This window comes from Danio aesculapii, chromosome 3 (assembly GCF_903798145.1).
Source record: "Danio aesculapii chromosome 3, fDanAes4.1, whole genome shotgun sequence".
Classification (NCBI taxonomy): Eukaryota; Metazoa; Chordata; class Actinopteri; order Cypriniformes; family Danionidae; genus Danio; species Danio aesculapii.
In genome coordinates, this window is record NC_079437.1 from 53,151,150 (window position 1) to 53,223,238 (window position 72,089).

The 72,089-nt window shown below is 35.4% G+C and overlaps 3 protein-coding genes across 3 annotated transcripts; 2 read left to right on the plus strand and 1 right to left on the minus strand.

Moving 5' to 3' along the window:
• Positions 1 to 7,473: 7,473 nt before the first annotated feature.
• Positions 7,474 to 16,241, minus strand: ube2ia (ubiquitin-conjugating enzyme E2Ia). The gene is made up of 7 exons (XM_056454232.1): positions 16,103 to 16,241; positions 12,197 to 12,291; positions 11,648 to 11,731; positions 11,142 to 11,214; positions 10,914 to 11,023; positions 8,569 to 8,648; positions 7,474 to 8,472 (listed from the first exon to the last, which is right to left on the minus strand). The coding sequence occupies exons 2-7, from the start codon at positions 12,260 to 12,262 to the stop codon at positions 8,412 to 8,414; spliced, it is 474 nt and encodes a 157-aa protein (XP_056310207.1). The 5' UTR covers positions 12,263 to 12,291; positions 16,103 to 16,241; the 3' UTR covers positions 7,474 to 8,411.
• Positions 16,242 to 17,608: 1,367 nt separating this feature from the next.
• On the plus strand, positions 17,609 to 36,193 carry il21r.1 (interleukin 21 receptor, tandem duplicate 1). Its single transcript, XM_056452352.1, has 8 exons — positions 17,609 to 17,775; positions 18,700 to 18,823; positions 19,129 to 19,237; positions 19,361 to 19,557; positions 21,732 to 21,877; positions 21,972 to 22,219; positions 27,551 to 27,641; positions 35,010 to 36,193. Exons 2-8 carry the CDS (start codon positions 18,721 to 18,723, stop codon positions 35,676 to 35,678), a joined length of 1,563 nt encoding a protein of 520 aa, XP_056308327.1. The 5' UTR covers positions 17,609 to 17,775; positions 18,700 to 18,720; the 3' UTR covers positions 35,679 to 36,193.
• Positions 36,194 to 50,253: 14,060 nt separating this feature from the next.
• On the plus strand, positions 50,254 to 65,802 carry il21r.2 (interleukin 21 receptor, tandem duplicate 2). Its single transcript, XM_056452372.1, has 9 exons — positions 50,254 to 50,318; positions 52,435 to 52,561; positions 52,650 to 52,767; positions 55,520 to 55,686; positions 55,776 to 55,927; positions 56,055 to 56,223; positions 61,064 to 61,151; positions 61,256 to 61,340; positions 64,710 to 65,802. Exons 2-9 carry the CDS (start codon positions 52,495 to 52,497, stop codon positions 65,211 to 65,213), a joined length of 1,350 nt encoding a protein of 449 aa, XP_056308347.1. The 5' UTR covers positions 50,254 to 50,318; positions 52,435 to 52,494; the 3' UTR covers positions 65,214 to 65,802.
• Positions 65,803 to 72,089: the final 6,287 nt, after the last annotated feature.

The window sequence follows — 72,089 nt, forward strand, 5'->3', positions numbered from 1 at the left end:
AGCACATTGCTGTGTGGTCGGTATAGGGTGATCTGAGTGGTTGCTATGGAACGCTGATTGGTTGCTTTAAGAGCCTCTATGCTATTATATACCCTATAGATAGTTCTGGATCAATGGGATTTTCACCCAATTATCATCTCACAGGCCAGGTTGATTCATGTAGAAATATAGTAAGACACATATCCTTCAGTTTAATACATCGCACAAATATCCATACACTGATAACTTGTTTTTTTTATACCCTAAACTTAAATTTAGATACATTTACTTGATAGATTAAGTGAATTGAACAATAAAAAAGTCACACTGGTCAAGAAAAACATTTGTTAATTAACAGGTTCAGTACTTTGTGATTCACAGATTATTTATTGTTATAAATTGCAATATAGAACCTTTATATTTGCTTTGTTGAGTTTTGATGTCGTAAATTTAACTGTGCACATTAAAAAGTGAGCTTACTGTCATTTTAGTAGTGTGAAAGAATATATTGTATACTAATAATGAATAAAAAATTTTGTTTGTAAAACAACAGAAAAGGTGGCAGTTTTTCACCAGGTCATTGTACCGTAATTTACAACACCATCCCAGGCAATATATTACTTTAAACTATTAAAGATGTCTATAAAAGTCACAACATAAACAACATCTCTGAATGTAAGACGCTCAAAGTTCAATGCAAAGGGAGACATTGGCTTTTACAGAGTTATAGCTAAGCCTACAGCGAACGAAGTTTGGGGACTACAAAAAAAATACATCAAGGCTAGTGAGATCACAAACACTTTAGGTTACGTGCATTCACCATGTGCAGCGAAGGGGTGTGGCCAGAGGTGCTGTAATGTTATAGCAGAGAAAGCTAAAATGCGTCCAAACGCTGCTTTTCCACAGAGCTCATTCTGTTTCTGTATTTGGCATTCCAAAGGACACAACACAAGGAGAGAAGTGCTTACAATTTAATTTTAATTATTTTCCAGAGACTTATAAAAAAAAAAAAATATATATATATATATATATATATATATATATATATATATATATATATATATAGCTAGCATTTGACAAAGGAGAACTTCCAGAATCTCTCCCAGTTCAGTGCTGGATTCGGCTAAAAACTCCAACCGACGAAGCTGTGGATTGTGAGCCACAACCTGTAAGTCACTTTATTTGGTAAAATTGATCAACTACATGCACAGTATCTAATGTTAACAGTGTTGAAACAAGGACCTAAACAAGGATGTAAACAACAGGAAATGCTGTTTTGCACCGCTAACAATTTAGCTACAAATTCATATTTATCAGTCAAACCGCATGGAGTTTCTCTCTATGCGGCCGCTTTCCCTGCTTATACATCTCAAATAACAAACTCACAAAAGATATGAGAACGTTTTATATTACTTACACATGCTTATTCCAAATATATGTGAAAGACACTTGTCAGATTTTATTTTAGAGAGCTGGCGTGTGGTTTAGCTGTCCTCTTCATTTTCTGTCAGATTCAAGCACAAACTGCTGCGGCTAACAGCTTCTCTGACTGAATATTTACACAGCATAAAAGTGTGTGCTTGAAGGCGCGTGACACTTCCTGGTGACGTGGAATTGACCAATCAGAGCCTCTTGAGAGCGGGTGTTCAGAGGAACTAGGAAATATGACAGTCGTTTTCATCTTAGCCGAGTAGCTGTATATAATCAAAGGTCTATGAAAATATAACGTGATTTTTTACAAATGAAGCATGGGCACACATTGCTTTGCACCTTATAAACACAACCAAGCCTTAAAAATACACATGAATAGAATACAGACTTTTGCCAAAAGATTAAGTCGCCAAAAGTTATTTTAAAAATGTTAAGTACATATTTTCTGAACTTTCTCTTCTCATGCTATAATAAGTTCCCAAGTAAGGTTTATCTCTCTGATCTTACTTGCAGATCCGATAAACATTTTTTCCCCTCAGAAAGCAGTAATTAATATCTAAATAATGCATCTTTAAAGGGATAGTTTAATTCTGTCCTAATTTACTCAACCCTTGTTCCAAACCAGTTTTGTTAAATATTAAAAAATATTGAAGAATGTCGAAAACTAATTACCATGTTTACATTACTTGGTCGAGTTCTCAGCATAAATGAGTAAACCATCCTCACAAATCTCCCTTTTTACACTTAGCTGATGATTGATTGCAAAGCTTGTTTGGCATGCTGTCCCAGGAGAGAGCCATGAGCTCATAAAATCCTCTAGCCCGAGGCTCCCTCCCATTTGCAAGGCGAAAGAGGAGTTTGAGCTTAGTTAGATCTCGAGAACTCTCCTGCTGTAGTAGCTAATAAACAGATTTTAAGAGATAACTACTTACTAGGAGCATGTCTATGGTGCCGATTTGGATTAGTTTTTTTGCATGTTTTTGGACGGTGGGAGGAAACTGGGGAACCCAGGGGAAACCCACATTAGCACAGGGAGAAGTGTAAACTCCACACAGAAACGTTGGCTAGCTTGGGAAAGACTAGAATCAGTGACATTCTTGCTGTGAGGCAACAGTGCTAACCACTTGGCCACCGTGCCACCCATCTAGTAAAGGAGGAGGAGTAGGGGTGGAAGGGGGGATTCTTCAAAACGAAGATGGTTGTTATATGGAACTAAGGGTATTAATAGTAGCTTAGGAATCATCTGATTGGTGAATCATAAATTGGATAATGCGGGGCCGGCTGCAAGCAATTATGAGCACGTGATCCTCTCAAAATTAGTTTATAAATAAACTTCACTTAAATTAATATTTATCTATGGATGCTTTATTTATACTTTATTTATTTGAATTAGACTAGTCATTACCATTTAGTACAGACTCAAATTAATATGTTGGAGAAAAATATAAGAGGGGAAAAAAACAATCAAGAGAAACATAAAATATATACATATACAACTGCAATTTGTATTTTCTCTTGTTGTTATTGTGCAATAACAAATGCTTGAATTTATTCTTATTATTGTTATCCTAAAGATGTTGGCCGATAACATTTTACAGTTTTTCTCAATTGCTTTGGCACATTTTTCAAATCAGTCTTAACATTCTCTAAGCTGAAAGTGCAAATGTCAAAACTGTTTGCTGGAACTTCAGAACTTTATTGCATGTCCCCAAAAACATTTCATTCATGCCTCAAAACCTAGTAATTGTGTCAGTAATTTAATTTCAGTAAAGGCAACATAAAGCGTATTTGTCATCGTGTGAGCCACACTGCTCAAAATTATTGTTTTTTTTTCACTATGACAGCCAAACATGGAAATTAAGGTTTAAAAAAAATCTGATATTTGATGTCGAGAAAAGTTAATAGTACATAGAAAAAAATTAGCATTTGTATTTATACAGTACATTTACATTTACAAATGTATTACATGCAAAGTGCAACCTTGCTTGCCCAATCACTCTATTATATATTTCATATTTCTTATGGTTCCACAAACACACAAAAAACTACAAAATATCATTCATGAAAAAAAAAAATAAATCTTGGTGGACATTCATATATATATATATATATATATATATATATATATATATATATATATATATATATATATAGAGAGAGAGAGAGAGAGAGAGAGAGAGAGAGAGAGAGAGAGATAGAGAGAGAGAATGAGAGAGAGAGAGAGAGAGAGAGAGAGAGAGAAAGAGAGAGATTGGTCATTTACCAATTTAGCAGACATTACAAAATGTCAATATCAGATATTTATGGTTAACATATACAAATATTTGGTAACTGAACAGTTTTGAGTGTGATGGCTTATACGATAAAAAATGATTGAGAAGCTGTGAAGAGTTTAAATGAGAATTCACTCATCAGTTTTGATCAACAAGCCATGTGAAAAATTTTTGTCCAAACTACAGATAATTATACTTACTGTTTGCACACATACGCCAAAGCATTTGCAATTCGCTGAAATCTATAAGTGCCACTATGAAGTGAACAATAAGCTAATTGTTCATAGATCTAAACTTGTTTAAAAAAAAAATAAAAAAATTAATCGAGAATTGAGCAATTGAGAAAAACTGTAATGGCTATTAATCTTAAGCAAAACGGTTTCGTTTAAACGCACACCAAAATTGCCATACAATAATACAAATATTAATTTCCAAAAGGCAGTGCTCTCATTTATGCTGAGCACTGTATGGCAATCATTAATAGTTTTCAACATTCTTTAACATGTCTTCTGTAATATTTGTAAACGTTCCCTTTAAAACTGTTTATACAGTATATTGGGGAAAAAAAGCAACACATTTTCCATTGTTTGACCAACTATAGTGTCAGCTTTATACTAATGCTATGATTTTTGCACTTACAATGAAGTGCATTCAGCAAAAAACGAAAAACTCAACGAAACATCAAAATACGTTTTCACAAGTAATTAAATAAGACCGGTAATTACCAAGAAGTTGCGCTCCAGAAACCTCCTCCTGCAATTAGCAGAACAGCATCTTAAGTGCCTCTTTCTGTCTCTGCACTGACACCAGCCCCTGCTAATATAGTTTCTAGCCAGTTTCCTTCTAACTCCTGCAGTAGAAATCATATTCATAATTGCGCTGACCCCCATGAGAAGCATGGAGTCCACCACTTTTTTTCCTCGTCTTGACAAGCTCACGGGAATGAACAGCTTCGCAAGATCATGTCGGTGCGATTAAATCCCTCTGTGAGGAAGAATACATAATTAGCGTGGAAATTCTATTGCTTTAACATCTCATTTCAATAAAAGGTGGTTTATCAAATTCAGGGCAAGCCACTGTTACACTTACCATTTAATACAGGCTGTTAGATTACTATTAGAGAAATCACTAAATCAATCTGGCCAATTTTGTTGGAATAGCCAAAATTATATTGTGCGAGTACCTCTTTATGGCAAAAATCATTAGAATATTAAGTAAAGATTATATTTCACATATACATTTAGCAAATTTCCTAAACTCTAAATATATTAAAACATATTTTTATTTGTAATAAGCATTGCTAAGTACTTAATTAACTTAAAAGGTGATTAACTTAATATTTAGATTTTTTTAACACTTCGAATCTCTTAGTTGGCCAAATATTGTTGTAAAAAATTATTAATGGAAAGCTTATGATAAACTTCAAAACTGACCCTTATTTTGTGGTCCAGGGACACAAACAGGAGCATCTTTATATACAGTATATATTATATACAGTATATATCGGCTGTAGTATAGAACTGTGATTCTCAAAGCAAACACCACCGATATAACCATCAAATATCTTGTATAAAAATAAATAAATAAATAAATAAAACTAATATTACTGTGAGCTTAAAGCAACATGCATATTTTCATATTTAACATTAATCATCTTGCAGTTATGAAATCATCTTGCAGAAACCTATGATCATGCTTCAGAGATGATCACAGAAACCAATGTAATGTAAAAGACATTAGAATGACACTATTCAACTACATTTTCATATTAAAATCAACAATAATAAACTAGCTTTACCGACTGACATTGTGTTTTCAAATTGGTTTATCATAACTGAACAATCAGTTGTTTTTAATTGTTAACTATTGTTGGTGTAGTGAAATATACAGTGATGTGAAAGTGTTCACACCTTAATGATTTCTTTATTTCATGACTGTAACGTTCCGGTTCATCAAACAAATATTAGTCAAAAATATTAGTCAAAAATAACAAGTAAACATATCTTGCAGTTTTACAGATGTTATTATTGAAAGAAAACAAAATACAAAACTACTTAGCCCTGTGTGAAAGTGTTTGCCCCTTAACCTAATAAATGGTTGGGGCTGCCCTTACAGCAACAATTGCAATAAAGCACTTTTGATGACTTGCAATGAGTTTGTTCAAATGCTGTGGAAGAATTTGTGGGTTTTCAAATTTGAACTGCCTTTTAAGATCATACATCTCAATTAAATTCAGGTCAGGACTTTGACTAGGCCACTTCAAAAACTTCATTTTGTATTTCTTCAGCCATTCAGAAGTAGACTTGCTGGTGTGCTGTTGATCATTGCTCTGCTGCAGAACCCACGTTAGCTTCAGCTTAAGGTCACTAACAGATGGCCAGAGAATTGCCTTGGGAATAATTTGGTATACATAAGAACTGGTTTCATTTATTACAGCAACTCTTCCAGTGCCTGAAGCAGTAAAACAGCCCCAGACCATCACAACTGAACCATTACATTGTACTGTTCTTTTGTTGAAATGCAGTGTTACTTTTACACCACACAAAATATTACACACCTTTCAAAATATCTACTTTTGTCTCAGACCACATGGTATTTTCCCAAAAGTCTTGGGGATCATCAAAGATGTTTTCTATTAAAACTGAGACAATCCTTTATGTTCTTTTTGCTCAGCAGTGGTTATAATTTCAAAACTCTGCCATGCAAACTTTTTTTCCAGTCTCTTTCTTATGGTGAAGTCATGAACACTCACCTTAACTGAGGTTCTTTAGATGTTGTTGTGGGGTTTTGACTTTTTTTGACCTTTTGGATGAGTTGTCGCTGTGCTCTTAGGGTAATTTTGGTGGGCCACTTCTGGGAAGGTCCTCCACTGTTTTTTGCTTTTGCCATTTGTAGATAATGGTTCTCACTGTGGTCTGCTGTATAGTCCCAAAGTTTTAGAAATGGCTTTATAAACTTTTCCAGACTGTTAGAGCTCAATTATTTTCCTTCCCATTTCTTAATGAATTTCTTTGAATCTCGGTTTGATGTCTAGCTTTTGAGGATGTTTTGGTCTGCCTCACTTTTTCCAGACAGGTCTTAAGTGATTTCTTGTTTGTGAACAGGAGTGGCAGTCATCAGGCCTGGGTGTGGCTAGAGAAGTTGAAGCCAGGTGTAACAAATTGTTTCACATTGGGCTAAACAGTTTTGGATTTTGCTTTCCTTAAGCTTTTATTAATCTCAATATCCAAAATAAATTACATTTATGACTAGCTTTTAGATCCAGGGTCACATTTTTAAAATAATAATTTCATATTTGCATTGCTTCTCCTCTACAATCACCACCACGCAATTCAGTAATATTAGCTACCATGATAAACAGCAATACTGAGATTTGTTATACTGGGAAAAGCTGGGATTTGTTTTTGTTTTTCTTTCTTCTGGTCATCATGAGTTCATATATTTAATGTTTCTCTCATTGTCTTTTAATGCATAGCAAAAATATATATCCATAAATCTATTACTATAATAACAACAAAGCTTGGCATTTCTTTATTTTATAACTAGGTCTATATTTTCAGAAGATGCATATTTCTATACAACTGCATTTTTAATGTTAATTCATCAAGAATGCAGGATAAAATCCCCATCTTGACTTCATTCCAGTGTAAAAAGCACTAGAATTAATGTCTTCCTACATGAAGTAGCACAAGAAGACTTACCTGTCGTATAAGCCCCCCCACCCAAAAAAAAAATAAAATAAAACTTAAACTACTTCACTACATAAAAGAAATATGCGAAAACACCTGCATTCGCCGCTGGCTTTGTATAAACATTTTTATTTACTCTATACACTTACATGAACAAAACACCATATAAACACAAAGAGACTGATGCAGCGGTTAACTAACCATTTGATTCAGAGGCCTTTAACTTTAACGTTTATTTTTTTCTCTTTTTCTTTTCTTTTTTTAAAGTGAAACACAGACGGCCGAGGCAGCACAATGCTATCATACTGAACGGTACATGCTTAGTACACTGCCTGCATCAGGAATGGAAAATAAAGAAACTCTACAGACACTAGTTCAAAAGTAAAGAAAGTATAAAAGTATCATTTTACAGCAGTCGAAATACTGACATTAATAGCGAGTTTTAAATCATTAAAACCATGAAGGAGACTAAAGGCCAGTCTGAAAGAAGAAAAAAAAAAAAAAAAAAAAAAAAAAAAAAGCTGTTTTAGGCTCATACCTCTGCATCTGTGGAATATCAATTCTTCTGTACGTGGAGGATGTTTATTGTGCCTTTTTTTTTTTTTTTTTTGGAAAAAGTTGCACTGTTTCCAAATAACCTCACTCACACAAAAAGAAAGTATAATAAAATAAGAAATAAGCCATATCTCACAAATCTAGCATGAGCTTCCTTGGTTGTGGATTTGCGCAAACAAGAGGGGGAGGGGAAATTATACTATTATACAAAAGGCCAAATTTTAAAACCCCCAATAATAATAATAATAATAATAATAATAATAATAATAATTTGTCAGGACGAGCATCAGTGGATCAACAATGGCACGACACATTCATTTCTTTAAGCCCAGCAGTAAATTAGTATGAAGTGGATATGATTTGTAAAAGGTGTGGGGACAGAGAGAGAGTGTGTGAGTGTGTGTGTCTGTGTGTGTGTGTGTGTAACGGGGTGAGGAGACCTGGTCAAAAACCCATTTCCATTACAGTGTGAAAATCTTGAGGTTTACGGAGAGAACTTTTTGGCTTGTGCTCGGACCCTTTTTTCATACTCCACTCTGTTTTGGCTGGAACAGAAATGCAAACACAAGATTCATAAGCAAGGCAATAAGCATCTGGGGTCTCGATAGGCAGGACCGCGAGTTAGAAATGGAGGAGCGTACCAATAAATCGTGTATGCCTCGGCCTGTGCGGGATCCTGAATATTTGGTTCATTAAGGAGCTCTTGGATTCCTAGCAAGATCTGAAAAATATCAAAAAGAACATGCGGTGCTTTGTGAGGCAATACTGCCCTCTTCAGGAATGGAGATTTTGTGGAACAGATTTGGAAGGGACAAAATTTCCAAACTGCTGTAGAATTCATTATATTAAAGAGACGTTTTTTGTGTACAGACCATTTCAATGTGGTCATGTCATTGGCCCATGAACGTTTCCCACTTATCAAACTATTTTATAACTGTAACAAGAGGGAATTCAATCATAACTTAAATCTTAAAACAGCCATCATTACATTAATCAATATGTGGCTCTTTTTGGATTCTCTGAAGCCACAGAAATTAAAAATGTAAAATAGGAAATACGTTAGGATCATTGTTTTTGTTTATTCATTCATTTTCTGTTCTGCTTGTTTTTGATTTTCACTTTTGGATGTTAAAAATAACATTCTATGTGAATTGCAGATTTACTTGGACCTCAGATTTTCATGACACAGAAAACTTGGATGAAAAATGCCATCAGAGCAGTTCTGAGACAGAGTAATTAGAAGATTCATGGGGCCAAAATGTCATGTAAAATGTACACAAACATTAACATGAAAAATGTAAATTTTACTATGAAATTGGGTGAAAATAACCAATCTCATAGTAGAATGCACTTAAATTATATAAAAATAATGTTTTATGGGGCATATGCACAAGGCCTTTAAAGGCCCAGGGCTTCTGGTTAATTGTCATTTCATACACACACACAAAAAAAAAAAAAAAAAAAAAAAAAAAAAAGGGGGTGATCTTCACTGCCTGGCTGAGACACTATATGAAGTGTGTATCTGGCCAAACAAGAAGCACGGTCATAAAATTATATCTTTCCGCGCCAAGTCTTTAAAATATGAAAATTCATTTTACCCCAGTATTTTCAATGGAGTTTTTGCTCTAGCTAGCTGCTAATGACGGCGCCTGTGTTAAACCGGTCTTTTGTCTTTTTTTATGCTTTAACCAAATGGATGCCAAAAGTCTATATTTGAATTACATTACAACATCAATGCTGTAAAAGGAACCTTGTGAAACTTCAATTGCACTTTATATTATAAATTTACTTCAAAAGGCTGCCCGGTTAATTAAAATGATAAAACCTTTTTTTTTAAAATTAACAATAACAGAATAGAAAATGGGATTAATTTTAAAAATTCATCCTAAAACACATTTGAACAGAGTTTAAAGAATTAGGCATGTTATTTGGTGAACTGTTTTCAAATGATGAGGCAACAGCAGTCATATAGTACTAGGGGCTGGTATTTTAATATTGGTTTCTTTAAATGTAAAAGTGTAGTGGGGAAAAATACAATGTAGTGGGGAAAAAAAAAAAAAAAAAGAAGTGCAATCGTGGAATCATTTAAGGAGGTAAAAGACTTAAGGAGATTAAAAAAAAACAAACAAAAAAAAAAAAAAGATGGTTGTTTGAGGAGGATAGTTAGTTTGCATGATGGATAAGGATTTTTTTTTGTATTGTGAATAATTTGTGTTCCAGTTTTAAATTGTGGAGGTACTGTTTGTTTCATGCATCAACTGTATTTTGCAGCCATACTTTTTTTTTTTTTTTATACTGCGAGGACCATAATGAAATTGTTTATCCTCTAGGTTATTTATTTTAAAAAAATTATGGGATACTTGTATTTTTGCACAGTTTGTCTAAAATCTATCAATCAAATAGAAATTCAATTCAATAACACCACCACCACCCTTGAAATTTAAATGTTTTACAATTTTAATAAAATAAATTCACTTGATTATTGGATGCAAAAAACAACTTAAAAAAAAAAAAAAAAAGAAAAATTATGCATAACTATTGTGACCAAACCTGCAGAAGGCCAAAAATATAAACAAACTATGACTCACTTAAAGGAATCACAACTTGTCAATGCTCCCTAAAATGTACATGTACAAGTTCATTGACAGACATGGGTTCTTGTTAAGCATAAACATGCTCTTTCAGTTTCTCTGGATAATAAACTTAATTTCCTCATGTTGCTTTAAGTAAACATCTTTAAAAACATTAAAAAAATTAAATAAAAAGGTTTCTTAGCAGTGCAAGGAGTGCATGCAACCTTTAATGCCATGACATTTAAATTTAAGACCATCTCCTATGTATTCAAGACCTTTTTACAGATATAAATTGTGGAAGGTTGAATTAAAACCAACACCTTCAGAAAGCCTGGTTATTGGATGTTTCAATTAAATGGCTCATTTAACATCGTTTCACAAAAGGTTTCAGGGCAGCAACCGTCACGGCTTACCTGCTTGATCGTAATGGCAGGCCTCCAATCTTTGTCCTCCTCTAAAATAGACAAGCATACGGTACCAGATGGGTATACATTCGGATGGAATAAAGGAGGCTCAAATTTACCTGGAGAAGTCACAGGATACATATTCAGCATTGTATTCATACATAAAAAAAAATTAAATAAACAGCAAACGAAGATGATGAAAATGAAAGATTAATCTCCACTAAACATCAGATTTACACTTTGGTGGAGAGGAAGGATAGTCGTCCTTGAAAAGCATCCGAAGTTTGAACAAGCCTCCCTCCCACGGTGTCTGAATGGGGGAAAAAATAATAATATTAATATCATCATTTAAAAAAATAAATAAATAAATAAAAAATTATATATAAAATATATATAAAAATAAAAATAATAAATGTATAATATTATTAATAATTATTATTAAAATGTTTTTATATAAAAAATATACTACATCCATTTTAAATACTCAATAATAATAATAATAATAATAATTATTATTATTATTATTATTTTTATTATTATTATTATTTAGAGATACACTTCAAAATAGATGCCTTATATAAAGACATTAAAAAAAATTGATAAATAAAATAACTATTATTACTACACAAGTACACAGATCTTACATGGGATTTTTAATATTTAAAATACACATATTTAAAATACACATCCTTTTTGTCAAATACATTTATATTCAATTAAAACCCTAAATAATTGGCACTTACCCCTTTTTTCCCTGGTATGGCACACTCCCAGTTCATCAAGTTCATGGTTCCATCAGGGTTTTTAGTCGGTACGGCTACAAACCCCTAAAAATAAATTAAATTTAATTAGCACATTATAAACATGAACACACATATATTTTTTAAACCCGGTGGGTGGCTGTGAAAGTATGAAAAATGTCAGACTCTAAAGTGTTTTGATCGACGACCTCGTTTGTGTGAGCACATACACCCCCAACACTTTCAATAGTGACATCTCTGTAGAATTAATTAAAATGAGTGACATCTTAAAATATCATTTTCTCCACCGCAAAATGGAAAGTCCACCTCTTCACTGCTTTTCCAATGAGAGTTGAACACAGCACTTCTAAAAATAGCTTTCGAGAAACTGTCTTTTATCAGCTTTACGTCGCAGATCTAAAGGCTTGTTGGATTTATTGATTAAAAAGTAAAATAAATAAGAATAAACTTAAACTAAAGCTCCTTCTCTCTTGCTCTCTGAAATCCTGCAAAGCTGCTGCACATCCGTGATCGGAAACATTGCATACTTACAAAAGGATGGTCTTTCCGCCAAGCCTTTCGTTCTTGTGCGAGACGACTCAATGCTATACCAGACATGACTTGTGGTCCAATAAATGATTGAAAACCTGAAAAAAAAATAATATTTAAATAAAGTGTTATCAAAATATGCTTGTAATTTTATAACTTATCAATATGCATGCAATTTTAACTCACGTATTCACAATCCATATTCAATACACATTTAAAAAAAAAATAAAAAAGTCCCTCTAGGATTTTGCCATGACATTTTATTTATTATTATTATTATTAATATTATTATCATCATCATCATCATCATCATAATAAACCTAAAATTACTGATTTTATAACATCCTGTCTCAAAACAGATGGCCTTATTTGCTTCAATTCTTGTTTTCCTGCAAAAATTCAAACATCTCAAGAACCATTTTACTTCTAAAATCTCACTAAATAACTACTTTACATTTCTAAATTTATTATTTTTTATAAGACTCTGCTCGCACTGACCATTAATACCAATTTTACCAATACCAAATTAATTTATTTATCCCACACTATGTCTGTGAACTTGTGTAATGTAGTACTACAATGATTTCATTAAAGCATCTATTTTTTATTTAATCAAGTCAAGTTGTTTAAATATTTATTTGTATAATGTACTTATTTTTATTTATATCTGTTATAAAATCTATTATTAATAATAATAATAATAATAAAAAAACAACAACTTAAAATAAACCAACTTAAAACCACATTAGGCAAAAGTGTGAAAGTCTGGCGAGATTAAATGTAAGTGTAAGAGAACAGATTTTTGTGGTCATTTGGCATAACAAAGCATTGTGGTTTATGTTTCCAATACAAAATGATTGTACATTTTCATATGTCAGTCAGTACACACATGATCTGACTGAAACACACAAATCCTGGGCCCCCCTCCTCAGGTCGATCATCACGAGTGTTAGTATATGGAGGATAAAGAAAACTTTCAATACTACTTTAGCAGGTAAGATTTCGCTTTTAAATGCCAGATTGATCATCTGACATGTTTTTTTTTTCCATTTCAAATATTTCTCTTCGCTCTGAGGTTTCTAAAATGAGGAATAGTGCAACTCTCGCTTCAGTGCAAAAAAGGTCAAAATGACTTCCCCATTAATATCAACAACATCAACATGAGTTGAAAAATAAATTAAAATACAAGTTTTAATAAAGGTTTGCATCTATAATGGCCACTAAATCATCAATTAACTAAGGAAACAAAGCATGTTAGATGCACAAATATTAAAGCAAAAAATAAAAATGATGCTAAAAGTAGTTTTAGTTGATCAAATCTAGCTTTCCTGGCAACTATTTTTCCGAGGCTGATAATGTTATTAAGAGTTGTGATTATATAAAAAGTGGACAGATCCTGCAGATTTGAGTTTAACAGAAAATAAATGAATAAATAAATGGGTTAGGTTGATGTTTTGGGCAGGTGGGGGGTGGTTAGGTTGGGGTTTGGGGTAGGACTTCCAACTTTTATTTTAATAAATCAGTGGTTAATGAGATCTTGAGGTATGGGCCCTTCATCTTACATTAGATCATGCACTTGAACTCTTAAAATGCAGGACCCTTAAATATGACCACCATGATGCAAGGACTAGGCCTGTCACAATAATCAATATATCGACTTACGCACAACACATGGATAAATTAACGCAATCATTTTTGGTGACGCAATGCATATCACCCATACATAAACATTTTAGCTGACTTCCATCTCTATTAGAGGTGTCAGCATGTTTAAAAAAAAAAATTTAAAAACACTATAGTATTTATTATAAATTACTTTAGTATATGTTCATGTTGGTGTCTGACAACTGAAAATAGATCTGGTAGTCGTTATCGCAGCCTGTTACTTTTTAACTTGCACTTTATTGTTACCATTTATTATTATTTAATTAGGATATGCGTTTTCAAATTCTGATTCCAATGCCTGATTATTAAACTGTTAAAAGACTAATTAGTTGAAATATTCTTAAGAATAAAATATTATGTGTTCTGTGGAAGAGTGGACTTGCATTGTGATGATATTGTAATTCTGGCATTATATAATGAGTGGCATAAAATGGTCTTAAAAGGACAACAATATTGTTTATCGCAATGGTGCAATATATCGTTCAACAAAAATTATTTTTAAAAATAAATATCGTGACAGGCCTAGCCAGGACCACCAGTTCAATGTATAAAGCATCACTGTGAAAAATACTAAATGTGGCTCAAATACTATTTGAGATTTTTTTGTTTTTGTTTTTAGCATTCTACATTTAGATTTTACATACTATTATCAATCATTTATATTCATTTTAATGTAATGCACATTTTTTCTTCATTTATTAAAATTAACCCCCTGAGATGTCTGATTTTAATTGAAAACGAGATGGAACAATTTGAAACTTAATTTTTATATTTATGCATTACTTACTGACGTTCATAATACTACAATAGTGTCATGTTTTCCATTAACCTATTTTAAATTACGTTTTTACGCTTTAAAATTACCTATTTTTCTCCAAAGATTTCAATGGATCACAATTTTAAAGACCCCGTACACTTAACTTGCACACAATAAACCAGAACTTGTGTTTACATTAGGCATGGGATGATAACCGGTTTCAAGGTTTACCGCGGTTTGAAAAAGTCAAGATTTTAAAACCGACAAATCTTTTGTTATTCCATTCCTATAATATATGCATGTGTTGTTGTTGTCGTTGTTTTGGTCTTTTTTAGGGCACCAGTATCTCCAGCCGAAAAAGACCCTCCAGATCAAAAGCTGCTGTTCCAAAATATTTGAAATGTTTCTTAAAATATATTGTGTACCATGTAGGAGAAAAAAAATTATATTTAATAAAAAAACAAAAAAAAAAAAATAAATAATAATAATAATAATAATAATAATAAAGTCATTTCATATCAGACCATGTTTACGTGTATATAAATGGTGTTAAATCGATCAATCAAATCAAAAATTGGAGTCAAACTGCGGTCATGGTTAAGAGATTAAAATGCCATTTTAATTTTACATTTCAAAATTAAAATACATTAACTTTAAAAAGGATGAGCTGTTCAAAATAAGATCTACAATATGCATTCATAAAATAATCCGTGTTAATGACCACTTTAAGATGACCTGATAGTTATTACACATGTATACGCAACCCGCGTAGATCTAAATAACAATAGTAACCGGGGAGAGGAGTATGCATTCCTTTCTCACAATGTTTGCATAATCAACGCATCGTTAAAACGATCGTTTAACGCAACCTCCATTTGTAAGTGATCGTTAAGGTTAATAAGACGAGTTGATGATAGCCACCATAACAAAAAGATAAACAGTACATCGCGGGACTTAATTTGCGCAAAATGAATATATAATGAAAACGAAGAGAACAATGCACGAACGAACAAGGCGAGAAAGCGCAAATTAAAAAACACAACGTTATTTGCGAACTACTTAAATGATTTATATTGCTCTATTGTTAGTTCAAGGGAATCAGTTTCTGTGATGAATGAGACGCTCCATGTTCGATAACAGGATTAAGAAAATAATGCGCACTGAATGGCTGGAGCTGTCAGATGCGCATTTTCAGCGCGATGCCGCAAACCAGCATCCCTCACTGCGCACTTCACACGCGGATTGAGCCAAACCGCGCTTGTTTCGATTAATTGCCCGCTTCAACTAACACAAATACTGTGGTTCACACTTAACGTGTGCAATTACTGTATTATAACACGTGTGCTCGGCGTATTTTGCTTCGTTGTGTGCGGTGTGGAGCGGCTGCTAGCCTAGCATAGCGGCTAGCTAACAAGAGGCGCAAATAAAAAAAGACCGCAAACTACAGCAAACGCCTAATATAAACTCTGTTTTCACGTCAGACGTACCTTTTCTGCCAAGATGAGTGTTGTGCTCTGGATTAATAGCTGTGTGACTGGTAATTCGCGTCTATCTTAATGCAAAAATCTAGCGAAGTTTCCCTCCTGGTAAAAAGAAAACACAGACATTTACCCAAGATAACTAGGACCCGTGTGCGCGCATTCAGATGCCTGAGTGAAAGTTTTAACAAAGCTATACCGAGCTAGACTGAGTGAAACGTTTCTTTAAATCACATGCTAATTAACCGCGTGGTATTTCCAATAAACACGAACTAATGAATTTCACCTGACCCTTCAATTTAAGGTAAACAACATACACTTGTCTGATTAATGACACAGTTTAAAGCATACTCATTTAGATGTTGTGATTAGTGGAATAACACTACGTTTTAACCCCCACCCACAAATTAAGAGTGTGAGAGATACTCTAATTTAGTTTTTTTTGGTCAGGCATTACTTAGACAGCTATATGATGTTGCAAACATTGTTGGTATATAAATGTGAAAAAATTAAGTATATTAGCCAATTCAAAACACAGTCTGATATTTAAATGTACAAGTAAGGTCAGAATTATTATACATTTGAATTTTTTTAGATTTTTTCCATCAATTTCTGTTCAATACATTCATTTTCTTTTCAGCTTTTATTAATCTGGGGTCGCCACAATGGAATGAACCGCCAACTTATCCAGCATATGTTTTACACAGCAGATACCCTTCCTGCTGCAACCCAACACTGGGGTTTAAAACACTTAATAAAGGGACTAAGCCGAAAAGAAAATGAATGAATGAATTCATTTAGTTTTTCAGACGTAAAACGATATGAAAGACTGTTGTAACTATTAGCGCTGTTAGTAGCAACAGGCTAGCTCTGAAATTCTATTGAAAATGCTGGGGTAGAATAAACTGCAAACAAGCGGATTAAAAGCCTGTTGCACTTTTTGTGTTGTCAGTATGCTCGTGTTTATATGTTGTGTGTGCAACATTTGTATATTTATAACCACCACTGAGGAATGTGGGGGTCACGAGTCACTGGTATTGTTATTTTAGGGGTCGCAGGCTGAAAAGTTTGGGAAGCCCTGCTCTAGATAATCAAAAAAATTTAAAATTGCTTAAGGGGGCTTAAAACAGCTTTCGTTCTAGCCAAATAAACCAGACAACTCTTTCTCCAGAACAAAGAATATTATAGGAAATACTGTGAAAATTGTCTTCCTCTGTTAAACATCATTTAGGAAATATTTGAAAAAGAAATCACAGAAGGGTGAATAATGTTTATTAGTTTGTTTATTTCAGCATTATAAAACTCCCCAACATCATCACTGGCCTTATTTATACTTTTAATTTTATGCCAAGTCATCATTTCTGTCTTACAGTAATCTGAAATGTGAACATCTTAATGTGTTGACACTGCACTTTTCTTTTTATCAAGCCCCTGAAAGCCACGCCTACACAACAGGAAAGTCCTTAGTTGGTCTCATGAAGGAGGAGCCTCTCTAAGTAGGCGACTGCTTTACCACAACCACATCCACAGTCTTCCGTCACAAGCTCTCTGACTCTGCATGTAGATCGACAGATTGGCACAGTGTAAATGTCACCATGCTATGCACAACTGCTATTTGATCATAAACTGGAAAATTCTGGATATTCATTCTTGTAAATAGGTTCAATGGGAGTATTATCAAGGTAAGATTTAAGACTTCTCTATTTATTTTAAAAGATACTTTAACCAAAAAGAAATAAAAATGTGTGTGTATGTATGAACGTACAGATGCTGGTACCCTTTTTGTCCAGAGCAGTTTCAGTTTGTCTTTGTTATTGCTTCGAACCACAATTCAAGGGCAATATGTGATTTTCATAATTTTATTTATCAGTCATTTTCGATTAATCATTATTTTTTAAAGTTATTTCAGTGACCACTGTTGCTTTTCTTTCTTCAATGGAAGGGTACCAACGATTTTGTCCACATGTGTATAATTATATTAGTTTATATGTAGCTTGCATATGTATTATTATTTAATAGCGACACGGTGGCTCAGTGGTTAGCACTGTTGCCTAACAGCCAGAAGGTCGCTGGTTCGAGGTCAGTTGGCATTTCTGTGTGGAGTTTGCATGTTCTCCCTGTGTTCATGTGGGTTTTCTCCAGGTGCTCCGGTTTACCCACAGTCCAAAGACATGCACTATTGGTGAATTGAATTAACTAAATTGTCCGTAGTGTATGTGTGTGCATGAGTGTTTATGGGTGTTTCCCAGTACTGGGTTGCAGCTGAAAGGGCATCCGCTGTGTAAAACATGTGCTGGAATAGTTGGCGGTTCATTCCGCTGTGCCGAACCCTGAAGAATAAAGGGACTAAGCCAAAGTAAAATGGATTAATGAATTATTATTATTATTATTTTTGTTTTGGTATTTATCTTGTTGTTTTATTTTTGTAATTTATAAATGAGTTAAATTTATGCATTAAATTAAACATAATATATAATTATATATAGTTGAATTAAATTTTTATTTGAAAATGGTTATTACAGTTATTAATTTATACCTGATAAAATCTGACACACTTATTTGCACCACACAAATGCTTTAAAATTCCGTGTTTACTTTCCTTGCAGTGTGCATGTGGCCTCTGTACAATGCATTTGAGCAGGGTTGACCACAGTTTCTTTCCCTCTTCCTCCATGATGGCTTCATGGCGAGCCACATTCTTGCTTGTTGTTTGTGGACTTCTACAGTGCAGTAAGTCTACATCTATTGCAACACATCTGGTTTCTAAAAATCAAATCATAATCCTAATAACCTCTAATAATAAAATGCATATACACTGTAAAAAAAAAAGTTGACTCAACTTAAAATTTAAAGGCAACCAGCTTCAGGACATTTTTGAGTTGACTCAACTTAAATCGAGTCAAGTGCATTTAAAAACGAGCTCCTCTCAAAATAAAATCAACAACATATGTGATCTTTGACCTATACAGGTGCCGCATTGAGAAGAAACGCTTCTGTTTCTCTGTAGCTCGACTGACCACATTTCCTCTTTGCAGATGATGCTGCATGCAGTGTGACCTGCACCACAGACTTCATCTCCGCGCTCAACTGCTCTGCTTCTGACTTGACAGGAACAGCTTCTTGTGATGTTGTGGCCAGTTGCAGGTACACACATCTAGAACATCCGCTTTTTACATTGAGTGTCACATACTGTGTGAATCATGTTGCTGAAACCTTCATATAGTTTGCACTTATTTATCGATGTATTGCTTCATGTGCATCTTCCAGGGATGAGTTTTTTGCTGTAAATGGAAGCTGCACCATCAGATCGCCACAGTCCTGGTGCACAATGGAGCCAAAGGATCTGTATTTGATGATGTCTTATGATACCAACTGCTTCATCACTGTAACACAAATGGACAAACAAGGCGAAATGGAGATCCCAATACAGAGATACTCTGAAAATATCGTTTTGTACAAATATAGTACGTTCCTTACTCTACTTTAACAGCACACATTTACTTTTGAGAAGAAATGGTGGAATAGTTCACTGCAAAATATGCTTTTCTTGCTTTTTTTGGTAGTCCAAATATCTAGAAATCCATAATCTAGACCAGGGGTGCCCAAACTTTTTTTTATGAAAGGCCAAAAACCAAATTTGAGTTGATTTGAACCATTTTAAATATACCAAACTGTATTACATTTGGTAATTTGAAATTACCTAAGTTACCATGGGTAATTTCCTATATTTGTTAAATATAGCTATAAAAATAATTAGAAAACATTGATTTATATTAACTAATGTAGTATGTTTTTTAATTATATGATGAACTTATTACAGTAAAACAATCTCGTTTATAGCAGAATGGAGTTATACTAGTCAAGCTGCATTGTCCTGTATTTGATGAGTGTCAGTATTTATATTTCTTAAAAATCTGATTCAGTTACAACATTTCATTTCAGTTTGCTTTTTTTTGTAGCTCAACAAAAACAAAAACAAGCAAACAAAAAATGTTACAATAAATTAGAAACGACCATCCCTGTAAAATCCCCCAGCCCTGCACATCATTCTCACTGTTTTCTCAGATTGGATGAGGGGCGAAATCAAAGGTTATCATGGGCCAACTTTAGCCTGTGGGCCTAGATTGGCATCTCCGATCTAGACAAGTAAAAATGCCTTACTTTTATAAATATTAAGTTTATCTTTAAAAAAGCTAAATGATCAATCAGTGGGCCAGTAAAAGCAGATTAATTTAATCAAAACTAAAATTTAACTTTTTGTACACTAAAAAAAAAAAAGCTGGGTTCCACACAACTGATTTGTGTTAGGACAACATGAAGGAATTAAGTTAACTTATTAGTTTTTACAAATTTAAGTGGATCGAACATAAAATAATGATGTTGTCATAATAAAAACTTAACAAGTGTGTTCTTTCTGCTCATTGTAATTTGAGTGTAAGAAAAAGCACACACCTTGAAAAAAAAAATTACTGATCTTCTTCTTAATTTAACATTTTTTAGAAAGTTGGACTAGAAACAACCCAGCAGGCACACAACACCATAAGATGCTAATAATAGGTTAGATTTAGGTTGCGATGTCAGGTGACCAAGATTCAATGCCAAGTCAATCTGATGTCATGTTGACGTCCTGGGAAGAGAAAATTTGTTTAGTGCCTTAAAGTTCTTTACAATTTACTACTCCTGATTTGTGTGTTATATATAAATAATGTTAGTCCCTTTTAAAAGGGATTGTCCCAGAGTATTTTTCTTCTGCGAACCACTATGAGGTCATTTTAAAACCTTAAATGAAAATCTACTCATGCTCAAGTGGTTTCAATCCTTTAAGAGGATCTTTTTTTTTTTTTTTGTTAAACATGAAAGAATATATTTTGAAGAATGTTAGACATCTGTAACCATAGGAAAAGTAAAAGCTATGGAAGTCAATGGTTACAGGTTTTTAACATTCTTAAAAATGACTTTTGGTCTAGCAGGGAAAAAACCAAGCAGGTCTGTGACAAGTGATTGATGTCAGTATTTTCAGTTTAGTGTGAACAATCCCTGTAAGCTACCATGATTAACTTTTATGGCTAAATAAGGTATAGTGTTGTGCTTTTATCAAGCTATTGCAGTCCAAATGATATAAATCTTGCACATTTTTTTTGTTTGTTTTAGAGACATTAGACATTATTTAGAGAAATTTAAACATATGAGATCACTAGTGACAAATCAAAAAGATTTTAATCTTATATCATTTTAAACTATTAATTATTTGGCTTTTGAGGATGTGTGACCTGATGATCATACTGTCATTCATGATATGAAAATGAGCATCTTAGTGTTCAGTTAAAGATATACCCAATATCTTGAGTAACATGATCAAAAAATGTACTTCACAGATTTGATTTTGAAACAGTGCAGGATCTTATACATGTAAACTATGTATGTATGTATGTATGTATGTATGTATGTATGTATGTATGTATGTATGTATGTATGTATGTATGTATGTATGTATGTATGTATGTATGTATGTATGTATGTAATCTAGCATCATAACCTTTCTTATTAAAATCTCATTGCTATCTCAGATTTTTTTCTCAGTTACTTAATGCATGTGTGATGGCATCCATTAACAGTGCTTTTCTTTTCATTTTTATAGCTAAACTAAAGCAACCGTTCAACCTCACACTTACGAAAACTGATGGAGGTTTTAACCTCACTTGGGATGTGGCTTATACAGATAACGATCTGTACGAACAATTGATCTACAGAGTAAGAGTACGATCTAAAAGCTCCCCAGAGAAGGTACATCATATTTTTTTAAATGCAGTTAACACATTTTTTTCCAATGTATCCAAAACATCCAATGCTTATTTGTATTTTATTTATTCCCCAAAAGGAGCTAATTTACATCCTGCAGCAGAACCAGCAATCAATGGTGATCCTCAGTGAAAAACTGCAACCAGGAACGCAATATGTTGCAAATGTTCAGGTTGCTGTGAATCCAAATTGGTTCAACTCCATGTGGAGTGAATGGAGCGACGGTGTTGAATGGATAGCTGAATCTCCAGAACAGTACTATTTCCTGCTGTTGGCGATTCCAATTGTGATTATGATGGCGCTGCTGATTGTGTTCAGTGGGAAACTGTGAGTGTCATTTTGACTTCATTTCAATTGATTGATATGACATGCTTAAAGGGTTAGTTCATCCAAAAATGACATTTCTGACATCATATACTGAACTGAAGCTTGAGATGCTTGTATAACTTTATAATCAGGTCTGACATATCTTTTTTCTGCTGCCTTTACAAAAAAGAAAGAAGAAAAAAGTAATTAAATCTATGGTTTTTCATTAGAGATTTTAATAACACAGAATAATGCCTGGATATCTCACAAATAAAATACAAAATACAACATAAAAGGATGTTATATATTATTTAAAGTATAGGTCACCCCAAAATAAAAATTCTGTCATCATTTATATTTATATATGGAACTGAACCTCAAGATCCTTGTAGGACAATATAATCAGGTCTGACATATCGTCTTTGCTGCTGCCATTACAAAAATAAATAAATAAATAAATAAACTGTAATTTAATATGATGGTTTTTATAATCTGTGGGGTCATTACATTAGATATTTTAATTACTCAGAATAATGCCTGAATATCTTACAAAAAAAAGAAAAAAAAAATACAACAGCTTGATTAAAGGATGTTATATATTACTTATGTACATGACATGTAGAGAATCGAAATTACGTTACTTTCAGACCCTAGGTGCCTAACATAAAACTCGACTTTTTATATTAATATTATATGTTAGGCACCTAGGGTCTGAGAGTAACGTAATTTCGATTCTCTATATGTCCTGTACATGTGGCTGAATTGACAATAAAGCTGACTTTGATTTTGACTTAAAGGGATAGTTCAACCAAAATTGAAAATTCTGTCATCATTTATATTTATATACGGAAGTGAACCTCAAGATGCTTGAATGACAATGTGATTGTCAAACACATCTTCATTTGTTGCTACCATAAAAAAAGAAAGAATAAAAAAAAGAAAAACCCTAATACTCTTGAGATTGTGTAATTTAATATAATGATTTTCACTATATGATTTTTCTTTAGTGACTCTAGATGCTTTAATTACATCGAATAATGCCTGAATATCTGACAAATGATAAAAAAGTGCAAACGTTTAGGATGAAATAGCTTGATAAAAGGATGGGATATATTATTTAAAGGGATAGTTCACCCAAAAATGTAAATTCTGAACTGAAATGAATCTCAAGATGCTTGTTTTTCAATGTAATCATAAAACACATCTTCATTTGCTGCCGTTATAAAAAAAGAAAGAAGAAGAAAGAAAAGAAAAACCCAAATACTCTTGAGATTGTGTCATTTAATATGATGATTTTAACAATCTTTGACTTTTTTTAGTGACTCAGATGCATTAATTATACAGAATAATGCCTAAATATCTCACAAATTAAAAAAAAAGTGCAAACGTTTGGGGTGAAATAGCTTGATAAAAGGATGTTAAGGGATAGTTCACCCAAAAATGAAAATTCTGACCTGAAATGAACCTCAAGATATTTTCATGACAGTGTATTCAGTTCAATTATTTTTTATTTATATAGTGCTTTGACACAAGTGTAGATTGTGTCAAAGCAGCTTAACGTAGTAAATTGCAACTGTGTCAGTCCAGTTACACAATGTAAATTATACAATTCAATGTAATACAATACAATGTAATCATCAAACACATCCTTATTTGTTGCTTACATAAAAAAAAGAAAAACCCAAATCCTCTTGAGATTGTGTAATTTAATATGATGATTTTTACTATCTATGTTTTTTTTAGTGACTCAGATGCTTTAATTACACAGAATAATGTCTGAATACCTTACAACTAAAAAAGTGCAAACGTTTGGGGTGAAATAGCTTAATATAAGAATAGTATATATTATTTAAAGGGATGGTTCAACCAAAAATGAAAATTCTGAACTGAATTAAACCTCAAGATGCTTATATGATAATGAACTGTATTCAATTCAATTCCTCTTCATTTATATAGTGCTTTTACAGTGTAGATTGTGTCAAAGCAGCTTAATGTATTAATTTTAAACTGTGTCAGTCCAGTTATACAATGTGAAATATACATTTCAATGTAATACAATACAATGTAAACATCAAAAACGTCCTCATTTGTTGCTGCCATAAAAAAAGAAAAACCCAAATACTCTTGAGATTTGCTTAGCAATTGTTTAGGGTCGAAATAGCTTGATATAAGGGTGTTCTTTATTAAATAAAGGAATAGTTCACCCAAAAATTGAAAATTCTAAACTGAACTGAACTGTAAAGCCCAAATACTCTTGAGATTTTGTAACTTAATATGATGATTTTTTACTATATGACTTTTCTTTAGTAACTCAGATGTTTTAATTACACCAAATAAAACCTGAATATATTACAAATAATAATAAAAAAAAAACATTTGGGGTACGATAGCTGGATATAAGGATGTTATATAGTATTTTAAGAGATTTAAAACCCAAAATTTTCAATTCGGTCATCATTTATTCAGCATTCACTTGTCACAAACCAGACTTTATTTCTTCCGTAGTACTTAGATTATATTCCGTAGTATCTAGATTAAACACATCAGATTATATTTTGAAGAAAGCTGACTTCGATATTTGTTATTTCTACTATGGAAGTTGATGGTTACAGGTTTTCAGCTTTCTTCAAAATACCATTTTTTGTGTGTGTTCAACAGAATAAAGAAACACATAAAGGTTCAGGGAGAGAAAATAGTGAATGAATTTAAATGTTTGGATGCACTATTGCTTGAACACCTTTGCTTACTAAATGTAAGCACAAGACATGTTGCGTCTCGCTTTTCAAGCCTTTTGTTCAAACTTGCACAGAAGTCACTATTTGTGGGATATGCAGAAGTGAAGCAAAGACCAACCTTTCTCATTATGACCGTTTCTTCATTTCTGACTCACACAAGTTTATCATCGGCAAGTCATATGCCTCTGAGGCCTATATTAGCCTTTGGAAGTGATCAAGATCAACTCACTCATTCTTAAAAAATCTGAAAGGTAATGTGCTCAGAAGTTTGCCTGATATCCCACATGCTGGTGGCGGGCTTAATAAGGCGCCAAACATGATCTTATATGTTGATAGTGCTTTTTTCCAGTAATTTGATATGACGACATTTACCGTATATGAATAGCTCTTTTCTCACCGCCTACGTTCACCCAAACCACAACAGCAGAAACAGCGAGAGATGTTTTTGCAGACGGTCTATTTTCATGTAGGTCAAAAACTGGAGGAAGTCAGACTCTTGCAAGTGCATGAAGCATTCGGTTCTCTGTTTTGAGTAACAGTTACAATAACAACCTACCTGTGCAAAAAAATAAATAAATTAATTAAAAAAAATAAAAATAAATATATATATATATATATATATATATATATATATATATATATATATATATATATATATATATATATATATATATATATATATATATATATACACTGTAAAAAAGATGCAGGGTTCCACAAAATTCATGCATGTTGTTCCAACACAAATCAATTGAACATAAAACAATTAAGTTGTCATCTCAAGAACTGTGTTGTTTCATCTCATTTAAGATAAAAAGTTGAAACAAGCAGCAAAAAAAAAAAAAAAAAAAAAAATATATATATATATATATATATATATATATATATATATATAATTGAGTGTATATTTATAAAAATTCCACAACTATTTGTAACTAAAATGAAGATTACACTGTAAAACATGCAGAGTGAATTGAACATAAAACAATTAAGTTGTCTCCCCAAAAATGTTAAGAATTGTGTTGTTTCAACTCATTTTAAATAAATAGTTTGAACAAGCAGCAAAAGTAATGTTTTGAGTGTACTGCAGTGTGTTTTACAAGATAAAAAAAAAAGAGTTCGGTCTTTTTAATTGATACAAACCACTAAAGTTCTGAAGTTGCACAGCAATATTGTAGGAATAGCCAAAAAAATTTATTGTATTTTTATAAGATTATGTAAAGATATACATGAAGACATTTTGTAAATTTCCTGCATTATCAAAACTTACTTTTTGACTAGTAACACGCCTTGCTAAGAACTTAATTTAACCATTTATTAACGATTTACTCAATATTTACGTTTTATTTAAGCATCAGATTCCAGATTTTCAAATAGATTCCAGCAGGCACATGTTGATATTTAGTTCCATTTTGGTTGCGACATCAGGTGACCAAAATTTAACGTAAATTTGTTGTTGTTGTCTAATACTAACATCATCTGACATCTAATACTGACGTTATCTGGCGTTGATATTTGGTTGATTTTAGGCTGTGGTATTAACTAACTTAAATCCAACATCATTTTAACATCATGATATGACATCCATACAACGTCAAAGTCTAACATGTGCTGACGTTTATCTTTAGTTGGTTTTATGTTGAGTAATTACCTAACTAAAATTTAACATCACTTTAACGTCATGATATGACATCCATCCCACGTCAAATTCTAAAATCAGTAGACATTGATATTTGGTTGGTTTTATGTTGTGTAAATACCTAACTAAAATCCAACATCATTTTAACGTCATGATATGACAACCATACAACGTCAAATTCTAACATCAGTAGACATTGATATTTGGTTGGTTTTATGTTGTGTAAATACCTAACTAAAATCCAACATCATTTTAACGTCATGATTTGACACCCATACAACGTCAAATTCTAACATCAGTAGATGTTGATATTTGGTTGGTTTTATGTTGTGTAATTACCTAACTAAAATGTAACATAATTTTAACGTCATGATACAACATCCATCTAACGTCAGTCTAACATCAGTAGATGTTTATTTTTGGTTGGTTTTCTGTTGTGTAATTACCTAACTAAAATTCAATGTCACTTTAACGTCATGATGTGACGTGCATTCAGTGTAACATAAGGAGACATTGATATTTGGTTAAATTTAGGTTGTGTCATTTACTAAGAAAAATCCCACATCATCTTAATGTCATAACCTGATGTCCATCTTGAAGTTGGAGTCTGACCAAGAAATGACGTTGTGTTCTGACTTCAACCTGATTTTCTTATACAACTCAAATTCAAAGTTAGTCTGACATTGTAGTCCAACGTCAATTTTATATCTGTGTGACGTCTGGTGGCTGTTGGGTTGTATCTCAGCCAAGTATTGTCATATCCTGACCAAAACCTAATTTAATCCACTTTCAGATAATGCATCAATCTCTATTTCAGGCCATAAAAAGTTGACCTTAATGTGTTGTGCTTCAGGGTCACATTCCTATTACTCTCCATTTCTTAGTAGTTTTATTTTTTTGGAAAGTATATTGTACATCAATTTTTTTTTATTTTATTATAGTTTTTATGCATTCTCCAAACTATTTTCTCTTTTGCAGAGGGGGCATCAAAAAGCTGACTTTTCAACACATCCCAAGCCCGCAAGAGTACTTCACACCGCTCTATCACACGTATCAAGGAGACTTTAAGGTATGTTTTATTTTCATTTTCCTTCTCTCAGTCATAAGCAGAAGTCTCTGTGAGCGCGATAAGGGGACTTTCACATCTGCAACTTGCTTCAGCCCGCTCGTAAAAGGGTAATGTGACATTTGTCGAATGAGTCAGTCTGTAGGGGCTTCAAAGGAACAGGAGGGCTCACTTAACATTTGCTTGAGAGCGCATTTTAATGTGAAAACTGAAAGTAGCAGTTTTCCCCTAGAATGGAAAGTACTATGACTTCAAACTCAAACTTCGATAAGGTGGGTAGTTATAAATGGTTGTTTTTAACTAAAGGGGATTTTACTGAATATTCCACTATAGCGTAATGTGAAGCTGAAAATACTACCCTGTGACTAGCTTAGCAAACAACAGATTTAAAAAAAAAAAGATGTTTATTTTTGTCCCTAGTAGCAACTACTGGATATTAATAGTCACAATGTTTATGAGCTAGAGGAATTATCTGAAATCTAGGCACAGAAATGTGGCAGTGTTGTCAACTTTTTCAGAAACCACCATTTACTGATGAAATCCCGGCGTGTTTTTTTTTTTCAGACTGTAAAGGTAGATGTATTCCAGAAGGGGGCAGTAAAGTGCTTTAATACACTGCTTTTTTTTTTTTTTTTTTTTTTTTTTGTAGTGTGACCTCACCTTCCATCTATTTTTTACAAATTCGCTATATACCTACAATAGGGGATTTTTTTGTTTATTTGTTTTTAAATGACTGGTTATTAATGACTTAAACATTTCAGTTTTTACCTTTTAAGGTGAGACACTGCAGGCAAAAACAAGATTTGAAGGTTTTGTTTTGAAGTTGTTGTTGTTTTATTTAATTTAAGTGAAAGAAAATACACACACACACACACACACACACACACACACACACACACACACACACACACACACACACACACACACACACACACACACACACACACACACACACACACACACACGTTATAGATTTAATTATTCATTTATATTTTTGTCTTTGTCATAAACCTACTAGTAGCACTTACATGCACCAAACTTCACCATTTTATCCACATCTACATATTGAAGGTTTTTATAGAAGGATATCTTCATGCATATTTGCCTGATATACAGCATTTTTTCTGGCTGTTCACAGTATTTCTTTAATTGTTCAAAATGTCAAAATAATCAAACTAGAATTTAACATTTATTTTGAACATTGGACTTCATGACTGCTTAATTTGCATATTTAAACATAGCATAACTTTAACATAAGTAGTAAATGTACAATACAAAAGAAAATGTTTGCAATTGCAAGAACTGGGTAAAAATGTTGTTGTCATTTTGTATCCTATTAGCCGGAAGTGTCTGTTCACAATTTTTTGACCAAAAAAAGAATTTTCTGTTATAAATTAGTCACCCTCATGTCATTACAATCTACTAAGACTTTCTAACACAAATTGAAATATTCTGAATGAAGAGCTCTCTGATTCATTTAAGACAACAACAGTCTGAGATGTTCAGAGTCCAGAAAAGAATCCAAAAACATTTGCATGTGACTTCAGTACATGGTTTCCAGTTGAATCACTGAAGTCACTTGGAAAGTTTTTGTGTCAATAAAGGATGAAAGAGCCTTAATTTCATATAAAATATTGTAATCTGTTCTAAAGACGAACGAAGGTCTTAGGGGTTGGAACGACATGATGTTTTTGTTTTTTTTGGGGACCTAACCCATGAAGTGTTCTCAATTTTAGTTTTCAGTGTGTTTACCAAACACCTGCAATTCACAACTGCTTAATTTGCATATTTAAACGTAATATACTTGTGAATGAGTAATAATTAATGGTAAGCAATTCTTAATTTAATCAAAAAACTAGGAAAACATGGTAATAAATATTTTGTTGTTGTTTTGTACCCTGTTTGGCAAAAGTGTCATGTTTCAATGGATTAGTTTGCACACAAATTAAATTACTACTATGAATTACTCACCCTCATGTCATTACAATCTACTAAGACTTTCAATTGTCTTCAGAACATGCATTGAAGTATTTTTGATGAAGAGCTCCCTGATCCACAACAACAGTCTGAGATTTTCAGAGTCCAGAAAAGAATCCAAAAAACTTTGTTAAAACATTTGTATGTGACTTCAGTGGTTCAACTGTGATCATATAAAGAACCTCAAAATCCTTGTGCATCAAAAATACTGTAAAAATGGGCAAAGTCTTCGGCGTCAGGTTATGGTGCATGTTTACTATGGGCAAAGCAATCCTTGTGGTTAGCACTGCTGACTGTAATGGCATAAAGTCAAATTACTCATAGTAACTGCACACCCTGACCTGACATGGGAGGGAAGATATAGGCAAACAAAGATGTTTTTACAGCTTTTTTTGGTGCACAAAATTGTTCCTGGAGCTTTGTATGTTTCCAGTTGAATCACTGAAGTCACTTGGAAAGTTTTGGCAATATTTATTTGTGTCAATGAAGAAGAAAGAGCCTGGATTTCATATAAAATATCTTAATGTCTTCTGAAAATGAACGAAGGTCCTAGGGGTTTGGAACGACATAATGGGGTATTTTTTGGGTTGGGGTGGGGTGAACTAACCCTTGAAGTGTTCTCAATTTTAGTTTTCATTGTGTGTTCACCAAACACCTGCAATTCACAACTGCTTAATTTGCATTTTTAAACATAAGATACTTGTGAATGAGTAATAATTAATGGTTTGCAATTCTTAATTTAATCAAAGAACTGGGAAAACATGGGAATACACATTTTGCTGTTATTTTGTACACTACTTGCCAGAAGTATCTTGGTTCAATGAATTAGTTCACATAAAAATGAAATTTCTGTTATGAATTACTCACCGTCATGTCATTACAATCCACTAAGACTTTTGTTATCTTCAGGACATGAATTGAAATATTTTGGATGAAGAGCTCTCTGATCCACCTTAGAAAACAACAGATGCTTAGAGTCCAGAAAAGGATCCAAAAACATTGTCAGAACATTTGCATGTGACTTCAGTGGTTCAACTGTGATTATATCAAAAACCCCAAAACCCTTGTGCATCAAAAAACTGTAAAAATGGGCAAAGTCTTCAGCGTCAGGTTGTGGTTCATGTTTATGATGGGCAAAGCAATCCTTGTGGTTAGCACTGCTGACTGTAATGGCACAAAGTCAAATTACTCGTAGTAATCACATGCACGTCATGATTTTGCCAAGTACGATGCGATCACAGATTAACATCTATGTTGATCCTGGAACATCATTTGATCCTGGAAAAAAATGTAATCCATAACTATTCCCTACCTCTAAACCTAACTATAACAGTACATTTTTCCCAAAATCAGAAAGGAATAATAGTTGAAAAACAAATGTAGAAGTGCGTAAACCTAACCGTAAGCCTAAACTTAACAAAAACGGTAAACATATCCATTCATTCTGACTGGCTGATTGGAATGTTGTTCCAGGATCAACATAGATCTTAATCTAGGAACATGTCCTACTTGGTGAAATCAGGTTGGCATGACCGCATACCCTGACCTGACACAGGAGAGATGATGTAGGCAAACAAAGATGGTTTTACAGCTTTTTTGGTGCACAAAATTGTTCCTGGAGCTTCGTATGTTTCCAGTTGAATCTCTGAAGTCACTCGGAAAGTTTTGACAATATTTTTTGTGTCAATGAAAGATAAAAGAGCCTGGATTTCATATAAAATATCTTAATGTATTCTGAAGATAACTTTGGAACGACATGATGTTTGTTTGTTTTTTGGGTGAACTAACCCTTGAAGTGTTCTCAATTTTAGTTTTCATTGTGTTCACCAAACACTTGCAAATTGTTTCTTTGTGATTCATCTTGAATTGTGTCTAACTGCATGTAAACTATTCATAAAAGTGAAAAGGGTTTCAGTGAATGATTTTTTCTTCATCTTTTAATTAACACATTTTTGAGGTCAGGAAATGATGACTGATAAGGAGGGATAATATTTTTCTGGTTCAGAATGTCATACAGCTTGAAGATATAAAGTCTGAGATCAGTGTGTTTATGTGTCTTTAATTCAGAAAGGATGCAATGAATTTGATTAGAAGTGTTAAGCCATTAGCCATTGTAGTCCGATTTTTATCTCAAGCATAATCGAAACACAAAAAACCTCTTCTGTTGTTGAGGCCTTGTTTCCATCTGACATTCAGGTCAGACCAGATTGTTTCGATAATGTGAACACTCAATGCCTTCAAAAGACCACCTACTCTTTGTTTACTGATGAGTTTTTGATCGGTAGAGGACATGTTGTGAGAAAGTGCTCCAAAACAAGATATTCATGCCACAACTTATTGATTACAATCAAAATCATGTTTCCCATTGACATTGTTTTCGTCTGCTTGGTTTCCTCCTCACTAGTAAGTCATTTTAGATGGGTTTGTTCATTCTATGATGTAGAGCATGAAGAAATAAGAGAAAAGGGTCTCCAAAAAAATCTGAACACAAGTGGACAAGAGATGCATTTGATCTCATGTTAATTCCTTTAATGTGTCTTGACTGACCATTTCAGTTCAGATCACTGAAAATGCATGTTAAAGTATTTTCTGATCATTTCCTCACACCCTTGTCACCACACAGTGACAGTGTTTCTCAACCACATTCCTGCAGGACCACCAGCTCTGCACGTTTCCCTTGTCTTCTTAACCAAACACATCTGATTCAGATCGTCAGCTCATTAGCAGAGACTGAAAGACTTGAATTGGGTGTGATAGAGGAAGGAGACATCCAAATCATGCACGTCTGGTGGTCCTCCAGGAAAGTGGTTGAGAACCACTGACCTAAGATAGCACGTGATGATTTTGCCGAGTACGATGCGATCGTAGATTAACATCTATGTTGATCCTGGAACATTTTTGTCTAAAAAAATGTAATCCACAGCTATTCCCTACTACTAAACCCAACTATAACTGTAAATTATTCCCAGAATCAGAGATGAATAATAGTTGGATAACAGTCATGTAGAAGTGCATAAGCCTAACCGTAAGCCTAAACTTAACAAAAACGGTAAACATATCCCTTAATTCTGATTGGCTGATTGGAATGTTGTTCAGGATCAACATAGATGTTAATCCAGGAACATGTCCTACTTGGTGAAATCAGGTTGGTGGTCTAAAATATTAGTTTCTTGCTTTCTGTTTTGGTTCTTAAATTTTTTTTTAGGGAAAAGCAGGATTTTCACCGCATCTGTTGTGCTCAGTGGTTTGTACTTTTAAACTGCAGTTTCAGTGCAGCCTTAAAGTGCTTATATAATCTCAGCAGAGGCTTAATGTTCTTATATGGTGACATGATCTGTCATTTCACACCACAAAAGATTCCATCCCAGAGCTTGTGTCAGATATTATTTTGGTAAAAACAACATAAGTAAAGTGACTGACCATTTCGTTCATTTTCTTTCAGCTTAGTCACTTATTTATCATGGGTCGCCACAGCGGAATAAACCACCAACTATTCCGGCATATGTTTTTACACAGCGGATGCCCTTCCAGCTGCAACCCAGTACTGAGAAACACCCATACACACTCATTCACACACTAAGGCCAATGTTTGTTAGTTCACCTACACCCCACTCCACACAGAAATGCCGACTGGCCAAGCCAGGACTCAAATTAGCTACTTTCTTGCTGTGAGGCGACAGTGCTAACCACTGAGCCACCATGCCACCCCACTGACCATTTCAATAAGTAATAAAACAATATTTAGAATTTTTATTTTTGAATGTGAACTTATGCTTAATAAGGTTAGTTCACCCAAAATTAAAACTTATTATTTACTCATCCTCATGTTGTTCCAAACCCCCGTGACCTTCGTTCATCTTTGGAACTCTAAATTAAATTAAAATCCAAGAGCTCTCTGACCCTCTATAGACAACAATGTTCCCGACTCGTTCAGAGTCCAGAAAAATAACGAAAAATATCCTCAAAACAGGCCATATGCCTTCAGTGGTTCAATCAGAATATTAGCAAGCTACGAGAATACTTTTGTGTGCACATTAAAAAAAAAAACAATGTTATTCAACAGTTTCTTCTCTTTAGTGTCAGTATAGGGTGCACTTTCATGAGAATACTGCACTTTTTATGTGTGTTACACTCGGTCACGTTGCTGACATACACCTCGGATGTGCCTGTGCTTTGTTTCAAACAGAAGAAGTGCATACAGTACACATTAATGTGCACACTATACTGACACTGAGCGAAAGGAAACTGTTCAATAAAGTTGTTTTTTGTTTTGTTTTGTTTTATGTGCGCACAAAAGTATTCTCATAGCCAAAGTCCCTTTAAGGCAAGTAATTTAACTCTGCAGCCATCTTTGAAATGTTAAATTCTCCAAAACTGTTTGCCAAGCTTACAATTACATAAATATTTGGAATCACCAATAAAATTAAGCAACAACTGTCTCATAAGTTTCATTTCTAAACGTCCGAATCAAACAATAGCGGCATATTTTCAGGTTGCCCAAGCTAATGCGCATGCGCACTTGAAAGGAACGAGATCACGACACCAACCTCATTTATGACCGTTCTACACGCTATCATCCTCTGATCGTCTGATCGCGCTGGTCTTCTGGAGTAATTCACAACTTGGTCTTGATGGAGAATCTCCTCCAGCAATGACAGCCACTCTTTGTTTACAAGTTTGTGGGCGTTTGAGTAGTTGCTGTCATGTGATGTGTGGTTGACAGGATGGACTGTACCTCACGTTCATTTCATACAGATTACAAAACCGAAAAACTTTTGTTTTCAAGTGCACTTGGTTCATTTAAAAGTACAGATTCAAGCTTTATGTGGATATATTTCTTATGTCTGTGAAGCGAGTATTCGCTGAGATTCTAGTGCGTTTGATGACCACCAAACTGTCGTAAAAGCACATGTCTACTTCAGAGAAACGTCAGTCTACAGTGATCGATGATTGGCTCCTGTACTAGTAGGCTGGACTTCAGTTGCCATATTGACCGTTACACTTTTTCCCATTCAAAACTAAGTGACATGTCTTGTGTGTTCTAAAGTCTTCGTCATAGCTTAATAATATTCAATTGAACTACTGAGGGCACATGGTCTGATTCGAGGATGTTTTTGTTACCTTTCTGGATTTTGAACAAGTTTGGATTGTTGCCATCTATGGAGGATGATGGAGCTCTCAGATTTTACCTAAAAAATCATCATTTATGTTTCGAAGGTTAACAAAGGTGGTTTGAAATGACATGTGGAAGAGTATTTAATAACATCATTTTCATTTTTGAGTGAACTATCTCTTCAATAGGTGGAAACATATGGTTGGGTGTGCTGTTGATCTCTGCCATCTTACTCAAAGTGCCAAAACTAAAAACAGCCTCTGCTTGTGTTTCATTTGCAGAAATGGGTCGGACCAGTCCTGACCTTCAACAACTTTGATGTCCTGGAGAAAAGCACCCCGCTGCAGGTGCTTTGTGAGAAGCAGCAGAACCAGAGCTCAGAGGAGCCTGCTAATGACCAGATTGGTGAACGGGACTTCGGCCCAGAGGGTCAAAGCGCATCTAAACTCTACTTCCTAGGAAGCAGCAGTCAGGAACACTCCGGCGGCCACATATCGATGGACACAGTCACGGTTTCAGATCAGGAGGGCATCATGGGAGACTGGTCAGGAAACAGCCGTAGACGAAGCCTCGATGGCTTTTCTAACGCCAATCAGAGAGCGCCTGAAATCGACCAACCTCTTCTACGGGCTGCCAGCGGGAGCTTACAGGGTTCAGACTTTGACTGGCATCTACAAGAGCACGATCTGGAGAACATGGAACAGGTTTCGCTGGACTCTTACAGCTCTAATGAGCAGTCCGATGATGGTTACCCACAAATGGGGTTGGATCTGGACACCATAGACAGTGGGTTTCTGGAGTCGGAGTGTTCGAGCCCGTCAGCGTTTGATGGGAACGAGCAGATAGAGACTTCATCGCTTGATGGCGTGGAAGGCTCCCATTCAAATTATGTCAAACAGTGGGTGGCTTTCACAGCCGTTCAAGTCGAAGCCCACAGCTCTGGAAACTAGCTGCTCATGGAGTTTCTATTACTACATCGTGGAGGAAGCATCTACTAAATATCACAGTTGGAATAAATTTGCTCATGGTACAGCATGTGAGATGACTCTCTTTACACTGAACTGGCATAATGCTGCAAAATGGACTTACATTTTTTTGATTGCACATTAGGACAGCGCGTATGCCTGCATCTCATTTGCATAATATCAGTCCTATAGGCCTATAGTCAGAGGCTGTGCTACAAATAATCAATATTTGTCTCTCTGCTGGTACAATTTTTGTTGCTGTTGTGCTTTTTACTTCGATTTTTTGTAATATATTGTAATGGTTTACACTGAACGTCCTAAACATGAACTATTGTGGCAACAAAAATGAACAGCATCGAAACTACTCTTCAAATTCTCCCTCTCCAATTCTGTTTTGCACTTTAAAACGTTCTTTCACTTTCTCTTTCATTCACTTCTAATCGTCAAACTACATACAATGATTTATGTTCACACCTCACTGTAGGGGAAAAGAAAATTAATGTGATCAGAAATAAAATCACAATTGTAAAATAAAGTTTCAGTGTAAAAACTACTTACATGTAAAGGCAATTGTGGAGATATACAGTTGAATTCAAAGTTTTTCTTTTTTTTAAATACTTCCCAGAGCAGTTTAACAGAACAAGGAAATTTTCATAGTATGTCTGATAATATTTTTTCTTCTGGAGAAAGTCCTATTTGTTTTATTTCGGCTTGAATAAAAGCAGTTTTTAATTTTTTAAATGCCATTTTAAGGGTCAAAATTATTATTTTTCAGTATAAATTATTTTTTCAGTTGTCTACAGAACAAACCATTGTTATACAATAACTTGCCTAATTGCCCTAACCTGCCTAGTTAACCTAATTAACCTAGTTAAGCCTTTAAATGTCACTTTAAGCTGTAGAAGTGTCTTGAAAAATATCTAGTAAAATAGTATTAACTGTCATCACAGCAAAGATAAAATAAATCAGTTATTAGAGTTATTAAATGTATTATTTTTAGAAATGTGTTGAAAAAATCTTCTCTCCGTAAAACAGAAATTGGGCTCTGTTGAAAATCCAGCTTAAACCAGCCTAGGCTGGTTGGCTGGTTTTAGCTGGTTGACCAGCCTGGTTTAAGAGGGGTTTTGGCCATTTCCAGCCTGGTTTCCAGCCATTTCCAGCCTGGTCTTAGCTGGTCAGGCTGGAAAGTGACCAGCTAAATCCAGCTAAAACCAGCTTGACCTGTCCTTGACAGCCTGGTTTAAGCTGGACATAGCTGGTTTTGGCTGGTCAGCCTGGAAATGGCCAAAACCCCTCTAAAACCAGACTGGTCAACCAGCTAAAACCAGCCAACCAGCCTAGGCTGGTTTAAGCTGGATTTTTCAGTGGGGGGGGGGGGGGGGGTTGGGTGATTGGGGGCTAATAAATCAGGGGACCTAATAATTCTGACTACAACTATACATCCACAAGAAAAACTATTATAGGGAATTCTGTGAAAATATTCCTTGCTCATCACTAAGCATATGTACAGAGCTCAGCATAATTGAGTACTCCCCATTTTGAAAATGAGTATTTATGTTCTTTTCTTAGTGAATATAGGCAATGTCTGGTCATCTGTTCATTATTTATTCATTTTTTCAAAGTATGAAATAGTCGCTTATAACCCCAGTATTTTGAGCAATGGCATACATGTTAGAACCTAACATAGATATCCAATATTCCACATTCATTTCAAAGAAGCAATACCCTGGGACTATTGACGCATCCCTTCCAATAGACAATAATAGCGTAGGCAACATCTAACGTAAATATCTATGAGAACCTAATATAAGTAACATGCTACATGCTAATGTTTACATGCTAAAAACAGCACATAAAAGAGGGGTCTCAAAGGCATTGATATGCTCATTATTAAATATTTTAAGTTGAAGTATGCATCACCTAAAACCCCAGTATTTTGAGTAAAGAAACAGATGTTTGAATTTAATATGAGCCACATGCTACATGCTAATGTTTACATGCTAAAAAAACAACATCTAAAAGAGGGGTCTCAAAGGCATTCATCTGGTCATTTTTATCAATATATTATAAGTTAAAGTATGAGTCAGACACCTAAAACCCCAGTATGTTGTGTAATGGCACAGATGTTTGAACCTAGCATGAGTAACATACTACATGCCAATGTTTACATGCTTAAAAAAGCACTTAAAAGAGGGGTCTCAATATTCATCTGGCACATAATTTTTTTTTACGTACGATTAAGTCACCTAAAACCCCAGTATTTTGAGTAATGGCACAGATGTTTGAACCTAATATGAGTAAAATGCTACATGCTAATGTTTACATGCTAAAGCAAACAAGGCAAGGCAAGGCAAGTTTATTTATATAGCACATTTCATACACAGTGGCAATTCAAAGTGCTTTACACAAACAGGAATAAAAGAAACAAGTATAAAAAAAACAAATAATAAAAATGGTTAAAAAAATAAATAAGCATAAAAACAGATAAAATGTGTTATAAAAGAATGAAAAAGAAGAGAAAAACCAAATAGTGCAATCTGTCGGACGTAGCACAGTGCTCATTCAGTAAAGGCACAGCTAAACAGATGTGTTTTCAGTCTTGATTTGAATGTGCCTAATGTTGGAGCACATCTGATCATTTCTGGAAGCTGATCCAGCAGTGGGGGGTGTAGTAGCTGAAAGCCGATTCACCCTGCTTTGACTGAACCCTTGGAATTTCTAGTTTATTGGATCCTAAAGATCTGAGTGATCTGTTAGGTTTGTATTCAGTGAGCATATCTGTAATGTATTGAGGTCCTAGGCCATTTAGTGATTTATAGACCAGTAATAATACTTTATAATCTATTCTGAATGTAACTGGGAGCCAGTGTAAAGACCTGAGGACAGGTGTGATGTGCTCTGATTTCCTGGTTCTGGTCAGAATTCTGGCCGCAGCGTTCTGGATGAGCTGTAACTGTCTGACTGTCTTTTTGGGAAGGCCAGTAAGGAGGCTGTTACAGTAATCCACCCTGCTGCTGATAAAAGCATGAACAAGTCTTCACTGGAAACAAAGCATCTAATTCTTGCAATGTTTTTGAGATGATAGTATGCTGATTTACTAACTGCTTTGACATGACTATTGAAACTCAGATCTGACTCCAGAGTCACACCAAGATTCTTGACCTTATTTTTTGTTGTTTGACCCTTAGAGCCAAGGTACGCATTCACCTTGAGAACCTCATCTCTGTTCCCAAATGCAATCACTTCAGTTTTCTCTTTGTTTAACTGAAGAAAGTTTTGGCACATCCAATTGTTAATTTCATCAATGCATTGGCAGAGAGTGTCAATGGGGCTGTAGTCAGTAGGCAGTAAGGCTAGGTAGATCTGAGTGTCATCAGCATAGCTGTGGTAGGAGATTTGTTTTTTTCTCATTATTTGGCTCAGAGGGAGAATATAAAGGTTGAGAAGGAGAGGTGCCAGAATCGAGCCTTGTGAGACTCCACGTCATGGGTGTCCACCTCGACCTATGGTCACCTATACTGACATAGTAACCTCTCCCTTCAAGGTAAGATCTGAACCATTTAAGGACCGTCTCAGACAGCCCAACCCTGTTTTCCAGCCTATCCAGAAGTATGCTGTGATCGACAGTGTCAAATGCGGCACTGAGATCGAGCAGTACCAGCACTGTTAGTTTACCTGAATCTGTATTTAGGCGTATATCATTGATTATCTTTATAAGGGCACTCTCTGTACTGTGATGTGGTCTGAAACCAGATTGATAATTGTCTAAACACCCCTTGAAGTTTAAGAACTTGTTAACCTGGTTAAAAACAACTTTTTCAATGATTTTGCCAATGAAAGGGAGATTTGAGATGGGCCTGTAATTGCTCAATAGGGTGTTATCCAGGTTGCTCTTCTTCAAGAGGGGTTTAACAACTGCAGTTTTAAGTGAGTTAGGAAAAATCCCAGAGAGAAGTGAAGCATTTACCACTTTTAGAAGATCCATTTCTAAACAGGTAAACACCGTTTTAAAGAACGATGTGGGGAGCGTGTCAAGACTGCAGGTTGATGTTTTCATAATTTGCACGATCTCTTCTAAGATTTTACCATTAATTGCCATGAAATCAGACATAATGTTTGATTTCTTAAGTTGTGGTTGAGCTAGTCTGACTTCGACACAACTTGGCTGATTGGATGAGCTGATTGTCTTTCTGATATTATTGATCTTGTCAGTAAAGAAATGAGCAAACTCATTACATTTGCTTTCAGAAAGTAGTGTACTGGGAATCCGACTGGGGGGGTGGGTTGTGAGTCTCTCTATCGTTGCAAAGAGTTTACGAGCATTATTTACGTTGCTGTTTATAAGGCTTGAAAAGAAAATCTGCCTACCTTGTCCAAGATCCCCTTTGCCTGCTAGTTATCAGAGACAGATCTGTCTTTAATAGCTGGAGTGATCAATATATCAAAGAAAATACAGAAATGATCAGATAGTGCAACATCCTTAACAACAGTCGATGAAATGTGTAAACCCTTAGTTATAAGTAGATCAAGAGTGTGTCCACGATTGTGTGTGGGTCCTTGAACATGCTGAGTCAGATCAAAAGTGTTCAAAACAGTCATCAGTTCTCTTACAGCATTGATTTCTGGATTATCAATGTGAATATTAAAATCCCCAGCAATGGTAAAATAGTCAAATTCAGAGGTTACTAATGATAACAGCTCTGTAAAATCATCAATAAAAGTTGGAGAATATTTTGGAGGTCTGTAGATATTGATCGGTAAGATACGTGGAGCACCTTTTAGTGCTATACTCAGATATTCAAAAGACAAATAGTCACCAAATTATATTTGTTTACACTCATAGAAATTTTTAAACAGGGCAGCGATGCCTCCACCTCTCCTATTGGCTCTGCAAACACTCAAAAAGTCAAAGTTTAAAGGAGCTGTTTCATTCAGAACTGCTGCGCTACAGCTGTCATCTAGCCAAGTTTCATTTAAAAGCATAAAATCAAGGCAATTTGAGCTGATAAAATCATTGACTAAAAGTGACTTATTGTTGAGTGATCGGATGTTTTAAAGTGCTAACTTAACAGTTTTAGCTATTTTTGCTACAGTAGTCTCAGATTTATATTTAATAGACAAAAGATTTGAATGATTTGCTATACGGCCTGAAGAAGTCTTTGGTTTTCTGTCACGTAATACAACACGTATATGTGTAGAGAAAGCTACAGGCACACTGGGTTCCTGCTTGTTCTGTAAACATCTGATAAAGGCACTGTTATCTAAGCAGGCACCCGAGACACATCATGGAGAGCTGTTTTGTTCACCAGCTGAAGATGGTGCGTTGTTGTTTGGGCCCTGGCGGTGGGGCAAAAGTCGGAGGGCTCTTCCAGGTGGGCTCAGAGGTGGTTGTGGAGCAGGCCGCTTTTTGGTTGGTAACTGGGGGCTTGCGGCAATGGAGTGTGAAAGTTTAGTTCCAGCATGCACCAGTTCCTCCATCTTTTTTGAGAAACCCAAGAGAGGCGAGCAAGGTGACAATGAGAATGTGTCTGGTGACAGAGGCTGTGGCTCTGGAGATTCTGGCTGCTGAAATATGTTTTCCTGGCTGTTTTCCTGAGGATCATTTTTGAGTGACGAGACTTGATGCTGTTCTGATGCGTCACATTCTGTGTGTTGAGCAGAGGGCTAGTGACAGTGTCTCTATCAACAGTGGGTGTTTGGCTGCGTGGCGTTATCACTGTCCTTGGGTGATGCGTCAGCCCCAAGTCCACTCGAGAGCTGATTTGAGGTCCTGTGGTCATCTGGACATTTGCTAGGTGTGTATGTGCCATTTGGATTGAGGTCAGTGGCACACACAGCTGATGAATGATGGAGGGAGAAAAAGATATTGTCCTTTAGCACCTTTGCACCAAGTTGTTTGGGTGAAGGCTGTCTGATGTCAACAGTTGTCTTTGGTTCCAGAAGAGATTGAAGTTGTCAATAAAATTCAGTCCTTTCCTGTTACACGCTTTCTGCAGCCATACATTTAGACCAAGAAGACGTGTAAACATATTTGTCCCTCTTGCATGGAGTGGTCCACTGATGAACGGCTGAATTTTCAATCTTTCAACTGTTTCCAAGAGCTCACAGAAATCTCTCTTGAGCAGTTCTGACTGTTCCTTCCGAATATCATTCTTCCCCACATGGATGATAATCCGTTTTGCAGTCTTGTGCTTTTCCAGAATTTCCTTAAGTTCTTTGTTTACATCAGAAACTGTTGCATGAGGGAAGCAGTATGTCAATGTAGATTTGTTCCTTAAATTCCTGATTATTGAATCTCCTACAACTAGTGTTCTTATCTCAGGTGCAATCGGAGCAGCATGCCGCTGTCTAGTCGGCCTTGAGACTCTGTTCAATGCAGAGTTAGCTGCTGAGTCATGTGATCTCTGTCTGACTGCATTTGGGGATTCTTCACCCATATTACTCAATACTTCATATCTGTTCTCAAGCTGTATTTGAGTCCGAGCTGTATTTGGGGTAGAAGACGCTAATGCGGCAGCGTATGATCTGACCCTGCGAGTACCCTTTGGTTTCGCACCTTGTTTATGCCAATGCTCATTTTCAACAGTTTTATTCTGTTTTTCTGTGCTCAAAACAGTGGTAGGAATAGATTTATGGGACTCACTGGCTATATGCTGTGAGCGTCCACAATGAAGCTGCAGTTCTGGTCGGATCGCAAGTAACTTTGTTTCAAGAACTGCAATCTTTTGTAGAAGTTTGTGGCAGTTTGTACAGCAGTGAGAATCTGAATTAATCTGATCCAGAGGCATTTTCACAGCCGTGTTTTCCCATCTCAGGAATGTGAGCAGCTGGTAGCGGGAGGATTGTTTAGACAATAATTCCCCTCTTGTTAGTAAAGCTATATTCCAGAAAGTTTATAGAATCGATGCTGATCTTCAAGCTGTGTCGTTTGAGCACTGTGCTGATAGGCTCAAGTTAAAATTAGGGTTTAAGCTATAAAAGCAAATGAGCAGAGAGTGGAGCAGTAGGCAAAGACGTCTGAACAGTAGCGAAGCAGGAAGTAGAAAACAGCACATAAAAGAGGGGTCTCAATGGCATTCATCTGGTCATTATTATTATATATTTTTAATTTAATTTTATATTTGTTAAAGTACGAATACATCATCTAAAACCCTAGTATTTTGAGTGCAGATGTTTGAAACTAACATGAATAACATGCTACATGCTGTTTAAATGCTTAAGAACAGCACGTAAAGAGGGGTCTCAAAAGAATATTCATCTGGTCATTATTTATTCTTTATTTTTAAGAAAGAATTAGTCTCCTATAACCCAAGTATTTTGAGTTATGACATACATGTTAGAACTAACATAGATATACCCTATCCCATATTCATTTCAAAGAAGCTACCCTATACTAAAATGGCAGCTCTATTGACACATTCCTTCCAATAGACAACAATAGTGTGGGCGACATCTAATGTAAATATCTATGAGAACCTAATATAAGTAACACACTACATGCTAATGTTTATATGCTAAAAACAGCACATAAAAGAGGTCTCAAAGGCATTCATCTGGTCATTTTTAAATATTTTAAGTTAAAGTATGAATACATCACCTAAAACCTCAGTATTTTGAGTAAAGACACAGATGTTTGAATTTATTATGAGTAACATGCTACATGCTAATGTTTACATGCTAAAACAAACAGCACCTGAAAAAGGAGCTCTGTGGTGATTTTATGATGTGCAAATATGGCATAACGGGCAACTTCACTTCAGTATGTTTAGCATGTAGCAAAGCATGGGAAAGTGATGTGCAACCAGTGTTTTGGTTTAGCTTATCTAATTAGCGAAGACTGATAATTATACATTTCGTGACTTTTTTGCGTGAGAGATACATGTGCACTGCAGTTTTACACTCAGTTATCAGCATTTTCTGCTTTGAGCAAGATAAGGGTTGTGTCACAGACGAGTCTCCAAATGCCAGGCACCTGATAAAAATATGGGTATTTTTACATATCAGATCTTCATCATAAAATGATTAGCTCAGCTAATAGAATATCTTGCAATGGCTTTTCGATTGTTTCTTTCTTTTTTCCTTCAATGACACTCTTCTTGATTTCCATGAACTTATTTCATGCACTTTTTTCTATATTACTTATGATTGAATTGATACTTTTATGGTGACTTATTATTCTGCAAAAATGCTTTTCTTAATTAGATTTTTTGCCTTGTTTCCAATCCAAATATTTAAAATTCCCCTTCTAGGGAACTTCAACACTGCGTCTAACCAGAACGCTAGGGGGAACACCTCTTTTATACGCGTCTTGAAGCACATGTGAAATCAATCTAATGTAATTAAGCGGTGTCGTCAGACCAGAGAGTATAAAAGCCTGCACTGAGCCTTCAGTGTTAACTTCTTTGCTTTCAAGAAGCACGCACGTGAAAAAACACCCTCTCTGTGACCATTCATTACTGACTTTGCATACACAAAATACAAAAAAACTTTTTTTTGTTTTTGATATGGCAGAAAAAAAACTTTAAAACGCTGTGTGCCTCCATGTCCCCGTTTTATCACGGCTGGTGACTCACATGATTTGTGTTTAGAGTGTTTGGGAGAGGAGCATGCCCTGGCAGCATTTGAGAATGCTGACTGTGTGCACTGTGATGCTCTCTCCCGCAAAGTGCTGCGTAGTCGGAGGGAGTTCTTTAATAAAACTTCCGCGGCTCGCGCTCCTCGCGGTTCGGGTCCCGCTCGTGCTGAGGCTGAGCGTAGGCTCCGTTCATGGGGTTCCCAATTAGATTTAGCAGACGAGATGGAGACGGACTCTGTCCTTTCTCTTCCTCTATCCGCGAGATCTAATCCTCCCTCGGGAGTGTCAGAAGCACGCTCTGCGGTTTCTTCTGCGCCTCGTGGGAGGGCGGCATCATCCGTTTCCGAGGAAACCGATGCTCCGCTACAGCAAAGCCAAAGAGGGTCGGGGGATCTGCCACCCCGGTCAGTAGAATATGAGGAGTTAGTGGAGGTGATTTCACGTGCTGCTGACAGGTTTGATGTAATAGACTGGCAGCCAGCACGTGAGCAGCAGCAGCTGCGTCTGACAGGAATGCTGGATGAGAGAGAATTACCCAGCAGAGTTGATCCTCCACTGAGGGACCTCCCCTTCTGTCCCGAATTACATCATGCGGTTTCTAAATCATGGAATATACCATATTCAGCTCGTTTAATGACACCAAAAACGGTTATTTATTCAGCAGTTCGTGGGCTGGGGGAAAAAGCATGTACAGAAATGCCAAAAATAGAAGAGGATCTAGCACGTCATCTTCGTCCAGATTTAAAATCTGCAAGGGTCCCTCCTTTGTCATCTAGACCATTAAGAGTCACATCTGGTCTAGTTGGCAAAGCATACATGACGGCTGGTCAGTCTGTCGGATGCCTGCACACTATGTCAGTGTTGCAGGCATATCAGGCTGACCTAATAAAAGAGTGCTTAGATGGTGGGGGAGCAACACCCGAACAGCTTCGAGAAGCTCTTCGGGCGTCGGATTTAGCTTTAAGAGCTACTAAAGAGGCGGCCTCTAGTTTGGGGCGGTCTATGGCAACCCTGGTGGCTACAGAGCGGCACCTCTGGCTGACACAAGCAGAGGTGTCAGAAAGTGATAGAGCTATTTTCATGGACGCTCCAATATCAAGCTCAGGGCTTTTTGGTGACGCCGTCAATCGCGTCGCCGAATCCTTTGACCGAGTGAAAAAACGCTCTAGCTCCCTCGGTGACTTTCTCCCCCCAAGATCTAAAAGTCAGGGAGCTGCTAAAAGACAGCCCCAGCCGTCAACCAGCTCCTCATATCGGGCGGTACAAAAGGAGAGTGTGGCGTCTCGGGCTCCCCCTCAGGAAAAGAGGGCCTGGAGAGCACGCTCTCAGCCTGAGCCTTCCTCAAAAAATCTCACAAGGAAAATAGTAATTTCCAGGAAGGCGAAGGATAAAAGGAAGTCCTGACGTGTTGGGAGTCAGGCTTCCCAGGGCCCCCCCTGGACATCGAGAGCGCCATTCGGCGCCCTCATTGAACCAGGGTCCGCGGAGAAAGGGATTTTTGTCTCCCGGGGTGGGCATTCCTCAGTGTCTGAGGGCATTGGGGACCCCACCCCCTCTTCGGAGGGTCCAAGAGCAACCAGAGGCCAGTCTCGAGAGGCTGGTACCCCTAGCACATTTTTTGGCAGCGTGGAAACACCTGCCGATGGTGTCTCAGTGGGTCCTGTTCACGGTGGAACACGGCTACAAAATACAGTTTTGTGCACGGCCACCTCACTTCAACGGTGTTACACCCACCATAGTGAAGCCAGAACAGGCTCTGGTTATGGAACAGGAAGTACTGGCTCTATTAAAAAAAGGCGCGATAGAGCGTGTTCTCCCACTCAACAGAGAATCAGGGTTTTACAGCCGGTATTTTATAGTTCCCAAAAAGGATGGGGGACTGCGTCCCATATTAGATCTGAGAAATCTAAATCGGTCCGTGGGGGCCCTCAGGTTCAGGATGTTAACCATCAAAAACGTGGTGTCACAAATTCAGTCCGAGGACTGGTTTGTGACAATAGACCTGAAAGACGCATACTTCCATATATCCATCCTTCCCCAACACAGGAAGTACCCGAGGTTCGCTTTCGGGGGCGAAGCGTTCCAGTATCGGGTTCTTCCATTCGGTCTAGCTCTGTCACCTCGAACCTTCACCAAAGTAGTCGAAGCGGCACTAGCACCACTTCGTATGCAGGGTATACGTATCCTAAACTACATAGACGATTGGCTAATTCTAGCTCAGACTCACGATATGGCAGTACGACATCGAGATGTCGTTCTTACCCATATCAGAAGGTTGGGGTTTCGGTTGAACACCGCAAAAAGTGTGCTTGTTCCAGCCAGGACGACCATTTTTTTAGGTGTGCTATGGGACTCCATGACGATGCGAGCACGTCTGTCCCCGCCACGAATCGCTTCGATTCAGTCAGCCGTACACAGAGTCAAACTAGGCCAGTTCATCACTGTGAAACACTTTCAGAGAGTGTTGGGTCTCATGGCAGCAGCAGCCAGCATGATTCCGTTTGGTCTGCTGTACATGAGACCCCTGCAGTGGTGGCTCAAATCCAGGGGGTTTTCCCTCAAGGGGAATCCTTTCCGCATGATCAAGGTCTCGCGGCGCTGCCTTCGAGCCTTAAGTATGTGGAAAATGCCCTGGTTCCTGTCCCAGGGCCCAGTGTTGGGGGCTGTCTGTCATCGCGTCATGCTTATGACAGATGCTTCTTTAACGGGCTGGGGAGCAACCCTGAGGGGGCTTCCTGCAGCGGGACAATGGGGAGAACATCATCGTTCTTGGCACATAAACTGCCTGGAGATGATGGCCGTGTTTCTGGCCTTAAAACACTTTCTCCCCGATTTAAGGGGCCATCATATTCTAGTCCGCACGGACAACACATCGGTGGTCGCTTGCATCAACCATCAGGGGGGTCTGAGGTCTCGAATGCTATGCAAGCTGGCACATCGGATCCTCCTGTGGGCCCAGAACAAAATTCTGTCCATCAGGGCAATGTATGTCCCGGGCCATCTGAACAAGGGAGCAGATCTCCTGTCGAGGCAGGGGGTGAGATCCGGGGAATGGAAACTTCACCCCGAGGTGGTGGAGACCATTTGGGAAAAATTCGGGAGAGCGCAGGTAGACCTGTTTGCTTCCCAAGAGACCACGCATTGCATACTGTGGTTTTCTCTCTCGCATCCAGCCCCTCTGGGATTGGATGCCATGGTGCAGACGTGGCCGAGGCTTCGTCTGTATGCTTTTCCCCCGGTCGCTCTGCTCCCAGGAGTCCTGGAGAGGGTCCGTCAAGACGGGATTCAGTTACTGCTGGTAGCCCCGTTTTGGCCTACGAGAATTTGGTTTTCAGACCTCATAGCCCTGCTGGCGGGTCTCCCGTGGGAGATCCCCATCAGGAGGGACCTTCTGTCCCAGGCGGGAGGAATGATACTTCATCCCCAACCCGACCTGTGGAAACTGTGGGTGTGGCCTCTGAGGGGGCCCACCTCATAGAGTATGGACTGTCAACCGAGGTTGCTCAGACCATTCTAAGCTCCAGGGCTCCCTCCACAAGGAAGCTTTATGCCCTAAAATGGGCTCTCTTTTCAGCTTGGTGTAGAGAACACCAGCTGAACCCAGTCAGCTGTCAGGTAGCCTCAGTGCTGGAATTTCTCCAAGATCGCCTGTCTGCTGGATTAGCTGCATCCACTCTGAGAGTGTATGTTTCAGCTATAGCGGCCTACCGTTCCCCCCTAGATGATGAGTCACTAGGGCAGGACCCGCTTATTCGTCGCTTCCTACGTGGAGCCATAAGGCTAAGGCCTGTCAGCACACACAGAGTACCGACATGGGATTTAACATTGGTGCTCGAGGGCATCTCTGTTCCCCCATTTGAGCCACTGCAGGAGGCTTCAGATAAGTTTCTGACATTAAAAACAGCTTTTTTATTAGCTATTTCTTCTCTAAAAAGGGTTGGTGACCTCCAGGCTCTGTCGGTTGCACCTTCATTTCTGGAGTTTGCTCCGGGCATGTCCAAAGCCTTTCTTTATCCCAGACCTGGGTATGTGCCGAAGGTGCCCACTCATGTGGCGAGACCTGCTGTGCTGCAGGCCTTTAATCCGCCCCCATTTCAGTCGTCGGACCAAGAGAAATTGAATTTACTCTGCCCAGTTAGGGCTCTGGATACGTATGTTAACCGGGTTAGCAACTGGAGAAAGAGTGAGCAGTTACTGGTCTGCTTCGGACCCTCAAAGAGGGAGAGTCCGGCGAACAAGCAGACTATAAGTAATTGGATAGTTGAGACTATTTCGGTTACCTATCAGGTTGCTGGACGTCCCGCACCTAAATTTAAGGCCCACTCCACAAGGGCTGTAGGGGCCTCCAAAGCTTCTATTTCGGGCTCTGCCCTTTCTGACATTTGTTTGGCGGCAGGATGGTCGACGCCACATACATTTGTGCGTCATTATCAGCTCGATGTAGACCCCTCACCAGGGTCCTCTGTTCTCACTGCGTAGTGTGCGTTCACAGTCAGCAGTGAATCTGGCCTAGTGGGTATTGCGTTCCCCTAGCGTTCTGGTTAGACGCAGTGTTGAAGTTCCCTAGAAGGGGAACGTCTCAGGTTACGTATGTAACCATAGTTCCCCGAGAGGGAACGAGACACTGCGTCTTCCACCATACTCTCTTCTGCCTGTTACTTCTTTCAAGCAAATTTGAAGTTAACACTGAAGGCTCAGTGCAGGCTTTTATACTCTCTGGTCTGACGACACCGCTTAATTACATTAGATTGATTTCACATGTGCTTCAAGACGCGTATAAAAGAGGTGTTCCCCTATCGTTCTGGTTAGACGCAGTGTCTCGTTCCCTCTCGGGGAACTATGGTTACATACGTAACCTGAGACGGTTCATACACCAATAAGTATTTTCTAAACAAGCAAAACAATAGTCTTGTTTTAAGAAATAATATGCCAAATTAAGTGAGTTTTTACTTAAAAGAAGCAAAATAATCTGGCAATAGGGTTAGCAAAACCTAAGGAAAAAGTCTCATGTCAAAACAAAAAACCTTGCTTCCACCATTGGCAGGTTATTTTGCTGTTTTAAGGAAAAACTCACTTGAGTTTGGCATATTATTTCTTAAAATAATACAATATGTTTTACTTATCTAGGAAATGCTTCTTGATTAAAGAATTTGTTGATATTTGGATTAGGAACAAGACCAAAAATCTAAGTAAGAAATCAATGCAGTGTATCTGCCATTTTTGGACTTACACAAAAAGAGCATCTGAAACGTCCTACTCAGTAGAAAACCACAAATTAAGTTGAAGTCACTGAACTAAATGTCAGATTCAGTCATTCTTAGAATCTATCGTGGGAAAGTAAAGAAGACAAGACTTTTCTTTCTAGAAATGCCACATGGCATTATTTCTAGAATTGGGTTTAAGAATGAAGATAGTAAGGGATTAGTTTGGCTGTTCAAAATTGATCTACACTCATATTAATAACACAAGGAAGCACATACATATTGTTGGAAATCTCTTTAAGAGACAGTTCCAAAAATGCCAACCCAAAAAAGAAAAGTTACGCATTATTTACTCACCCTCAAGTGGTTCCAAACCTTTAGTAGTTTCTTTATTATGCTGATCAAAACTAGGTAATTTTGAAGAAAGCTGAAAACCTGTAACCTAAGAAAGATAAATATGGAAGTCAATGGTCTCCAGTTTTGTTTTGTTCTTTCAAAATGTCTTATTTTGTGTTCACCAGAAGAAAAAACAATTCAGACAAAGTTGGAACAAGTGAAAGGTGAGCCAATGATGACAGAAATAAAACATTTGGCTGAACTATCACTTTAAATACAGTAAGTTTAACCAGACAGTTCAATTGAATGTAATATTTCATCTATATATGTGATGTTTGGTAATGTGAAAACCTTCTTATGCCATTTTAAGCAGCTTATTAGATTTAAAAGATACCCCGAGGTTGTTACCTCCTACGCAAACAGGAAATTCTCAGTATAAAAACTTGGTGCCCTTCACGGTGACATACGTCAACTTTCACAGGTAATCCTTCAGAATGCTTCAGAATACATTTGGTGAGTTGATGTAAGTTTCCTATACAGTATATGTCTTTGTTTGACTGTACATACACTGTACATGTATGTGTTTTTATTTAATCTAGTGCTGGGACAAAATCAATCGTGATTAATTGTATCCAAAATAAAAGTTGTTGATATAATTTGGTAACACTTTATTTTGATTGTCCATTTGAGTATTAGTTGACTGTCTGTTTAATATCTGTTGATACTAAACAGCTGCTAAACAGACATTTAACTGATTATAAGAAACTTTGCAAGTATATGTCAACTTACACTAACCCTAACCCCAACCTAACAGTCTACTTATAATCTAATGAGAATTAGTTAGCATGTAGACGCAATGAAACTTAAATTTAGCAAACAGATCATCAAAATAAAGTGTGACCCATAATTTAAATGTGTGTGCTGAGTGTGTATATATATATATATATATATATATATATATATATATATATATATATATATATATATATATATATATATATATATATATATATATATATATATAAATATATATATATATATATAAATATATATATATATATATATATATATATATATATATATATATATTTATAAATATATATATATTTATAAATATATATATATTTATATATATATATATATATATATATATATATATATATAAATATATATATATTTATATATTTATATATATATATATATATATATTTATATATTTATATAATATATATAGATATATATATATATAGATAGATAGATAGATAGATAGATAGATAGATAGATAGATAGATAGATAGATAGATAGATAGATAAAGATATATAGATATAAAAATATATGTGTATATGATTCAAGTTATATATAAATGTAAACATCTATATAACAAAATTGCTTTGCGCCGAGAAAACAAAGCAAATGAATGTGACGACAACATGCAGTGACCATGACAGTTTTGTTCCTATGTAAGTTTGTGTATTACATAAATATATATATAATACACACATATATCTTATGTCAAGATCTTATGTGTTATTTTGGATGTGATTATTTGTGATTAATCTTTGCCCAGCACTCATTTAATCACATATTTTAAGCATATTTTGATGGTTATTTTTGATTTTTAAGAGATTGAGAATGATCATCTAATTTTGTTAATATTGTTGACTATCACTGTAAAAAATATAATTTCCTTCATTTTTTTTTTTTATAAGATTTGTACTGTTTCAGGCTTTCTACTTTAAAATTTAAAGCTTCATTGTTGTTTGTTTTTTTTTTCTTTACCAGCAAATGTGAAAATGTGCTTTTTATCCTGAATGGAGCCTGATTGGCTTTTATATTCTATTTCATTTTAATAACTGTTTAATAACTGTAATTTATAGTAATAATAGTAAAATAATAAGTATAAATTGTTAGCCGTCATGTGAATCTGTCAGATATTTCCCAAATGTTGTTTAACAGAGCAAAGAATTTTTCCACATTATTTCCTATAATCCTTCTGAAAAAGAGTTATTTTTATTGTGGCTTGAATAAAAGCTGTTTTTATTTCTTCTAAACCATTTTAAGGTCAATATTATTAGCCCTTTTAACAATATATACATATTTTTTTAATTGTCTACAGAGCAAACCATTATGCAATGACTTGCCTAATTAACCCAATTAAGCCCTTAAATGGCACTTTAAGCTGAAGTATCTAGTATCTTCAAAAATATCTTGTAAAATATTATTTACTGAGATCATGGCAAAGATAAAATAAACACTGTAAAAAATACTGGTTGCCTTACATTTTTAAGCTGAATCCAATAACCCTAATGAGTCAATTGAACTTATATTATGTTAAACTGACTAAACTGACAGCTTGCATAACTTAAAAAATTAATAAAAATAAGTTAGAACATGATTAACCTAAAAACATTTGCTCTCAGGACTAATTGATCATATAATTTTTTTTACAGTGAACCAGTTATTAGAGATGAATTATTAAAACTATTATGATTAGAAATATGTTTAAAATATATATTCTTTCCCTTAACCAGAAATTGGGGGGAAAGTGGGGCTAATAATTCAGGAGGGCTAATATTTCTGACTTCAACAGTATCTGAAAAATATATATATATTTTTTTTTTCTCTCAGGTGCATGTGCTGAATGATGTGAATTCTGTAAGTAATAATACTCAGTCCTGTACAAGAAGGATGAGCCGCATTGGAATAATCTGCCTCTTTTGGGCTTTTTCAATGGAGTTTACATCGTGTTCACATGGTATTTTTTCTTTTGTTAATCAGCAAAATTAGTTTTCACATGCACATTCAGAATTATTACTTAACCGTTTTTCTGTTTGTTGTTTCAGCTCAGACAAAGCCCGACTGTGTAACAGATTACTGGAAAACCATCAACTGCTCTTTAAAACTACCAGTGACGTCCTTTATAAACACATCATACTCTCTGGGGTTTCAAAAGAACAAGCGGTAAGCATGATCCAGGAAAATAACGTTTATTAGAAAACTTCTTTGATGTTTTGGTTTCACGTTCTAGTGCATTCTAGTCAGAATTATTCTTCTCTCCGTTAAACAGCAATTGGGGGGGGGGGGGGGGGGGGGGGGGACAAACAGGGGGGCTAATAATTCTGACTTCAACTGTAGATAGAGTAATGATGCAAATCATTATAGACCCACTAAACACATCTAAAGTTTCAAATATTAATATTAATTTTGTGCACACATAGAACAAACATAACTCTAGTAAAAGCATGCCCTGGGCTGACACTGAGGAGAAGAAACTGTTGAAAATATATCAGTTCAGTATAATTCATCTTTATTTCTATGCTTTTACAATGTAGATTATTGTCAAAGCAGCACTGAAGAGCAAATCCATCGATGCGTCAGAATATACATACTTTTGTTTTATGTGCACACAAAAGTTTTCCTGTACATTTTTAATTGGTCCAGTTGAATTAATGAAGGATGAGAGACAAGGATGAGAGCTCTCAGATTTCATTTAAAATATTTTAATTCATCTACAATATCTTAAAAAGATCCCTGCATAAGTTAACGGAATGAAATAAGTTAAACAATGAAATGATCAGAGGAGTAAAGGGAGATGGGAACACATTTATGGTTACTCCATCATGTGGTATACTCCAACAGTAGTAATATTAAATAATAATAACATCTAAAATTTTATTAAGCTGGTATCGAATGAATAAGCAATATTAGTATACTGTAAAAAGGTATAGAATCTTATAAGTATAAATAAAGACTATCTGATAATGAAGTATTATTACCAAACAGTGTAAAAGTGCGATTCTAAAACAGTGTCGACTGGTGTGAAATAATCAGATGATTTACAGACAGTGTCTTCATTAAAGTACAAAGACATAATATCTCCTTTACATATCAACCTATGCAATAAGCTCATTGCAAATTACCAATAGTGGCAAATAACTTGCTGATGCTCATAAAGCTGATGCTCTAAAAGTAGATGATCTGGTTGCAGCAATATTTTTTCTCTCTACGCTCAAAATAAAATATTTTTGTTGCTTGCTCAAACTACTCATTTAAAATGAGCAAAAACAACACAATTCTTAAGATTTCTTTAGGACAACTTAATTTTTTCAATCATAGTTGTTCAATTCAATCATTCATATTCAGTCCAATTAAATTTGTTAAGATAACTTAATTGATTTGTGTTGGGACTACATGATTGAATTGTGTGGAACCCTGCATTATTTATAGTGGGATAAGAATGCTGGAAAAATATGGGGGAGTGCTAAGAAAATGATGAGTATTAAATATGTCAAAGTTAGCCTACTTTATAAAATAATGTTTTTTAACACAAGTCGATTAAGTTAACATAACAAATATAAGTAGATTAAACATAAAACAGTTAAGTTCTCCCCAAAAAAACTCAAGAATTGTGTTGATTCAGCTCATTTTACGAAAGTGGTTTGAACAAGCAGAAAAAATGAACAAATTTGAGTGTTTATTTTTTAGACATGTTTATTTCCGTATTTACTGGCCAAAGAACAGGCGTTTTCACAAAATAGAAGCGAAACTTTTTACAATGAATAGACTTCAGAACTGGACAGCACCCATGCGCTCAGTTCACGTACGTTTGCTTACAGTAAGTTTTATCCTGCACATTATACTAGCTTTCTTTTTCATATAATTGAATGGAGGTTCTCTGGAGCAAGTGTAACCGACAGTATAGCATCTTTAAAACTCATTACAAATTAGTAGAGTGTGTACACCACAAAGTATAATAACACAGATTATCGATATTACTGAAATCACAATTAACAGTATTTTTTCTAAGGGGTGTAAACCAGTCGTGTAGTCCTAAAAAAATAGGTGGTGTACTATTACCCACCCAATCCAAATTTTAAAAGTAGGCAAAGAAACGACGAAAGTCAATGTATCTTTGATTCATTAGATTTATATATATATATATATATATATATATATATATATATATATATATATATATATATATATATATATATATATACACATACACACACACACGCACGCACACACACACACACACACACACGCACACACACACACACACTGCACAGCTGCGGTTTGCTGACTAACTAAAAAACGAGTTCAGGAGCGGGATTCTGCTGCCGTTTTTATATCAAATTTAAAGGGGACTGTGAGGTGATCATTTAGTAGTGTACAGGTAATCGCAAAAGTGTTAGGGCAGCTGAAGCGACGCACATGCTGTTTTATAATTTTACTTGAACGTTTCAGCAAGACATCATTCAGCTGATTTGTTGTGATCTTCGAAAAACTCAAATACTCAATACACAAAAATTACGGAAGTCTAATCACCAAAACAAGTGAGTATACCGAGGGTTCGATCCTCAGAAGTCGTAATACCCAAAAAGCTTGAGAAAAAAAGTAGGCATACTGAGTATACGTGCGTATAGCAAGGACTACACCACTGGTGTGAACTCTCAAAACATTGACAGAAATTTCCCAGTTCATACAAAAAAGAGTGAACTTTTAAAGCAGCAGATGACAAATGTTGGAATGTTAAGACTAATATTGTTATAGTAACCGTTCTTGAATTACCATTGTTTGTTTAGTTATTGGCTGTTTAGTACACATTAATTTGATTGCAAAAGTTAATTTAATATAAAAATTTTGAATGAGTTTGTTTGTGTACATAAATGTGTAACCAGAATTTTCCAAAATAATGGATTTACACACACAGCACCTATAGATGCCCACTCCATGCAACACATGAAGCTCTCATCTGCACTTTACAAGCAAATTTCAATTTCAAGGATACGGATAAATACATTGTGACACTGCATTATATTGAAAAGGAAAACAATATGTCTCCTGTGTTGGATCGTGGTTTCGCTCCATCAATGAACAGTGAGTAGATCATTTTATGTAAGAAATATGTTCAACAAAATGTTTTTTTTTTCTTCCAATGTTCTTTATATTTGTTCCTTTTTTCTCAGTTAAACCAACAGCCCCCTTTAATCTGACGCTAGAATTAGAAAATGGAACATATGTGGTTTCTTGGAAAAGTGGATATGAACATCATCCTTACAAAAACTCTCTACTCCCCACATATCAATTCCTGTACTACAAAGATGGAGATCAGCACAACGTAAGACAGATTATAATGAATATCCTGAATATCCTCCATTCATAGAGAACATCCCCTGGTTCACCCACATCAAAGAAATAAACATAAAGTCATCGTTTTTATGATAAATGTGCATTTTATTTTGTAGGTCAGTGCAAAACATCATGTATATAAGGAGAAGATTGAGATCGGGAAAAAGCTTGATCCAGGGTCTTCATACTCAGCTGTTGTGAGGACTGAGATGCAGAAAAAAATGAGATACAATGGAACATGGAGTGACTGGAGCAGCCCAGTGAAATGGAGCACAGCATACAGAGGTTAGTACTGTGCTGCTGATATGGGTTAATTTGTGTACTTGATTTTCTACAAATGGTGCTAAATACTAGTAAAACTGGTTCATTGACTGAGTTATACAACCCAAGCTCATTCTGAAAACAAACCTCTATATAAATTTCTGGAGAGCATCTGTACGTCCCAGGAGCTGGGTTTTTTTTTTTTGTTTGTTTGTTTGTTTTGTTTTTGCTTTCGCAAATCCACCGGAGGCCGCTATGTATACTTTTTCAGATCTCAAATTTCTCTCGCGAGTGCCATTCGCACCTGCTCTTCCTGTGTAAATCCACCAGAGGCCGCTGTCAACTGACTGACTGACTGACCGATTGGCTGACCCACCCTTTTCCTTTCCTAAATAGGGTTTGGTATGTAACCGGGTATGTAACCTTTGTAACTGGTATGTACCGGATCAAATCAGCATATGAATTTCGGTGTCTAATTTCAGTGCCACTGGTGCAGCGACAAGGACGTAAGAAGCATCAAAGGCACACATAGGCGTTGTGTCACACCATCTCTAAACATTTAATTCTAAACAACTTTGAATACGGAATACGGACAGGCGATGTCAGGCGATTGTTATTGTTGCTTAGAGAAATCCCCCCCCCACAGGTTAGTAGTAAGCTAATGTAAATTCATAATGCACATCTTAAATTCATGCTAACCAACAAATGATCAAAGGAAATATATTAATGTAATTTAAAAATATAAAATATGAATTGATGTTTAGTTTAAACTTAACTTATATTGTTCTATTAAAATGATTTTTTAAAAGATTTTGTCAAATAAAAGATTTTTCTAGAGTCATCCACCATAATTTTGTGGCTAAAAAGTATCGGTTCAGGCACCGTTTTGGCACCGGTAATATTTTAAAAGTATCGTTTTGGCACCGGTATCATTTTAAAAGTATCGTTTTGGCACCGCTATCATTTTAAAAGTATCAATTTGGCACCGCTATCGAAACATCCCCAAACGATACCCAACCCTATCCCTAAACCCAACCAATAGTGTTTTCAAAAGCACTGATTGACCCACTCACCCACCCAACTTCTTAAGCCCTCACCTGATTTTTACCACGTTTGCAGATTTTACCATATTTTCGCCCTGTTATTTACTTGTTTATTTTATTTTTTGGCTTACCCGCTTTGTGGAACCGTTTTTCACTCAAACCCAGTCGCCGTGGTCATCTCCTCTCTGCTTCTCAAGTCCGCCGACTAACTGGACAAACTGTAAACAGTATCCGCATGAAGGTAAGTGGTCAGATGGTAAGCGCAAAAAGGAACTGCATCATACCGCCCTGTAACGTTTGTTTTAAAGACAAAATGCAGCCATGCATAATTCACAATCTCCAGAAATTATATAGGGCTACGTTTTCAGAATGAGCCTGTGTTGACATTATTATTTTTTGGTGAACAATTTGTGCAAGTTAATCCATTAAAAACAATCAAAAATCAATTGCTTCTGTGTTTGGAGTGTCAGACCCTCTCTGTTGACATCAGTTTGACAACTTTGACCGCAATATTCTTAGCCACACTCCTCTTACAGTTTTTCACAATGGGTTTGACAGTTTTTTCAATACATTTAACAAGTTTGCTAAACTCTTAACGCAGCAACACACCTAAAGCACACAATTGTCAAAACAGTTAATTTCATGCTCAAAATAACACATTATAAACTAAACCTCAAAACTAATATTCAAAATACAGTAATAAACGAACACAACACACCATGTCTAACAAAACACTGCAAACATGTTTCAAAATCAAATAATTCTTCAAAACACTGACACATGTTCTCTTCCAACAGGAACATTTAGTCCATCATAACACATTGACAATAGAACACTAGTATCAGCTGACATTACAGAGATGTGTCAGCTCTTATGTGTCAGCTCTGCCCTTATATTTAAAGCCTCTCTACATTTTTGTGTTGTTGGGTTTAAAAAATCCATGAATTTGTTTCTTTTGCTGCAGAAATTCAATATAAAACATGAAAGACTATCTCAGAGTAGCTTTATAAAATGTACATGTTTATGTTTATGTAAAAAAAAAAAAATACAGACACAGAATTGCTGCAGTACAGACTTTATTCGCAAATGAACATCACTGAAAGATATACAAACAGAAAAAGCACCGCAATTATAATAAAAAAACAAAGTAATCTTCTATTCCGCCCAGTCTTCTGCATTTGCCTGGCTTCTTCTTCTCTGGCCCGGCACGGTAACTGTATCCCTTTGTCCTATTAAGTTTCTCCCACGGCGACATCTTTTCGCCAAGTTGAAGCCAACCTCGTCAACATAGATAATTTCATGTGTCATATGATTGGCCTCCAACTCCATGACTCTCTGAAAGTAATTAGACACAGTGCATGTAAATACTGTACTGTATATATACTGTATGTACTAATGAGCTCCAGGTTTATAAAGTAGTTTACTGCAAAACATACTGCGTATAGTACAGTAATGACTGTATTGTATAACCTTACCTGGGCGCATTGGTGACAGAGTTCTTTGATGCGCTCAATGTTCCTTTCAAAAACCTCAAGAGTCCTCTTTTAGAACATATGATCGTGTGATTGGAAAAACCTCAACACATGAGTGTGGTTTCTAGATGGAATCAGCTGTGATATATATATATATATATATATATATATATATATATATATATATATATATACAATGGAATAAATTACAGGGAGCATATTTGTGCTTCAATTCACAATATGAACAGCTGTTCACTTTGACTTTAGCCTATAGAAGTTCTGTTTAGAACATGGTGTTATCTGTTCTGACACACTGTGTGAAAGCATTTGTAAATTTGACTAAAATTATATAGTTTTGGTCTTGGTTGTGCTTGTTTGTAAAAGAAGTTCAAGCATTTTAAATGAATGTTAACTGGATGCATTTTGTGTCAAAGCAACAAGAAATGTGTTAATTGTATAGCCCACGAAGATGGATGTTGTGCTTACCATATTAAGAGTTTAGGAAACTTGTTAAATGTATTGAAAAAACTGTCATAGCGATTGTAAAAAACGGTAATGTTAGTTTGCTTCGTGAGAATGATGACCAAAAATAAAAGCCCACCCCCTATTCAATATTCCATTTCAGTTGTAAGTACATCAACATACTGAAATAAAAGATACAGAAACCGTTTCACGTGGACTTTAAAGCGCTTTAAAGGTTTCATCAAGATTTCGACAGTTAGACAAATTCACAGCCATAATGAAGATACTCAAATGCAAGCTACAGCATTGAATTGCATTATAACCTATAACCAAATATGTTGTTCGATTTATTTGTATGATCTAAACTGCAGGAAACACATAAGAGCAGCCAAATCAAATGGAATGAATGACTTAGTAAACTGAAAAAGGTGCAATATTTTCACAAACTGACTTTAATAGGCTCTATTCTGTGTGATGTATCATAACTTTTGAAAGTCTTCAGACTATAGTAGTCAATTTATATAGTAGTCTTTATATACTGTAGTCTTTAGACTATCATTTTTTTATTTGGTCCGACCAATTGGCACAGTCCAAAACATGACAATAAGTGATCATTCATTGGTAGAATATTATGAGTAGTATTCAGTGTCAGGAAAATGAGAAAGGTACTACAGTAATGTCTTGTAAGGAAGATATTCAAGTAAGACAAGAAATGTTGACCCAGCTGATGAGTTTTGGAAGCTTAGAAAGTGGTGTCAAGGGTAGTTGGTGTGCAGAAAAACAAAAGGGATGTAAATGATAGTTGGAAATTTTAAAGTTGGAATGAAATCAAAGTGATCTCTTTATTTTTATGTACAGCAGTGCTTGCTATAAATGATGTATCTGTTGTGATGGCCAGCAGGGTTGGCCTCGCAGGCCACTGGAGAGCACTCACTTTATCATTTACCTGGACTACAATCCTCAAGATGCATTGCGCCATTTAACACCCTTGAAAGCTGTTAACATGTAGGAGACACAACATATAACAATCTTTTGACACACACACATAGCTGAAGATGATCAGGACTGATTACACACACATCATAAACCCTCCAGTCACTCTTGTTTTAGTGTTGTATGCCATTCCGAGCCCTTCATTTTTTTGACCTTGTCTGTGTTTTGATTCCTGGACTGTTCTCACATGTATGATTGTTCCCTGCCCAGACCCATGGCCTGTATATGGATTACTTGTTTGGATTAGCTCTATATGACTGTCTGCTCCTGTTTTGACTCTTACCTCTCTGCATTTGCAACTTTACTTTATTGTCAGCACACAACAATATAAAACAGTATCTGCACTTCATTATTTTGTAAAAATAATATTTCATCATATAACATAACCAGGGAAAACAGTGTCTTGTTGCTGGCATGCTTTTGTCCATTTGTCAATCTTCCTTCATGTTTTAAGCAACGTCCATCTTCCAACAATCCAACCAGTTCCCAATGAACAAAATCAAGCACTGTTATAGATTTCTCCCCATTTCAGGACCATTTCAAGTGAAAGAATGTCACAATATTGGGAAAAAGGACAATCTTAACCATCCTGTTGTTTTAGAATTCTGTATATGCAGTAGTTTGTGTGGTCTAAAAATGGTTTATAGCTTGTGGTTAAAAACAATATGTGTGTAAAAAAACTTAAACTTAATAATTTAACAATTGGGGAATCTCATGTAAGTGATGCATAATTTGCTCCGCTCTCATGTCAGTGAATATTTCATCACAGAAGAGAACAGAGAAGTCTTTTCATTAAAGATAGAGACAACATTAAAATAGCCATTTTTTTTATTTTAAAGTTGAATTTACAGTTAATCCATTTATGTTTGTTCTGTTTCTTTTTTATTTTTCAAGACGAGCCCTATCAAGTTGGCAAGATTTTCATTGGAGTGCTTTCATTGCTTGCACTTATAATTGTGCCTATATTAATTTCTGCTGCAAGGTATTTGTTTCATACTACACTAAACCCATTATTGCAGTATATTTAGAGATGGAGTGTATTTGTTTAAAAAATGGAAAGAAAAAGATGATATTTGTGCATTATAGATTTAAGATGAAGGAAATTGCATTTGTGCCAACACCAGAATCCTACTTCCAGCCCCTTTATCAAAAGTACCAAGGCAATTTTCAGGTAAGATTTCATTTCATAATTCATAAACACCAAGAGTTTCCTGGTTGAGGGTTTGAACACTGTGTTTCATAAAATTTTGACAATTGGGTTGTGAGATACAAGAGCCATGAATGAATGAATGAACCAGGCCCGTCTCCAGCTTGGAACTTTAGGGTGGGCCAAGTGACATTTTGGGTCGACCAAAAAAAAAAAAAAAAAAAAAAAAAAAATATATATATATATATATATATATATATATATATATAATATATATATATATATATATATATATATATATATATATATATATATATATATATATATATAAGAACAACAATTATTTTAAAGGTAATAAAATTATTTGTAGCATTTTAAAAGTAATGTATTTATCAATGTTCTCTGTCATTTTAATAAAAGCAAACTAACTTTTATTTTATAACTATTATTTGTACTGCAGACTATATTTATCCCAGTGATGTAAGAGAGTGATGTTTGCCAGGTTTTGCAAGAAAACTTTCATCTTTTAAAAAAAAGTGTCACAATTGTGATTATTTATAAAATGTATTTATCATTTTCATATCTCGTATATTACCAAAAATCAAGAATTCCTGATGTCCGAATTAGCGTATTTTTTCCACTATGTACCATTGTGCAATCAAAGTATTTTATTTGCTAAAAAAAACAACAACAACAACAACACTATTTTTATTTTAAATGTTTAAACTGTAAACTGTCAATACTGTTCCCACAATTACAAAAGGAAAACTGAATATATTGTCACATAATGGACCATTTAAAATATTTTAATCCTCATTTCATTAGTGTCATGTGATCTTAGCATTTATAGCAAGTAGAATGTTTGGCTAAGAAGTTGTAAAACTGTAAATAGTTTACAGCAAAACACACTGTGTATAGTACAGTAATGACTGTATTGGATAACCTTACCTGGGCACATTTGTAAATTTGACTGTACAATTACATTGTTTTGTTCTTGGTTGAGCTTGTGTGTAAAATAAGTTCAAGCATTTTAAATTGGCATTACCTGGATGCATTTTGTGTCAAAGCAACAAGAAATGTGTTAATTGTGTAGCCTACAAAGACGGATGTTGCGCTAACTGCGTTAAGAGTTTAGGAAACTTGTTAAATGTATTGATAAAACTGTCATAGCCATTGTCAAAAACTGTAAGATAACATTTCGTTTAACAGAAATTGTGCAATTCGTCAGATTGTTAGAGCTAAAAATATGCAAACAACAAGCAACTGTTTACAGCCAGGACATTCAAATAAACAAAAACCTCATCTCTCAGATCTCTAACAACACTGCTGACTTTAAACAGGAACCAGCTAGGTTTGTCACGTTTTAGGCTCCCTGACATATTTCCATCAAACCACTAGTTTTTAGTTACAGCCTTAGAAGAAATGAACTGAAATATAACATTCAACCTCTCAAAATCTCAGCAGGGGATAAATAACAACTTCGCAAACAGCATCAACAACTTCACTTATTACTAACTGTTCATTTCAGTTGATTTCATCTAAAGCTGCGACTTAAGTCAGGTTTTTGTTTTGTGTTTTTCTGGAATTCTGCTTGTTAGCAGCAGGTGTTTACCATAAATGCGCAATCAACACTTTACTTTTGAGAATTATATAAACAATGCATTTAATAGGGATTTAATAGGGACACAGTGTTGAGAACCCGAAGCACAAGTGATTCGAAACACTACCGAAGCATGATCCAACACACCCAGGTCACGTGACTAAGGTGATTCAAAACACCTGGGCACGTGAATAAAGCGATTTAAAGTATCGATAATTTCAGAAGCATTTTGAGACCTGGTGAATCTGGGTTTGACTGACAGGGTCGAAAAAACTCTATCTCAAATAGCCTAGTGTACTGTGTATGTGCACAGAAATTGTGCTGCAAATGACCCGTGTTCAAATCCCAACTTGTACAAGTACTATGAAATTATGGCTTGATGTATTTTATTAATATTACTTTTTTTACCAAATCAAGACATATTTATGCACAAATTTTTCATTCGCACATCAGACCAATGTTAAAACAAAACAAGTTTTGTACAGAGCATTGTTACAAGTACAAGTACTGTTACAAGTACAGAGCATTTGAAAACTAATATCTACAGCTGCATCTGACTGGATTCAAACCCACAATCTCTGCATGCTAGTCTGGAACTCTCACAGCTTCACTTAATCTGTTGAAGCCTCAACTATACAACGTGTGGTTTAATACCTCAATTTGCTTAAGTGTGTCTTTGCTGAAGCTGTTCCAGAGCAATACATAAAAACTGACCACTAGATGTCACTATAGAGACAGGTTTCAAAGCTTCGACACATTTGCTTCGACTGTTTCAGTGTTGCATGAAGCCTTGCTTTGCCCACCACTAGCATTTAACACCATGTTGTTTCATTTTTGCAAACAGTGATACATTTTCCATATAAGCTCATTGGAAATATGGAAATATGTGCTTCAGCCTACATTTAAAATGCACTTAAACTTATGTCTGACTGCATTTTTAGGTAAAATTAATGCAATGTGGCAGTGATGCCAACAACTTTTGTTTCTTATCACACTAATAATGTTTACAGTGATAGAATCAACAACAAATATATATTATTTTGCACAACACAAAATAATAATACCTCACTCTCCTATCTTCATGGACGAATTTTCTGGTCAGTTTGCTAAGTAGCTCACTTAGTATGATGTAATGCAGAGCGCTCAGGTTCGAGTTCGGCAATGCACACTTCCATTAAAAAAATTAAATAAATAATTGCGATGCAAAATCAAGGTTAAACTATGTGGTTGCGGTGCGCTTTTTTCTTTTGTTCACGTTTAATCATTTTTGGTTGGGTTTGTGGAGGAGTTTACTGTAGGTTAGTGATTTGCTTGGTGATCTGTACGACAAGGCCTGCCTTCTCGTGAACGTGTACAACGTGAAAGTGAACGTGAAACAACATGGTGTTAAATGCTAGTGGTGGGCAAAGCAAGGCTTCATGCAACACTGCAACACTGAAACAGTGTATCTGAAATATACAACAAAATATACCCTTAGTAAATTATTTCAGATTCACAAAAAAGTTGACAGCACCCTCTAGTGGATTTGTCATCTGAAACATGTAACGAAATGTCCCCCGGAGCATCTTATTTTCCATTTTGCAAATATGTAAGTGAGATGCATATTTTTATCAAGTCTGTGCTGATATTTTTACACATAAAAATATAATTTTTGTGATATTTTATTCATGTGAACAATATTGGAGACTTTTAAGAGCACAAATGCTTTGACAGTAAATTATTTATATTAAAAACTGCCCAAACACATACATTCATATCAGTTTAATTACTTTGATTCTCTTTCTTTTCAAAAGGGCTGGGTTTTGGCCAAAAGTCCTCTACAAAGCATTCACGTTTTAGAAGACTTCTCAACTATCGACAAGATTTCCGAGGTCATCTACACATTTCAGGATCAAACCGAGAAAACGGTTATTTATCCTCCTGTGCACTGCCATCCCTCCTACGTCGGCCCCTCAACGGAGCTCTGGGCCCCGTGTCAAATGACCAAAACGTGCAGCGAGACGAGTGTCCTGTGTGAGGACTTCTCTGTTTTCTGTGAGGATCTGCCGGATAAAGTGGAAGAGCTCATGCTGTCGGTGAGCTTGGCGTGTCTGAGTGAGGATGTGGAGTCTCTGAAGGACTCTGCGGTCAGTCTGGAGAGTCTGGAGGACTGTGAGTTCACCCAAGTACCTGTTATCATTAACCCAGTGACTGTGTGCTTCAAACAAGATTACTGCACCCTCACTGACACTCCCAGCGGCCCCGTGCCCACATTCAGCAGAGAGGGAGAGCTGGATGAAAATACCTCTGGTGATTAAATGATTGGGGGCGTCTGTATATATGTGGACATTCGGAACTGACATGTATTGCTTATAGATTAGTTATAGATTAGAAATGGCTTCTATTTCTTTCAGCCAAACAACAGAAAAAAATGACAATGATCACCTCAGCTACACCTCATGTGCTTTATTCAGTGCTAATAATGTGAGCTTGAATGCCATTTTATATAACATTTATTGCCATACTACTAAAAGCAGAGGCATACAGTTCACCTCAGATCTTGAAAATAAAATAAACCGTTTGAGATTGAACTTTAGAACTGTGCCTTAGTGCAATCCAACACATATCAGTGATTCAGCATCTATATTTATTAATGTCAAAGAGGTTTAATATGTGTTAATTAGATTTAAATCTTACCATTTCGCTGAAGTGCAGTAAGTGTACTATTCTGTGCTTCTGAATGGCTGTATTTACATTTCTGTCATGTTTTGTCTGGTGCAAACAGCCCAATTGCTTCTCACTGGAAATCTCATCATCAGTGCTTAATTTGTGAATAGCGAGGTCCTGGAAAAGATCGGGGTAACAGATCCGGCATGTTACACGAGGATGGAGAGCTGTCGCGCACAAAAGTGGGGAGGGGGGTGGGGGGTGTAAGGGGGATGCTGTGGATGGCAGAGGGGTGTCGTGGACGAAAGTGAAGCAGGTTGGGGAGTCGCGGAAAAAGTGAAATTGAACAGCGGATGGGGGAGGAGGGCAGTTGAGGAGGGTGATCGGTAAAATGATGTCAGATCAGATTTCAGAGGTTCCGGATCCTGATATGATATGCTGTAGCGGCCCCTTTAATACAAGATAAATGTAGATAATTTTGACTCTCTTGCCAGGACTATTATATAATTTTGACTATTGTCGCCTGGGCAGCCAGAGCGACCTTTGACTGAATTAATGAAATATGCTGTTTTCCATGGCTAAACTGGCTTTGAGCATGTTAAAAGAACCAAAAGAAAGACATAACGCACATTATTAAAGCAGAATGTCTGACTTCAGCATTGTTTTTCTGATAAACAAGAATGTTCACTTGGCATGCTTTTTAAAATATGTGCTAACATATTATGGTATTTTCATGCTTTACAAGAGTCAAAAGCTTACATACAGCTCCTTTAAACATATTACTTTATAACTTCTTACACCTAAAAGATTCCTGATTTATTTTTCCAGCTAGGTGTTACAATTTGTCTAAATTTCACTTTTTACAGTGCAGTTATGTTGAAGCACACTTGAAATAATGTTAGTGAATTGTTTCTTTCCTGAAAACATTGTGTTCCTCTATCAAAACAAGTTGTCCAGGGTTGGGAGGTAAAATGATAATTTTTTTTACCAGATATATATATATATATGTATATATATATATATATATATATATATATATATATATATATATATATATATATATATATATATATATATATATATATATATTAGCAGAGAATATTTTCCTAATTGTGATATTATGTACTAATAAAATTAAAAAAAACAAAAACAAACAGTGTCTGCCAATCGAGAGTTGGAAGACATTTTGTATGATTTAATATTTGTTTTATGTAACTAAGAGTTTTCCTGCAAGATAGAGAGACATGGGAGCACTGTTCAAACATATGTACATGCAAAAATCAATAGATGGATTAATTAATGATGTCACAAAAAACTTTGTAACAAAAAAGTTAATTCATATAATGTTTAAAACACAACAAACAAACTAATAGTACATAATTAGGTTAAAGAAAAAGGTACAGTTAAAAATTAAACATTAAACAAACTTAAACAAATACACCCCTTTATATACCAAAAGGAAGAGTTTCATTTCAAATAGTGTTTCTATATTTTGTGATTTATTTATTATTACCATTATATAACCAGGAAGTCTCACAGTCTCTTACAAAAGAGACCTGACCAAGGTAACAGTCATACAGTAAAACAATTTTGAAATACATAAACATCATAACATTTTATCAGTCCTCTCAACAAAAACAATCACATGTTTCCCATACCGTTCTCTTTATAATGCCTTTAAATTCACAGACAAACACAATTTTATTTAGTTTTAAGTCTTTTTGCTAATTATTCCATGCCCAAGGTCAGAGATGCCCATTGGATCGAGCACAACGCAGAGATATCACTGAGCAAATGGAGACAAAAGCTGATTCTGCTTGACTGGTGTATTCAGCATTGAACAGATTGTTTTTATTGTAATAAGTTATGAGTATTATAGGAGTATTATAGGAGGAGTTTATAGGAGTAATATTAAAAAGTTCTATTTTCTTTAATATATATTTTTTAATATTTAAAATAATATTGTCTATTTATTTTTAAATATTATGAAATAAATTAGCTATAGAAACTTTAATGTAATATAGTTTAGTACATTAGTCTTTGGCCCAATAATAATTGGCCCTACATATGAAAAAGTTTGGGTACTAAAAGATAAGCTGCAAGTTTCCTGAACATAGCTTTATATATAAAAATGTACCAGTGCTGTTTTCTGTGTACAGCTAGTGATGTCCAGCCCACTATCTCATATACAGTTGTCAGAATTATTAGCCCCCCTGATTTGTTACCTCCCCTGTTTGTTTTTTTCCCCAATTTCTGTTGAATGTAGAGAACACATTTCTAAACACAATAGTTTTACTAACTCATCTCTAATAACTGATTTATTTTATCTTTGCCATGATGACAGTCAAAATTATCTAAACTTGTGAAAGCTGAATCGTCATTCCATATCAAACTAATAGTCCTCATTTCATTACTTGAGTCATTACATACAAAATGTTAAACTAGTTTTCAAAATCTGTCAAGCAAATACTTTTTTTTATCTTTTTTTTCCTGAAAATGTCTTCTAAATTGAACAATTTGATGAATGATTTACAGACCTGTGTATGCTGTAGGTTCAGTTCCAATATGTACTGCAATATTTTTTACAGTTGTGCACAGCTCTACCCAAAGGAAGTTTATGTTTGTTGTAAATAAGGGTGTGATTATTCTTTTGCACAATGCTGTGAATAAATTAGAATTGCAAAGAGCAAATGCAGTAAAAATGTGAAACATACATATTCAGTGTCTTGAAATTCAGTGTACTCAAATACCTCACTAAATACAGTAATGTCTAACTTTACTGTATTTTTCAAATGGCTGTGCAAATAGTATACAGTGCTGTCTTGAGCATTTTCAGGAATTAAGTGCTACCAAAATCTGACTTCTTTGCATTAGAAAAAAATGTACAGAGTAAACTGTCATAATGAAAACATGACAGCCATTTGACTATCTTGTTCATAAACAATGGTGTCAGAACTTTTCATCTTGATGACACTGACACTTTCATTGACATCAATACTTGCTTTTGAGGAATAATACATTTTGACAGTGACAGACAGACAGACAGACAGACATGATAGATAGATAGATAGATAGATAGATAGATAGATAGATAGATAGATAGATAGATAGATAGATAGATAGATAGATAGATAGATAGATAGATAGATAGTAGCTACACAATTCACATTACACACTTTAAAATGGATGGGTGGGTGGATTTTTCCATTTTGACTGTAGGAGGGTTGGTAGGAGACCTATATTTTTACACTGAGAACTGAGAATTTTCACAACTGAGGGCTTATATGCAGAGGGACTCACTACAAGATTCCAACAGTGAGGATCAAACTCTCACTGGTGCTCCAGGTCGAAACGCGGACAAGTGAAACCGTTTGAATTTAAATATTAGTGTAGCAAGGTAAACGTCTATAAAACGACACGAGAATACATTCTGCCTTTAAAGTTGCTTCGGCAGCAAAATAATAACTCCTGTTGCGTTTCCACTTGATGAAAGGATGAAATATTATGAAGTAGTGTGTTATTTCTGCAGCGCTCATGGTTTGTGTTGTGCTGCGCTCTGCTGGCCGCCGTGAGCACCGCAGCCTCTGCTATTCTTCACTGCGTGAGCTGTTGTTGTGGTGTGACGTCAGAGCTGGCAGGAGAAACAGGAGCCGCGGCCACATCCACTACACTACAGCTCTGTAATGACAACATTAGCTGAAAACCTCCATGGCCAAGACCAAGAGCCCAGCCGTGAGTATAAATGATGAAGAGCACAGCATCAGACCCGGCCAACAGGGCATTCAGTCATGTCCTGGAGCCGCATCTTTATTTATAAGTGTTTAAATTAGCCACTTGCTATCTTGGCTAAGCAGCTTAGTGTTTTGGGAGGGGTTTCACTTTAGTAAGTTTTATTCTGTCAGTGTTATTCGGTTAATTTAAGTCAAGTGTTTGTTTGTTTGTTTGATTGTTTGTTTGCGTGGGTGCTTTTGAAAACGAAGAGCATGGACTTGTTTGTTTCAGGATTTCATTAAAAATGTATTTAAATAATATTAGTTAAAAAAACACTTTATGTTTAAACGTAGTTTATTGTTATTGCGTGTAATGATGCCAGTAATTACAAATAATTATATTTAATTGCCGGGGTTTTGTTTTGACATGCAGTTTGTCAGCTGACAGGCTAAAAACAAACAGCAGTGCTCGCGAACACGCAGAGGAAGTGACGCAGCAGATGATGGATTTGTTTAATTTGTTTAAGGTGTCTGTACAGTCACCTCTTCAAACGGCACTCACTCGAGAGATGTGTTTACTTCACAAAAAACTGTCAAATTAGATTTTTGTTAAACAATTAAGTCTATCTAATTAGATGAGAAATGTAAATGTGACATAATACAAACAGCTTATTAAGTCAAATTAGCATGTAAACACATTTTTGTTTTCCGGGTCATTTGATCCTAACTGAAATGGCATGTATTTTTAGTCAAGGAAAGTAATGTTTTTAAAAGGTCAACAAATTAAACATGTCAAATTCCAATAGACCAAATGTTAATAGATTTTGAGACACACTGATGTTTAAAATGGGATCTGTAATATTATTACATAAAAACATCTGTTATGCTAACTAAAGCTGCATTTATTTGATTAAATAAAACCACATTGTTGTGAAATATAAACTGCAAATAAAATTACCTTTTGGTATTTTAAAAGGACTGGGCAATTTGGCCTAAAATCCAAATATCGATTAATTGAACATTTTAACTCGGTTACGATTAATGAAAGATTACTTAATTTAATTATTTTTTGCACTCATACTTAACTGAGAAGTTTTGTACGGTAAATATGCTTACATATTACAAGTGAGATTTTAAAATAATAGGAAACACACACTATCTACTATCAATGATTATTTATTGAACATCAAAGTTAAACAACTGAACAACTGAAATTAAAACACATTGCCTGAAAAAGTCAATTTTTTCATATAAAAAAGTCAAAACAAATAACTTGTACTTTTGGAAACAAAATAAATTATTTTCAATGTTTTTCATTTTAAAAGTAGAAAATAAGCAGTATCTCTTCTAAATGTAGTGCAAACAAGGCTCAAGAATGGGGCCATCGTCCTACTTGATCAGAGATCAGATGTGGCTGCAAAGTGGCCGCAGATGTATAAATCAGCCTATATGAATCAGTCTTAACAGAGTGGGGTCATTTGACTCACAGTAGGGAAAGATAGATAGATAGATAGATTCAACTTTATTGTCATTACACTTTATTGTACAAGTACAAAGCAATGAAATGCAGTTTAGGTCTAACCAGCAGTGCAATAGCAGCAAGTGCAGGATACAGGTATAAGTTATAAAGTGCAGTTTATAGAAAAACTATGGTAATTTTTACAGATGGATGTACTATGCACATTATATACAGGTTGTATTAGCTATGAACAGAGATTTACAATAAATGAATATATGTACAGGTTGCTATTAGTAATCAGAAGTGTGCAGATAGATAAACATAATTACAAATGTATATGTACAGTGGGTGTGTTCATAATTAGAAATGTCCATGTGCATGACAGGGAAAGTAGTTGAAAAAAATCATCTTGGAAAAATTTGAACGATTATAGGTTCTAAATATCGATTTCGATTACTTTTCGATTAACCGCCCAGCCCTCTATTTTAATATATTTATAAATGTAATTTATTCTTGTGACTCGGGGCTGAATTTATAGCATCATTACTCCTTCAGAAATCATTTAGCGATATACTGCTCAGACAACATTTCTTATCAATTAAAAAACAGTTACCTGTTATTTCTGTGGAAGCTGGTGCAATAGAATAGCATTTATCTGAAACATACATATTTATTAACATGAATTATCACATTTTGATCTATTTAGTTCAATTTAAAGGGCACCTATGATGAAAATTGACTTTTTGAAGCTGTTTGGACAGAATTGTGTGTATAGTGTGTTCAAAGTCATATTGGAGTGATAGAAACACAGTAAGTCTCTTTTTTTAACTTTTCAGACATTAAAACAGATTCCAAATGCCTCCTATTTTGAGTCCCACTGTAACGTGACGTAGGAGTGTGGTTTCCCCGCCCACCGAATTGATTGACAGACGCATATTAACATGTCTTCGTATAATCATATAAACGAGACAGGACTTGCACAAAGCAACTGGGATTAAAAGATCTGTTCAGCTCTCTGTGATCATCTGCACCTCAGTGAGTTTTATAAGTTTAAATCAAAGACAGTTTTAATGACACTGACAATGATAGGCAATAAATGTAATTAACAAAGAAATCAATAAAAGCATAATCATAATCAGTTAAACATTACTCTAAGAATGGTTAAATATGTGTAAATATAAATATGCAAATGTGTAAATAATCTGCAACAGTAGTTTCTTCAAGTCTTATATATAAGTCTTGAAGTCTTATATATATATATATTATATATAATATAAATACATGATTTAATGAACAAATGATTAAAATACCATAAACATTTAAAATTAGTAAATGATGCAGCTTATTGTATAAGGAAT

Bases quoted from the DNA above. Each gene is read 5' to 3' on its own strand.
- ube2ia (XM_056454232.1), bottom strand. From the start codon at position 12,262: ATGTCTGGTATAGCATTGAGTCGTCTCGCACAAGAACGAAAGGCTTGG. The intron at 11,024-11,141 runs GTAAATCTGATG...TGACTTCTCCAG, and splicing joins TCCTTCCTCTCCACCAAAGT to GTAAATTTGAGCCTCCTTTA. The intron at 8,649-10,913 runs GTAAGCCGTGAC...GATATTTTTCAG, and splicing joins CTGCCATTACGATCAAGCAG to ATCTTGCTAGGAATCCAAGA.
- il21r.1 (XM_056452352.1), top strand. From the start codon at position 18,721: ATGCATTTGAGCAGGGTTGACCACAGTTTCTTTCCCTCTTCCTCCATG. The intron at 18,824-19,128 runs GTAAGTCTACAT...TCCTCTTTGCAG, and splicing joins TTGTGGACTTCTACAGTGCA to ATGATGCTGCATGCAGTGTG. The intron at 27,642-35,009 runs GTATGTTTTATT...TTTCATTTGCAG, and splicing joins CGTATCAAGGAGACTTTAAG to AAATGGGTCGGACCAGTCCT.
- il21r.2 (XM_056452372.1), top strand. From the start codon at position 52,495: ATGAGCCGCATTGGAATAATCTGCCTCTTTTGGGCTTTTTCAATGGAG. The intron at 55,928-56,054 runs GTAAGACAGATT...TTTATTTTGTAG, and splicing joins AAGATGGAGATCAGCACAAC to GTCAGTGCAAAACATCATGT. The intron at 61,341-64,709 runs GTAAGATTTCAT...TCTTTTCAAAAG, and splicing joins AGTACCAAGGCAATTTTCAG to GGCTGGGTTTTGGCCAAAAG.